The 58320-nt window shown below is 39.9% G+C and overlaps 4 protein-coding genes across 7 annotated transcripts; 3 read left to right on the top strand and 1 right to left on the bottom strand.

The window, feature by feature from the left end:
- Positions 1 to 876: 876 nt before the first annotated feature.
- Positions 877 to 13247, top strand: LOC118798359 (interferon-induced protein 44-like). The gene is made up of 8 exons (XM_036557793.1): positions 877 to 970; positions 4859 to 4938; positions 5176 to 5209; positions 5344 to 5557; positions 6524 to 6670; positions 11023 to 11194; positions 11367 to 11467; positions 12601 to 13247. Exons 2-8 carry the CDS (start codon positions 4884 to 4886, stop codon positions 12778 to 12780), a joined length of 903 nt encoding a protein of 300 aa, XP_036413686.1. The 5' UTR covers positions 877 to 970; positions 4859 to 4883; the 3' UTR covers positions 12781 to 13247.
- Positions 13248 to 15865: 2618 nt separating this feature from the next.
- Positions 15866 to 20984, top strand: LOC118798360 (interferon-induced protein 44-like). The gene is made up of 8 exons (XM_036557794.1): positions 15866 to 15964; positions 16587 to 16662; positions 16856 to 16889; positions 16996 to 17209; positions 17922 to 18068; positions 19135 to 19306; positions 19498 to 19598; positions 20073 to 20984. Exons 2-8 carry the CDS (start codon positions 16608 to 16610, stop codon positions 20244 to 20246), a joined length of 897 nt encoding a protein of 298 aa, XP_036413687.1. The 5' UTR covers positions 15866 to 15964; positions 16587 to 16607; the 3' UTR covers positions 20247 to 20984.
- Positions 20985 to 22017: 1033 nt separating this feature from the next.
- Positions 22018 to 33765, top strand: LOC118798388 (interferon-induced protein 44-like). 2 transcript variants are annotated; one of them, XM_036557821.1, is made up of 9 exons: positions 22018 to 22111; positions 26834 to 26903; positions 27183 to 27264; positions 28046 to 28079; positions 28206 to 28416; positions 28648 to 28800; positions 30223 to 30394; positions 30582 to 30682; positions 32973 to 33765. In XM_036557821.1, exons 3-9 carry the CDS (start codon positions 27204 to 27206, stop codon positions 33144 to 33146), a joined length of 906 nt encoding a protein of 301 aa, XP_036413714.1. In that variant the 5' UTR covers positions 22018 to 22111; positions 26834 to 26903; positions 27183 to 27203; the 3' UTR covers positions 33147 to 33765. The 2 variants fall into 2 exon arrangements, with proteins under 2 accessions (XP_036413714.1, XP_036413715.1); XM_036557822.1 differs by lacking the exon at positions 22018 to 22111 and adding an exon at positions 22210 to 22400.
- A 3434-nt stretch (positions 33766 to 37199) lies between these two features.
- Positions 37200 to 52435, bottom strand: si:dkeyp-75b4.8 (lipopolysaccharide-induced tumor necrosis factor-alpha factor homolog). Of its 3 annotated transcripts, none has more exons than XM_036557442.1 (5): positions 52364 to 52435; positions 50651 to 50796; positions 49561 to 49647; positions 39578 to 39785; positions 37200 to 37305 (listed from the first exon to the last, which is right to left on the bottom strand). In XM_036557442.1, exons 2-5 carry the CDS (start codon positions 50781 to 50783, stop codon positions 37200 to 37202), a joined length of 534 nt encoding a protein of 177 aa, XP_036413335.1. In that variant the 5' UTR covers positions 50784 to 50796; positions 52364 to 52435. The 3 variants fall into 3 exon arrangements, with proteins under 3 accessions (XP_036413335.1, XP_036413337.1, XP_036413336.1); XM_036557444.1 differs by having other exon boundaries at positions 50651 to 50758; positions 52364 to 52424; XM_036557443.1 differs by lacking the exon at positions 52364 to 52435 and adding an exon at positions 52176 to 52331.
- Positions 52436 to 58320: the final 5885 nt, after the last annotated feature.

The following is a 58320-nucleotide window of genomic DNA, read 5'->3' on the forward strand; positions in this document are numbered from 1 at the left end:
GGATGGAAGTGGAGTTTAAATTAGTCCTGGTCCAATGTGATGATCAGTTACTAATCTCAGCATTACTGAGCTCTGCTAAAGCCTGAGTGGACTGATAAATCAATGTGATGATCAGTTATTAATCTCAGCGTTACTGAGCTCTGCTAAAGCCTGAGTGGACTGATAAATCAATGTGATGATCAGTTATTAATCTCAGCGTTACTGAGATCTGCTAAAGCCTGAGTGGACTGATAAATCGATGTGATGATCAGTTATTAATCTCAGCGTTACTGAGCTCTGCTAAAGCCTGAGTGGACTGATAAATCAATGTGATGATCAGTTATTAATCTCAGTGTTACTGAACTCCTGAGGGATGATAGAACTGAACCATCTCCTCAGTAGTGCATCTTCACGAGTGACAAGCTTAGCATCTGTGTTTTTTTGGACTTTGTATTTTGTGTACATACATGCCATTAACTGAAAATCACATAGCTGTCCATATTATTTTCAAGTTTGCAGGATTTTGTCATTGGGGTATGACAAATTGTTTGCTTAGTTCATGAGACAGGGGTTTATGGGAGCAGCAGTGGACTGATTACATCAGGGGTGTCAAACTCAACCAGTAAAAGGGCTATATTAAAAAATCTCACCAAATCTGTGGGCCAGAGAAAAAAAAAGTTTCTATTTCATTTTTAATCAAGACTTGGGCTCAATTCCTGAGCTGCTGAGCTAATGATAGTGTTTATATTGGTTAAACTGCAGCTGAAATTTCGTTGATATGACTGGGGTGGAATTGTGCAGAATTGTACAGAATTGAGGTGTAACCGCTGTCCAGACTGTTGTTGGGGTAGGAGCACATTACATCAGAGCACATTACGTTGCAGTGCATGCTGTGGACTGGACTGTAGTGCAGCACATTGTGAGCAGAGCTGGAGGAACAGAACACAGTGTCAACAGTTCGGAGCAGCTTGATTTCTGATCATTCTAAAAGGTAAGTGAAAGTAAAGTTCTTGTGTAATTAAAAAGCAAATGGTCTTGCTAACGGTCTCACAATTTTTAAAAATATTTTCAACCGTCAGATTCAGAAGGAATCAGAATATAAAGTGTTAGAAAGGTGACCATTCACAAAGAATCAAGTTGTACTGTGGTTCTCTAGGTGAAAATTGAACTGAATGTCCTAAATATAGCCCTGCAAGTACATCATGAGTTTATTTTAAAATACATGCTTAAGGCCCAAACTTTATCTCAAAACTATCATAAACCAATGTTTCAGGCATCAGTATATTCAGAATCGTTTGTGTAATAGCTTTTAGTGTCTTTTAGAGTCAAAAAACACATCCGACATCTAATTCCTCTCACCAACTCTGTGAACAATTGTGACTTCTCTGGAACGACACACTTCACATCAAACCACTGAATGAGTTTGTTTACAACTTAATCATTGAATTATGCAGAGCATTTGAATTCCGCTTTAAATATAAGTAACCAGAGTTACTGTTTTATGTTTTATGTAGTGGAGACTGTTACAATGTCAGCTATTTATATATTATACATTTTACATGAAGAATAGTCAGCCTTACAATATGGTGAACTGCTGCATCCTGTTGCATGTCTTAAACTTAAGAAACTTAAATATGTGTAGCCTCCTTTATCAGTTTCTGAGTGACAGTCTTAATACTCTGTTTAGTTATCAGTCATAAAACACTTCCGCAGACAGTGCCAGACCCGGGCTGTCACAAGAAAGATCATGACAGATCAGTTCTTGACATACTCTTTTGAAAACATGTTCTCTGTGACTTTAAATGACTAGTAACTAGTGTAGCTGGTTCCTTAATAAATAAATAAATAAAAGGGACATTTAATTGCATGGCTTAATTATGTTACTTTTGTTATTGAGGTACACTAACCAGCCTTAGATCACTACTGTGTGTTTTTTAGTGTGTCTGCTTCTGTTGACTTGAAAGACAGAGTAATAAAAATGAAGAAAAAACAGGTATTTATCAAATCAATTGCAGCTGCTTTTAGTAACACTCTAAAGGACCAACCTCCTTTACATATTAACTCAACAGTGCATAATATGGTTAGCAAATCTAACTGGGAGTTAAGATATATTTCAGATGCACCACAAAAAAAAAAAAAACTCCTTGACCACAATAATGCCATGGAAAAATAAACAGAGAAACCAATTGAAAAGGGACTGCTGCATAGCAGAATGGAAGTGGAGGAAAAACTAATTAACTAATAAACTATTCACCATGAAGTTCTGAAAAACAGACACAGAAATACTACTCAAAACGTATTAATGATAAAGTAAACAACTCAAGAATTTTATTTTCTGTTAAATCCTAAATTAACCAATGATTATCTCAATGAAGTTCGACATTAAAATGTAATGATTTTGCGTTATTTTTTCATACAAAAATCACAAATATTCAGCCACATTTTATAACTCCAAAACTACCAATAGTAGACTCTACTTTTATCCAGCAGCAAAACACTATGAATAGTTTTAAAAAGATTAATGAGACAGACTTACATATTTAACTGGAAGACAGTATTTTGTAAGCATAGGTGAACATAGAAGTGCATGATATTCTCTGTGGTGTTCCACAAGGCTCTGTACTTGGTCCACTTCTGTTTTCCTTGTATATGCTGCCACTTGGTCAGTTATACACAACTGTATGTACCTGTAGCTCTGGACGATGTCACTACAGTAGACTTGCTGGTAATATGTCTGTCCAGCATTGTTAGATGGATGAATAGCAATTTTCTAAAACTTAACGAAGACAAAACAGAAATAATTAGAATTGATAGTGAAGCAAAGAGATAAAACGTGTATGAAAGACTTGGAAATCTGACTCTACAGATAAAAACTGACGTTAGGAATCTTGGTGTAACTCTTGATTCTGATTTACCTTTTAAACCACATATTAATTATATACCAAAGCTGCTTTTTATCATTTAAGGAATACAGCATGAGGCGGACCTTATCTTATTATTATTACTTGTCTTACTGAGCCTTTATGTGTTGGTTTTGCCCTGGCCTACCTTCCTTTTTGTGAGCATCTTTCTTATACTTGGTTCACCATCAAGCCTTGTTGTTGTTGGCTGTAAGAGTGAGTTGCCATGTACCCTGCTGTTCAGTGTGTTTCTATATTAGCTGGCTAGAGCAGTAAATTAAAAACTGAATCAAGTGAATCTAACTGAAACCCAAAACTTGCTTCTTAATTCTTCTGTTTTCATTAGCTAAGTACTAGGTTGAATCTAGTGGTAATAGATAAAAATGGTCCAGTTAATTAGGATTTACTCTGATCTTTTCTATGTAATATGCTTGAATTAATTCAGTAAATACTGTTCAATCAAGCTTCAAGCTCCTTAGCACAGTTGGATGAAACCACCTGACACCACTTTTAAATAAACTTAATGCGTTATTGTTATACCCTTATGGGAGGACTGGATAAAGCAGATAACTCAGTGCCTGTTGTGGGTGACTGTTCTAGCCTTGCGCTGTTACCTTGAAAGAACACTTTGGCCTGTGAATTGAAAGCAGACCTGCAGAACATTTTTACGAGCCACTCTGAACTTGATTCCCCACCAAGGCTCTCCTGAATAGGTGGTGTATATGTGGTAAAACCAACTCCATGGTATAAACAAACAAATTTCATGAATTCTGAACACTGTACACAGCGAAACTGCATGAAGCCCACATGAAACTAAATTGCAATTGAGTTGAGCATAATGTAAAGCATTCTGCAACTCATTTGAAACTCAGCTGCAATAGTTGGAAGCGTCTCTCCTTTGTAAAACAAATTTTCATGAAACAGCCAATCAAGACACTGATAGTGTATGATATCACCACCACCATCATCATCATCATCACTTTTGTTCATATGGTGCTTTTCCCATGATCAAGGATGCTTTACAATCAGAAAGTATCAAAATACGTAATCAACAATACATAACACAGAACACATATACCTGCACACACACACACACACACACACTCCACTTTCACTGACCACAGTATAGAATTACTTAGCCTGCAAAGAGTCCTTAGCCACAGGGAAAAAGTCTTACACCGCAGCTAGGGTGCATCACACAGGAGGCTGGCCCGGGAAGCCTAGAAGGCCAAAAATGTCCTTAGCCACGAAGGGGTGGCATTTTCCTGCAGCCGAACATAATTAGTCTAGACAGCCTCACAGCTGCAATGCAGTGCCACCCAAACAGCCGGCCCAGGCAGCCAGGCAGCCGGCCCAAGAGGCCTCGTGGCTGTGGCGCAGAGCTGCTCATTCAGCCAAACACCACCAGTCCAGGCAGCCCCACAGCAGCAGTGCAGCGTCATCCAGGCAGCCAGCCCAGACTGCAATGTCACGTCAATCAGGTCCCCAGTCCAGAGAGCCCCGCAGAGTCTTTATCTTGGTGGGTATGATGGGAAACTCCTTGGCCAACAGGGAAACAAACGGTAGAAAACAAATGAAAAAAAACGATGAAAAGCTGTAGCCATATTGTGCCAGCGTACTTACAGAAGAGCACACATTTGCACATGCGCACCCTTTCCTCATATCACCAGATGAACAAACAAGATCAGTGAACAAGAAAATATAACAGTGAAAATCCAGCAGAAAAATGTATTCAATTTCAGTTTAGAAGGAGGCAAATACACTCTCTTTTTTAAGCTCAACTTAAACTGTTTTCTTGACCTAACTGAGACGAGACTACTTAAAAATGTGAGTTGTTTTTTTTTTTAAAGGGAGATTTTTTTTGTAAAAAGCTATACAGAAGATTGACTTAACATTTCGAAAATGTAACTTAAGTGATAACAATAATGTTAAGTTTGTATAGTCTCACTGTAATACGTAATACTGCATCTTGTTCACAGCAGGGGGGATATCAGCAAATTAGACATGGCTAAATATCTTTCAGTCTTTAAGATTGTCCCTCCTCCCACCCGATCGCCAGGTAAGCTGCATTATAGACTTAATCCATAGAAAAAACTCCCAACGTACCAAACACAAGTATAAAGCTGAACTTAAATTGGACGTCATGAATGTATGTTGGTGTGTTTTTTCAAAGCTCCTTGCTGATAACTCAAAACCTCTATGTGCAAATGAAAAAAAGCACTAGACCTATTAGCAAATAAAGGCATATAAAAATCATATATACACCTACATATTCAAACCATTGTAATTTTTACAGAATTTGATACACCATGGAGGCCAGTGGAATGGAGGTACGACCAGTGACTATAAACATTACATAAACAAACAAACTTTGGGTCCTTGATAGCCCACATGTCCCATAGATCAACTATTTTCCTGATACATCTGTAGATCAACTATTTTCTTTGTTTACCTTCTTAAAAAGTGAAGATAACAAAAATGAGATGTTGAGAAAACTGAAGGAATTCCAGCTCAGCACTCCAGACGTCAGTCAGCTCAGGATTCTGCTTCATGGCCCGATTGGAGCAGGAAAGTCCAGCTTCATCAACTCTGTCAACACCGTCCTCCAAGGCCGCAACACAACAGCTGCACTGGCAGATTCAGCAGCTGGTGGTGAAAGTCACAGCTTCACCGTGAAGGTAATAACAATAATACTGAATACTCAGTTCAACTCTCAGGCCTTATCATTCAAGCACACAAACTGTATGTACATTTTCACTTCTGACTTCACTGAATCCCAGAGATTATTAGCTCTTGTCTTGTCTACGATCCCAGGTAGGTTAGCTGGCCACTGTTGGACTGATGATGGCAAAGCTGGCGGTCTACTGGCTTTTTGCTCAGCGGTTTCCGGGCAGCTAATTGGTGGTTAAGCAGAGTGTTAAGCATCACTCATTTTCCACCCACAGTTCAATTTACTTATTTTTCCATCTTTCCTTTCTTTTGTTATCCTTTCTAAATTAGTTTAGTAAATAACTGTAACAGCAATATGATAAGTAAATTCAGTTATACATATATAACCAATGTGAGTGTGTGTGTGAATGTATATGTCTGTCTGTCTGCCCTGTGATGGACTGGTGACCTGTCCAGGGTGTATCCTGCCTTCCACCCAATGACTGCTGGGATAGGCTCCAGCTCCCGCCGCGACCCAGACGGATAAGCGGCTTAGAAGATGTGTGTGTGTGTGTGTGTGTGTGTGTGTGTGTGGGTGTGTGTATATAACCATCTAACACTGTCAACAACATTTTCAACAAAATCATTTTATATTAGGCCTAGTCATACAGATTTTTTCTCTCAGTTATTTGTAATGTTTGTATTAGTTTATTTTCCCAAATTAAAAGACTACGTTCATTTAAAATCTGTTTGAGCAGATTAAAAACTAGTTGGAAGTTGCAGGACAATAATTTGGGTGGTCTGAGAATGGACTAGCAATGGCAAGCCAGTTGACGATATATGCTTGCTATCTGGGTTAGTTGATCTTTCTTGGCAATGAATTCATTACTCCTCTGATGATCTGAAATAAACTTGTTGCATTGCTGCCACCCCACATTGCACCTTATTCAAAAAAAAATATTTTTATAAAATAATCTTTGGTATTTTGTACCCAGTTCAAATATCATAGGCTGAAGAAAGATGGGCCAGGATCTTTCTATCCGTTTGTCTTCACCGACATCATGGGTCTGGAACAGTCGAGCGGTGTCCACACAGAGGATGTAAAAAACATCTTAGATGGTCACATAAAAAATGGCTACACAGTAAGTTGATCAACATCCTAATTTATGATGCTCTACTTATTCATGATATTTTGAAGAAAGCCACCATGGAAACAGCACATGTATAAGAGATGAAATGCTTAATGTATAATCTAATTTTCCCTACTTACTACTGGATGAAGAAAAACTTTGTGCCGTTATTGGAATTTATAGTCTTTCATGGGTTTTTATAGCCATTGCTTAACTCTTTTAGGACAGCATAAAATCTGCTATGCTCCTTTAAAGTACCCTGTAACATTCTTTGCCAGGACTGAGGACACCAGGAGCAGGTGTGGAGACCGAGAGCTTGATTTATTCACACGTAACACAAAATCAATCAATTTTCAGCCCTCATGTGTTGCCTATGCCATGGCCAATCATTGCTATAAATAATTATGTCACAGTGTAGCCGAAGGATTCTGTTAATTATCCGCTGGAATGTCCCAGGCACTGCCAAACAAACCAAAAGGGGCGGTGACGAATTAGTGTAAGCCAAATGGTGTGGAGTAGGCCATTTTTTCCTGGGGTGCCGATATGTTGTGAAGAGGCACCAATACAAAGCGAGACCCACGTGCACTTCTGTGCAATGGTCCGACAAGGTCCATGCCAATTCTTTAGAAGTGGACCTTAATTAACGGGAGTGGGTGCAATGACGCTTTTGGGATGGCTAATGAGCCATTGGGAGGTTAATGAACTGACATTTGCAACATGACGCACGCCACCTGTGTACATCGCCGCCAATGCCCGGCTAGTAGAAACGGACCATTAGATGATTAAGTGTTTTCTTCTGCCCTAGATGCCCTGCCATGGGATTATTATGAGCTGCATGGAATAACATTTCCCCCGTGGCTCTTTGGAACCAACAATTGGGTTACAACTTTGGACGTTTCAGCATTCCACATCACTCTGTATAATTTATCTTTAATTATAGAAAAATAAGGACAAGAAAGAGGGATTCCTGACTTCACTGACCATCAATAACTTTCACAAGGTCAAAGGCGTGCTTCAGCATTTCGTAATGTGACTGCCCGAGAGGGAAATCTCCGAAGGGGGCCATGAGGGTGGTCCCCCATTTCTCCTTTCGGAGATTTCCCTCTCAGGCAGTCGCATTACGAGACGAAACTTACGTTCACCCCCACTGCTGTAGGAATCACTTTCCTATCCCCCACACACCGGAGCAGCCCTGGATGAATCTGGAAGCCTGTTTATCTCTAAAGTCATACATCTCCCCTCCCTTATAGTATTGCGGGACTCATTCTCTGCCAGAACTTTCACTAGTCCCCCAAACTGAGGCCAATTTGTCCCCAAAATTAGAGGATGTGAAAGGCAAGGACTAACTGCCGCCTTAACCTTGTTCTTTTCACCCCTAAATACAATGGTAATTGGCAAGAGGGGATAATCGCGCACATCCCCGCGGACACACTGCACCTACATCCGACATGCCCTCTCCAATGCCGCATCTTGAATCAAGCATTGGTGAATTGTAGTTTGATTACAGCCAGAATTCACCAAGGCTTGATAGGCCCTTGAATTCTCACTAGTATGCTGTATGTTCCAGCTCAATCAGGGGAAGTGGGTGGCAACGTGTGAATCTGGACCAGTGTCCCGACCTCTGTGTTGTGACACTGGTCCTGGAAATGCCCGGGCTCCCCACAGCACCAACACACTTACCTTGTGGGCTCAGCTGCCCTCACCTGTGCGGAGATAGAAGGGAGACCATGAGTAGCTGGCCACAAGGGTGTTACGGGGAGGGTGAGTGTAGAGAAGGGTTTAGGGGCTAGAGCTCCCTTTTTTCTGGGAGTGGGGGGAGCCATGTGTGCCTCTGCCAGCTTGGTGGCCTTGTCCAGCGATTCCGGTTTGTGGCACTGGACCGAGGCTGCCATCTCATCAGGAAGGCATGTGACGAACTGGTCCAGCACCACTGGATCGAGCCCTTCCTCGGAATTGCATTCTTCAGACAGTAGCCACCTCCTGCAGGAATAATGGAACATGAAGGGCCCTCTGAAGGACGCTTTTTGTCAGCTTGTCGTATTCCAGTCTGAGCAGGGAGCTGTTGGGTGGCCAGGTGGGCTTCCCCCGTAAGCAGGGGAAGCAGGCGGACTGCAAGGTCCTTCTTTAGCCACCCCCAGCCTTCCGCCGCTCTCTCGAAGAGCTCCAGGAATGTCTCACGGTCATCTTGTGGAGTCATCTTGGAGATGGAGATGGTAGCTGTAGCTGGAATACTTGCTTGTGTCAACAAGCTCCGCAGAAGCTTCCTGTCCACCTTCTGGCCTTGGGCCACAGGTCACTACATGAAAGAGAAAACATTGTCAAAAAGGGATCAGGCTAGAATCAAGGAACAAGAAGATGAGCAAGAAAACAAACCGTGAAGTCAAACACAGAAAAAAATGCTCCGTAGACTGACGCAATAATTTGCAAAGAGGCTACAGACACAAACAGGTTATATAGGCACTACAACCGGTGTCAACAATCAATAATCAGGTGAGCAGGAGCGTGGGTAGGTGGATGGTTGAGAGTCTGTGTTCATGTGATCCCCCAGAGGATTCTGGGAGTTGGAGTTCTAAACGAAGTGAAGAGTGTTAGTCTCTGCTTAGCCGGTGGGAGGCGTGACAATATGCATGGCTATGCAGATTGCTTCCTGCTCTCTAAACCTGGTCTCAAACCTCATGCTACCTTTAGAGAATAGGGGCAACATTGGGACTGTGACTCTTTATATATGAATGGATTGAGCAGATGAGATGCTTAAATGCTGTCTTCTGGTGCTAATGAGGACAGTGCAGTGTGTAGTGTTTGGTATATATTACATAGTATAGCTCTACACAGCAGCATAGGTTGTACCTCAGATTACTTTTCATCTTCCAAAATATGAGACAGTGGAGATTTTTACTGGAAACAAACATGTGCTGAAGTGTAAAAGGCTGGGTTATTCTAAGCTACCTAGTGCTTGGTCAGTACATCACTAGCTTAGCCAGTCTAGGATTCTAAAAGTCTCAACCTAAATACCTTTTTTGACTGCTTATTTGATGGACATGGAATATAAATTTGACACCACTGCAATTCTACATGCCACTTTTTTAAAGATCTGTTTAGCTTAAAGTTAACTACACAGTCTTAACATCTCAAATATGAAGCTAGCTATTTTAGCACAGGCATATTCTAGAGCCCTATATTTCCTTGTTGCTTTGTCATAATCCTCTCATTGGCATATGGACTGTGATAGGTTCCAGTTTGTTTGTGACATATTAATGTAAAAAAAAGAGAATGTCTGTTTTTCAATGGAAAAAAATCAACCTTTCTAATTATAATAAGCCATCCAGGAGGGGTGGCTAGCAAATAGTATGTCAAAGTTGGGCTACGGCCAGTAATTTTAAACCTACAAAAAAGCACTGATATGGTTGGTGTACTTGATAAAATGACCAGTGAGTCTGAGCATTTTATGTAGTTTATACCTCCATACTTCACTTCTTAGTTGCCTTTCATCTTGACTTAGACTAAGGCTTGGATACAACGAATGCTAAGGCCTAATCCCATGCCTTATTTTTACCCCTTCCCTTGTTTTTGAATGTTACCTTGCCCCTTGGAACTGAGTTACAAGGGGTGGTGGTTGAAATCACCTACGAAATGGGACCCTCAAGTAAACACAATATTACTTCATTAACAGCTACTAGCGCTGCTCTGTAGGCGACCCTGCCAGTCTGCAGTGATAGCAGAGGAGGGTAAAGTTCAGCTCCTCACTGCTGAGCTTTAGTTAAATTTAGGGAATCATATGCCTTCAAAGAGGGATGGGGGGGGGCAACCCTAATTCTTGATATGAAACTGAAGTCAGCTATTCGCCAGCTTTATGTTGGAAATTTTTTTTAACAATTTTTTTTACAATACAGTCCATGCAGTCTGTATATGGAAATTGTCATGTCACGAAAAAACAGATTAAATTTTTCTTCCTACTCGCCAGCAGTAGTTTACCTATTTCCCAGGAAGTCATGAGGAGTGTTTAAACCTGGACTGTTTTCCGAGTGAGATAAAATACAGGACTGCCAATGGTCAGCCAGTCAGTACACAGCTTGTTTTAAAGTCATCAGTCTTAAAGGCGCAGTAAAAAAAAGGGATAAAAAGAGGTTAGAAAATGGTAATGCAGAAATGATTTATGACTTTTAGTACATAAAACCACACAAACCTCTTAAGTGGCTGCCTCAGTGTAATGCAAATAAAATACAAGAAAAATGTAGGATGTAGGCCCTTTTAAAGGTTTAAAGCCTACTTTAAATTCAGTCTTTGAATTAGTTTCTTCTACCTCACCACTGACCCTGAAGATCATTATATCATATCATGACAATTCATTTCTCTGTTTTTTTCAGTTTAATTCTGCTGGTCCAATTGAGGAAGAAAACTCATACTACAACAGCAGCCCCAGCCTGAAAGACAGAGTTCACTGTCTGGTGAGTGTTCTACCAGCACACAAAATCTCAATCAGCTCCGATGAAGTGATCTACAAGATGAAGGAGGTTCGGCAAAAAGCACGTGACTTGGGTGAGTCTTTGCTCACTGACGCAAAATCATTTCTAATATACTGTCTGTCACGAAAATAATTACAGTGCCACTGTTGTTTTGAATATGTTGAGCAGTATTGCATCTTGTTATATTAGAGATTAACGTTGAACTCTAAATGAGATACAAAACTGTTTTGCATGGTGTTTGACAGGAATTCCCCAGGTCACCATCATGACCATGGTGGATGAAGCATGTCCACTAGTTAAACATGACCTGGAAAAGATTTACACCAGCAAGAAAATCAAAGACAAGGTAAATACATCTTTTTCTCCTGTGTTACCTGCTCCACCTCTATTGGTCTTCCTCCTCTGTCAAGTAGCTACCATTCATTCTTCATGAGCAACTGGATAGGAGTGACTGTAGTAAGAGTGTTGGTATGTGTTAGAGGCTAATGTACAATATTGTACAAAAGTAAGAAACCAGTCTTTTGTTTATTTTTTTGCAGTCAAAATGGTCATTAAGTAAAAATAATACTAATAATAACCCAGTTCCCCTGGGACAGTTTAGGACAGAAAGCAGTGATTAGCAAATTCTGCTTGACCTATATTAAATTGAAAACAGTTGGAAAACACAATATTTTATGTTTCATCTTACAAATGTCATTGTTTTGTGTATCGCCTTTCCTTTCAACAACAAACATAAATGTTTGTGGATTAAAAACACCAAAAGACCCAGTTTTAAAAGCTTTTTGATTTTCTTTCTTTGTTTTGCTTTGAAAATTTTTTGCCATTCTTCTATTATACAAGTCTTCAGCTGTGCAACCGTACAGGGCCTTTAGTGTCGTATTTTGAGCATAATAAGACATTTCTAAGGGAGACAGTTCTGGATTGCAGGCAGGTCAGTCTAGCACCTGCACCACTGATTATGCAGCCATACTGTTGTAACACGTGCAGACTGTTTCTTGCCGCTGTCATGTTGAAATAAGCATCGACATCCCTGAAAAAGATGTCATCTATGCGTCAGTGGTGCTTTCACAGATAAGCAGGCCTTATGATTTCTATGCAGTAAAAATAATTTTTAGTTTTGGTTTGCAAGAGTTGCAGTACTACTGTTTTTTCATTGTTCAGCTTTGGATGGAAACAAAAGGGTTAAATTTAAATGCTGAGCAGAAAAAGGGCCAATCATGTTAGAGTTGCCATTAAGTTAGCACTAACAAACTACTAGAATTCCATAGGGACTAAGGCCTAGCTCTGTTAGTCACAGTGCACCACTGACTGCAAGATTTTCTGATAGAACAGAGTGTTTTTGGTGGATTATCTGCTTTGTGTTTTGTCTCCTTTTTAACTTTGCTTAAATATAGATGCAACAGCAGGAATAAAAATGATCATCTTAACCTCATCATGAAAGAAGCTACAGAACAAAATTCTCTTGCGTTTGTCCTACAGATGCAAGAGTGCAGTGACAGATTGGGGGTCCCAATGAATTATATCTACCCAGTGAAGAACTACTACGAGGAGGTTACCAATGACTTACACCTGGATGTCTTGATTCTGTTGGCTATGAAAGACATCATTATGTTTGCCAATGACTATGTAGAAGAACAGATTTATTTTACATATTTTTAGCCAATGAGGGAGAATCTTATGAAGTGAGTATAGTTTCAGGAATGTGCATATGAGCAGATCAGTCTGACATTTCTGCATTTGCCCACCAAGGATGTAATTATAGTAACATTCAACGAAAAAACCTTTCAATTTGCTTCATAAGTAGCTTTTTCTATTGTTACTGCTACAATACTATGGTATAATAATAAAAATGCTGATTTTCAGTAGCGCTCTCCCCTCCGGGATTTTTGCAATACTATGTTAGCACCAAGTTATTATTAGTATTTATATATATTCACACTTTGAGACAGCTGTAGCTTAAATATTGTATTTGTTTTATTTAATGATTTAAGACATAAATCCATTTTGCTATAAAAATTTGTCTGTAAGGCTATACAGTCATTAATATAATCTCAAGATAAACATGCAAAGACATATATTGAGTTTTCTTATGGAGTGAACAATAGTTTTTTTTTTTTTTTGAAAAGTCATGTATACTTGTATACATGTATACAACCCCAAACCAGAAAAAAGTTGGGACGGTATGTTAAATTTCAATTAAAAGTGAAAAAAGTGATTTGAAAAATATTTTTGACCTCTTTAACATTGAAAACAATACAACAGCACATTATTTGATATTTTACCTGAATGAAATTTACACTTCAATTTCAATTTTCATTCTTGCAACATTTTTCCAAAAAAGTAAAGCATGTACCACTTTGTACTGTTGCCATTCCTATTCACAACAGGACTGAAGATACCAAGTGATGAAGCATTTCAGATATAATTTTGTCCCATTCTTCTTGCAAAGTTTTAACGTGTGCAGTATAGAGTAAGGGGTCTTCATTGTAGCATTTTGTGTTTTAAAATGTGCCACACATTTTTGTTTTGTTTTGTCTTTTTGAAATATGCATGGCTTTCCCTGGAAAAGGCAGCATGTGTTACTCCAAAATGTACTTTTTGGTGCCATCACAGAAGCGTAAGTTACCTTTGGAAAGGGCACTGACACAACCCCACACCATGACAGACCCTGGCTTTTGGTCTTATCACTTTTCATCGCTGATCCAAAACATACGGCATACATTTCTTCCAAAAAAGATGTGAAATAACAATTTCTATGACCACAATACACTTTTCCACTGTGTGATGGTCCATCCAAGCCCAGAGAAGTCGGCGGTGCTTCTGGACATAAGGCTTCCTTTTGGCACAATAAAGTTTTAACTGACATTTGTGGATGTAACTACATACTGTAGTGCTTGACAAAGCCCATGTGGTTATATCACTTATAGATGAATGACAGCTCTTGATGTAATACCGTCTGAAGGATTGGAGAGCAGTTATTCAGCTTAGACTTGTGGCCTTGCCCTTTACGCACTGAAATTCATCCAGATTCCTTTAATGTTTTAATAATGTTATGCGCCATAGAAGGTGAAATTTTCAAATTGCTTCCTATAGGTCTTTGAGGAACATTGTTTTTAAACATTTCAATAATTTTCACGCGCATTTGTTGGCAAACTGGCGGTCCTCGGCCCATCTTTGTTCCTAAAAGACTAGGCCTTTGCCGGATGCAGTTTTAATATCAAATCATGATTACAGTCACCTGCTGACATCACCTGTTTCAAATCACAGCATTATTTAATTATTTTACCTCATTACTAGCCTTAAATTGTCCCAGTCCCAACTTTTTTTGGAATGTGTTGTAGGCCTGAATGGCAGGAATGGATGTATATTTACAAATAAAATGAAGTTGACCAGATAAAACATGAAATGTCTTGTGTTCAAATTGACTGCAATGAAATACAAGTCAAGGCAAATTTTGGAATCACTCTTTCTTTTTTATATTTGCATTTTTATTTCCATATCATCCCAACTTTTTCTGATTTATGGTTGTATATATGCAGGTTTTTGAAAACCATATAATGTTATATTCTCAAATTTTCATACTTTTTCATTACTGTTTTGAATGTAATTACACTGTAAAAAGTGGCTCGTCAGATCAACCTAAAAATTTACTTCATGTGGTAGTAAGCAACTGAACAAGTTTTACTCAACTCAAAAAATCACATTGATTGAAAGAATCTTTCTTCTTATTTAGATTGAATAAAACTAGTCAATTTACTTGCTACCACATGAAATAATTTTAGGTTGATCTAATTAGCCATTTTGTACATGTATATGTCCATTTTAAAGTGGTAATACAATCATTATAAATAGCCTGTGTGTATTATTTTTAGGATTATTAGTATTATACATGTTGTTTTTTATGTTAATAAATACATTACACTGTAAAAATGGCTCATCAGATCAACCTAAAAAATTACTTCATGTGGTAACAAGTAGATCAACTAGTTTTATTCAACCTAAATAAATACTTTGAACGAAAGATTCTTTCAATCAGTGTAATTTTTGAGTTGAATCAAACTAGTTCAATTGCTTATTACAACTTGAAGTAATTTTTTAGATTGATCTGATGAGCCATTTTTTACAGTGTAGTTAATGTTAGTTTGTCACCACTTATTGTAAACTTAACATCTCTGATTTACTGGACTCATGCTTGCAACCAGTAACAGTGAGGAACAGTGTCAATCGAATAAAAATTATAACAGCAGAGTTTTTCCCATGTTCTTTATCAGTAAGTATTCTAAATATATTCTAAACGTATTACGAATATGTTACTGTTTTAATGTATTTGAATGTAATATGTTGCCGAATATATTTAGGACAGTGTACTCAGCCATCACTACTTTTTCAAAGTATTCTGCCCAGCTCTGGCTGTATGACAAATGCCACAATGGTTGATGTGATGACAGCTTATGTTACACACTGATTTTTGCTAATTGTACTCTAGTGACATTTGGTTACATGACACAAATAACAACATCTCTCGTGGCAACTCATGACAGCATATGATCTGAAATCTGCCATGGCATGTTTATGTTAATGTTAAACAAAGTGTTATATAAAGTTTGTTTGGTTGCATAAAGTTCTTGCATTTTTTTATTGAAATCCATGATATGATGTGCCCAGCCCTGGAGTTGGTGTGGAACCTATATTACTGAAAGTGAAAGTAAAGCCCCAGTACATAAGTGAAAGTAAAAGCCCAGTTATAGCTACCATTTTCTCAGTGAAACACATTCGTGCGCAGCTGGAGGAGCAGAACACAGTATCAACAGTTTTGAGCAGCTTGATTTCTGATCATTCTAAGGTAAGTGAATGTAAAGTTCTTGTGTAATTAGAAAGCAAAGGTGGCCATATAATCAGAAATGGTTGGCTGTGGTTCTTTATGTTAAATTACAAGTCAGCAGTGCTTTTACATTATTACTGATTCTGTTATGAATCCTAGGAGGAGCTTTGCATTCATTGTTGAATGTCAAAAATGACCTAATTCGATTGTTGAAATGTAAACAAAGTGGTTCGATGTGAAATGGTGCATTGTAGAAAAAATGACTGACTACCTTACTGTTTTTTTTTGCAGTACGATTATAGGAACCAACGTTCTAAATATAGCGCTGCAAACTCCTCTCCATCATGAGTTTATTTAAAAATGGATGTTTAAACCACTGAATGAGTTTGGTTACATCTTAATCATTGAATTATGCAGGGCTTTTGAATCAGGCTTTGAATTCAAGTAACCAGAGTTACTGTTTTAAGATGAAAAAGAAAACAGAAAGGTGGGGACTGTTACAGTATAAGCTATTTATACATAATACAACCCAAAGATTTTATTTTCATTTGATTGTCATTTGTCATTCACTTATATGATAACAATAAGGTTAAGTTTGCGTAGTCTCACTGTAATAAGTAATATTGCATCTTGTCCTTAACAGGAGGACACCAGCATATTGGACATGGCTGGATGGTTTCGGTCCTCTAAAACTGTCCCTCCTGCTGCCCCATTGCCAGGTAAGCTGCTTTATATACATAATCTATATATACAACTCCCACCACACCAAACACAAGTATTCAGCTGAACTTGAAATTGGGTGTCATGAATGCATGTTGGTGTATTTTTTATACAATCTATAGACCTATAAGTGAACAAAAGGCACAGTTTCATATAAACACATACATCCTGAAACCACTGTGGTTTTTACAGAATTTGATACACCATGGAGGCCAGTGGAATGGAGGTACAACCAGTGACTATAAACATTACATAAACAAACAAACTTTGGGTTCTTGATAGCCCACACATCCCATAGATCACCTATTCCCCTTGTTTATTTTCCTAAATAGTGAAGATAACAAAATTAAGATGTTGAGGAGCCTGAAGGAATTCCAGCTCAGCACTCCAGACATCAGTCAGCTCAGGATTCTGCTTCATGGCCCGATTGGAGCAGGAAAGTCCAGCTTCATCAACTCTGTCAACACCGTCCTCCAAGGCCGCAACACAACAGCTGCACTGGCAGATTCAGCAGCTGGTGGTGACAGTTACAGCTTCACCGTGAAGGTAATAACAATAATACTGAATACTCAGTTCAACTCTCAGGCCTTATCATTCAAGCACACAAACTGTATGTACATTTTCACTTCTGACTTCACTGAATCCCAGAGATTATTAGCTCTTGTCTAAATATGATCCCAGATAGCAAGAGGTTAGTTGGCCACTGTTGGACGGATGATGGCAAAGCTGGCGGTCTACTGGCTTTTTGCTCAGTGCTTTCTCGGCAGCTCATTGGTGGTTAAGCAAAGTGTGAATTTACTTATTTTTCCATCATTCCTTTCTTTTGTTATCCTTTGTAAATCAGTTTAGTAAATAACTTTAACAGCAATATGATAAATAAATTTAGTTATACATCTATAACCAGTCTAGTACTTTCAGTAAAAATAACAAAATGATTTTATGCTAGGCCTAGTCATACATATTTGTCTCTCAGTTGTTTGGAACATTTGTATTAGTTTATTTTCCCAAATTAAAAGACTATGTTCATTTAAAATCTGTTTGAGGAAATTAAAAACTAGTTAGAACTTGCAGGACAGTAATTTGGGTGGTCCGGGGGTGGACTACCAGTGGCATACAGTCAGCAGGGTGCTGACCTTATCAAGCCAGCAGATGGATATATGCTTGCTATCTGGGTTAGTTGATCTCTCTTGGCAATGAATTCATTACTCCTCTGATGAACTGAAATGAACTTGAATAATCTTTAGTATTTTGTACCCAGTTCAAATATCATAGGCTGAAGAAAGATGGGCCAGGATCTTTCTATCCGTTTGTCTTCACTGACATCATGGGTCTGGAACAGTCAAGAGGAGTTCGCATAGATGATATAAAAGACGTCTTAGAAGGTCACATAAAAAATGGCTACACAGTAAGTTGATCAACATCCTAATTTTTGATGCTCTACTTTTTCATGATATTCTGTTTTAGCTAATGTTGAACTACACAGTCTAAACATCTCTAACATGAAGTTAGCTATTTCGGCACAGCCCTACGGTAACATATGTGACACAAACACCAACCTTTATAATTATAATAAGACATCCAGGAGGAGTTAACCATTAAGTGAGTGCAGGAGGTCTTTAAAAACATGATGTCTCAACGCTGCTGCAACAAAGCTTTATCCAAAATGTGTCTGTTCCATTTGTGCTACAAACTACCTTCTTGAGAAATCAGCCACAAAAGTAGTAATATATAAGGGGTATACAAAGTACTAGCAGTGGTCCTGTGGTGGTCCCTTTCCATTCATGGACCAAGGAAGAGGGTGGCTAACAAATAGTACACCAAAGCTGGGCTACAGTCAGTCATTTTAAGCCCTTATATGGTTGGTGCACTTTATAACATGACCAGTGAGTCCAAGCATTTCATGTAGTGTTTCCCCCGTACTTCAACCTTCAGTTGCCGTGCATAATGATACGCAGTGTGGCCAGCATGGACGTGTCTCAACATACCATTCACTCAACAGGCCATGCAGTCTATATATGGAAACTGACATCATGAATAACAAATTATCATTTTGTTTCCTACTCAGCCGACAGCAGTTTAGCTCCGCCTATTCCCCCAAGAAGTCATGAGGAGTGTTTAAACCCGGTCTGGTTTCTGAGTGAGATACAATACAAGACGGCCAGTGATCAGCCAATCAGATCAGAGCACAATTTTTTATTAGTCTTAAAGGCACAGTACCAAAAACATTTAAACATTTAATTGTAAGAGATTAAAAGAGGTTGGCAAATGGTCATGCAGAACTAATCTATGACTGTTTGTAGTCCCACACAAACCTCTTAAGTGGACCTCAGTGTAAAAAAAAGAAAAATGTAGAATATAAGCCCCTTTTAAGGTGTAAAGCTTACTTTAAATTCAGTCGTTGAAGTAGTCCATTCTACCAAACTACTGACTCTGATGTATTATTACAATTCATTGTTCTGTTTTTTTTTCAGTTTAACCCTGCTGGTTCAATTGAGAAAGACAGCCGATACTACAACAGCAGCCCCAGCCTGAAAGACAGAGTTCACTGTCTGGTGAGTGTTCTACCAGCAAACAAAATCTCAATCAGCTCCGATGAAGTGATTAAGAAGATGAAGGAGGTTCGGCAAAAAGCACGTGACTTGGGTGAGTCTTTGTTCACTTACACAAAAGCTATAATAATCCAGCTGATCATTTCTAATATACTGTCTGTGATTAAAATAATTATACTTTCACTGTTGTTTTGAATATGTTGAGCAGTATTGCATCTTGTTATATTAAAGATTATGTTTGAACTCTAAGTATGATACAAAACTGTTTTTGATGGTGTTTGACAGGAATTCCCCAAGTCACCATCATGACCATGGTGGATGAAGCATGTCCACTAGTTAAACATGACCTGGAAAAGATTTACACCAGCAAGAAAATCAAAGAGAAGGTAAGTAGAGCTTTTTCTCCAGTTAAATGATCCACGTCTATTGGTCTTTCTCCTCTGTCAAATAGCTACCATTCAGCTAATATAAGAAATTCACTGCTTCTTCAGTAGCAGCTGGGTAGGAGTGACTGCAGTAACAGTGGTGGTAGGTATCAGTGGCTAATATACATCCATTAAGTAAACAGACAAAAAATAAATAAAAAGCAGGAATAATATACAAACCCACTTCCAAAAAAAATTAGGACAGTATGTGAAATGCTAATAAAAACAGCAGTGATTAGTAAGTCCTGCTTGATCTGTATTAATTGTAAACAGTACAGAAACACAATATTTTATGTTTCATTTTATGTAAATGTCCACCCTTTTTAACACTGACTTATTGCTGAAATATAGATGCAACAGCGGGAATAAAAATGTGGCTCTTAACCTGGTAATGAAACAAGCATACAGCAAAATTCTGTTATGTTTGTCCTGCAGATGCAGGAGTGCAGTCACAAATTGGGGGTCCCAATGAACTGTATCTACCCAGTGAAGAACTACCACGAGGAGGTTACCAATGACTTACATCTGGATGTCTTGATTCTGTTGGCTATGAAAGACATCATTATGTTTGCCAATGACTATGTAGAAGAACAGATTTACCCAGAATAAGGTCCTAAAATGTTTGGCCAATGATGGAGATATTATGCAGTGTGACTAGTTTCAGAAATATGCATATGAACAGAAGAGTCTGTCTAGTTAGACATCCTTCTACAGATTTCAGCTACAGCTTTTTAGGGTCATTTTTTTACAGGTATTCAGATATGAAACACAGCTAAATGCTCTGCAATTTGGCTTTGCTAATGCTAATGCTTGGAGGAGACTCTCTAACAGACACCTGTGGTTGTCATCAACATCAGGTTTTTGCATGTCCAAATGGTAGAATTCCCTGTTATGATAATTGTATTAATTCAATGTATTTGCTTTATTGCTTGCAGAGTGTATGACTATGTACGGGCAAAAGGTCATGGACAAAAAACCTTGTCCTCCCACTGATAGCTGCCTAGATACAAAAACAGGATGTATCCTCATATAGCGATTGACCTCGGTTATCTGTCTTACACCCCCCTAATACTTCTGCTTTAAATAAGACATTCTAATCAGGGCATCTCAGGTCATGCATGTACAGCATGACCAGAAGATGCTGCATGTACTCACAACCCTATATGACTATATTAACAGAAATCTGCCGAAGACTGGTAACAGCAGCTGTCAAACCTCCCCTTATTTGGTACCTAGCCAACACCCAGTTAGGGGTATAAAGCCCCTATGTAAGGGAGACCACTTCAGAGCACGCTCTCATCTCTTCACTCTCTGGTCTGTATCACTTTCATTTCCTAAATAAATAACTCTTGCTTATTCAAAACTTGTGATTCATTCTGTTGTCAGGATTTCCATGACAAAACTTTGGGGACATCCATGACATCCCAAAAGCAAAATTCTTATTCAAAAGTGGCAATAAAATCCTTATAAACAGCTTTTGTGTATAATTTTTAGGAGTATTAGTATTAGTATTATTGTACATTTAGTGTTTTTAATGTTAACAAATACATTAGTTAATGTTAGTCACCGCCTATTGTGAACTGTTACTAATCAATGTGAGGAACAAGTTATTTATCTCAGCATTAATGAGCTCTGATAAGCTTTTAATCTCAGTGTTACTGAGCTCTGCTAAAGCCTGAGTGGACTGATAAATCAATGTGTTTATCAATTCTTAATCTCAGCATTACTGAACTTGGCTAAAGCCTGAGTAGACTAATAAATCAATGTGTTTATCGGTTCTTAATCTCAGTGTTACTGAGCTCTGCTAAAGCCTGAGTAGACTGATAAATCAAGGCGATGATCAGTTCTTAATCTCAGCGTTACTGAACTCGTCTAAAGCCTGAGTAGACTGACAGATCAATATGATGATCAGTTCTTAATCTCAGCGTTACTGAGGGATGATGGAACAGAACAGTCTCCACAGTAGTGGAGAAGTGCATGAGTGATAAGCTTAGCATCTCTGTTTTACTGGACTCATGCATGCAACCAGTAACAGCGAGAAACAGTGTCCATTAAATAAAAATTACAAAAGCAGAGTTTTTGTCATGTGCTTTATTAGTAAGCATTCTAAATGTATTCTGAATATTTTTGATATAATGTTTGATGTGGTGATAGCTAATTTCACAAGCTGATTTTTGCAAAGTGTACTCTAGTTAGCCATTACATGACAGAAATGACAATATCTCTCATGACAACTCATGACAGCATATGACATCTGCCATGACATGGTTATGTCAATGATAAACTGTGCCCAGCCCTGGAGTTGGTGTGGAATCAATATTACTGAAAGTGAAAGTTAAGCCCCAGTACATAAGTGAAAGTAAAAGCCCAGTTATAGCTACCATTTTCTCAGTGAAAAACATTCGTGCGCAGCTGGAGGAGCAGTGCACAGTATCAACAGCCCTGAGCAGCTTGATTTCTGATCATTCTAAAAGGTAAGTGAATGTAAAGTTCTTGTGTAATTAGAAAGCAAAGGTAGCCAAATAATCAGAAATGGTTGGCTGTGGTTCTTTATGTGAAAAATGACCTAATTCTTTATGTGAAAAATGACCTAATTCAATTGTTGAATTCTAAACAAAGTGGTTCGATGTGAAATGGTGCTTCCTTACTGTTTTCTTTATAGTACGATAATAGGAACCCAAGCCCTGTTTTATGGTGGAAAAAAAAAAACCAGAACAGCATCGACTGTTACAATGTGAGCTTTTTACACATAATAAATTTTAGGTAAGGAATCTAATCAGCCTTACAGTATGTTATTAGTGTTTCAGTTATGCTTATTTATGTTGTAGCAAAGGAAAAATAAAAGTAACTGCAGCATCCTGTTGTGTGTCCTAAATTCTCCTATATCAGTTCCTCAGAGTAATTCTGGACATCCTAGACCCGGTCTGTCATAGATAAGGCCATATTAGGTCAGCTCTTGCCATACATGTTTGAAAAAAAGTTCTCGATGACTTCAAATGACTAGTTACTAGTGCAACTGGTTCCCAAATATATAAACACATAAGTAAAAAAAATCAGCTGGACATCACATAAAGGTATTGAGTTATGTTAATAATATTAATAGTGTGGACACCCCTCATGACAATTGAGTTCAGATATTTCAGCCACACCCATTTTTAACAGTGTATAAAATCAAGCTTATAGCTATATAATCACCATATACAAACACTGGCAGTGGAATGAGTTCTAAAGAGGAGCTCAGCAACTTCAAACATGGTACTGTCATGGGATGCCACCTTTGCTATAAGTCAGTTCATGATATTTCTGCCTTGCTAGATCTGCTCCGGTCGACTGTAAGTGTTATCACTGTGAAATGAAAGCGTATAAGAGAAACAGCGACTCAGCCATGAATAGGTAGACCATGCACAGAGCAGAGATGCTCATTTCATTCATTTTGGATTTCTGTTTAGGAATGGGATGTCCAACAAGCTCATACAGGTGTGATGGTCAGTTGTCCACATATTTTTGGTCATATTTCTTGAATTTACTGTATGACGTCTTCCAGATTCTCTCTCTTGACCTGAGCTGAACAGAGCATTTTTGTTCTGAATCAACCCACTACTTCTGGGCGGAGCCAGGTCACGGATACAGAGAGCCCATATATTTGGGCATATATTTGGCCCAAAACAGAATTGCGGTCAGCGAGATTTGACAAGATCCAGAGTTTTGGATTTCAGCCAAGTGGGGGGCACTGTGGGCAAGAGTATTCAAATGAATATGCATGTATGACATATCTAGCATATTACTTTATAGATACATAGTTTTTGGACTGTATAACATCCGTGGGAAGGGATCTGATAGTAAGAGCTGATATTAAAGCTGGGAAACTAGATTTCTGGAGAATCTCGGGGGTCCTCGCTAAGTGAGGGGGTTTCTGGTCAATAGAAAAGGGGGGGTTCCTGTCTGGGTTCCTGGTGTGTGTGAGAGGGACCCTTGAGTGTGGATCAGAAATTTGGATTTTTGTCCTGTCATTAGTTGTCAATATCTATTTTTGGAGCTACAGATAGCCCCTTTTGAACAATGAAGGCAAAGGTGGGTGTTAGTTGTGGGGGCTTGTTGAACAGATCTAAAGTCTTTGGAATTCAGGGTCCTCAAAGAGAGGGAGGATAACTCATCCAGCTAGCTTGAGAGACAAAGAAAAACAGGAAACAAGACACAGATGTTCACTCTGAGGAAGGAAACCAAAGAGAGGAAACCCAGGCAGGGTGGGGAACTAAATGCGGCCAGTTAAGTTATGATCTACTTTATAGGGAGGAGGTTCAGTGTGATTTTCTGTGTGTAAAGAAAAAGCTCAAAGATTAGGAGGAAAGCAAGAAGTTTGTCACTGAACTACCAGAGCTAACCTCATTTTTTCAGTCAGAACAGAGTGCTGCACAGGCCAGACAAAATTCTACCATTAATACTACTATAGATAGATCCAGTGATGAGGTAATTGCTCAAAAAAGTAATCCATCAAGTTACTAATTATTCTTTGTTATTCTGTACCAAATCATATAATATACAATATTTAATATTGCTAATATCAAGCAATATTTTTCTTAAAACAAACAATATATATATATATATATATATATATATATATATATGTATATGTAGAATAAGTTGATCTTATAATATTCTTACAATATTACAACCAGGGTTGGGATAGCTACTGAATAATAGAAAAAGTAGTGGCTACTTTTTAGCAACTTTTTGAAAAGCAGTGCACTACTTTTCAGCTACTTTTTAGCTACTTTTTATTGTCAGAATGTTTGTGAATCTCCACCTGACACACCAAACAAGTCCAACTGATAGTGTGAACAATACACTGCATGTAATCATGTGCCAGAAAGAAAAATATCCCCAAACAATTTAGACTAAGTAAAGCCAAAGTCAATCATTGCAAGTTTTTCCTAACAAAAATCAACAAAAATAACTGAATACAAACCAAATGATTTTGTGCAAAACATTGTCAACTGTTGAAATAAAACTACTCCAATTTAAGCATTTCAGCAAGATGTACAAACATGACATTCATCATTGACCCTGGCCCTGTTTGGGGTGAGAATCAGGCCTGCGCAGCTGAATAATCTCTCCACTGCTGCAGAGCTGCTGCGGCTCCACAGCAGAACTAGATTTTTAGGTAAGATAAGATAACTTAATTTTCTTTTGCTGTAAAATCGTTACACCACACAGTTCTAACACAGTTTTCACAATAAATGGTCTTAAACCATTTTAAGTTAACACATAACTGCTAATTCACCAACCTTTAACGCTGAAGATTGACGCGCATACTGTTGGACACACAGCAATGCAGATAACGAAATGGCAGAGAGAAAGATTTAAGATGAATATCGATAATTTGGAGAAGAACAGACTTATTCGCATTTATAATCACTCAGCTGGTTTCCTGATATGTTTAATCTGCAGCAACTCGTGAAGCCAAAGTCAGCTTCTCATTCTCCAGCTTCTCCTTCGAATTCTCCCGTTCCACCTTAAATGGTGCAGCAGTACAATCTGGCGCCTCAGGCACCATTTAAGGTGGAATGGGAGAATTCGAAAAAGAAGCTGTTGAATGAGAAGTGACTTCAGCCTCGTAAAAAAAACAAACGTTGAGAGGCATTTTACAAGAAACTCACGGAAAGGTTTCCTGACTGAGGTGCGATAAAAGCGGCTATAATTGAGTAAAAGCTTAAAGCAGAGCAAAGTGTGTCTGTGTTTGCGTCTATATTATATTTTTAGCCTGAACTAGTACATTAGCACATACTGAGACATATTTGCAGCCAATATGGTAAAACAGACATAAAATGTTGTGGCTTACAAGGTGGTTTCATTTTTGTTGAAAAGACAAAATGGTTCTTCTTAACATTTCGGTTGCCGACCACTGAGCTAGGCCTACTTGTAAGGGGCGATCAGCTCATTTGCTCAAACTGTCCGCAGCTCAGTCAGGATTGCACGACCGTGTTCTGTGGTTCAGATTTTGTGTGGATTGCCTGAAACCTGTAGCGAAATTGTAGCAAAAATTATCGTTATAGCTACACAAAAAAATTGTAGACGCTACAGCTATTAGCTACAAAAATGTTTATTTAGCTACAAAAAGTAGTGTGCTACTTAGCTACTCCTCCTTCCTTGCTTACGACAGTCTAAAAATGAAAAATATTAGATATTTAAGCTAGAATTAAGATGATTTCATTTTTTTCACTTGGGAGCCTAAAGCCTCAACTAATTTAAAAAATGGGCATCCAGGGGGCCCCCGTTCCTATTTTTTGCCTAGAGCACCAGAATTGCTAAATCTACTCTGACGCCAAAATAGGACAACTGGCAAAAGTCTTGCAAAAGTCTTTATGCAACCAGGGCAGAACAATGCAGATCCTTCTAAATGACAACAAATAAACTATGAATAATTAAACTTTCTAGTTTCTAGCTTTGTATAAAACAAGCCCCAGACTGTGCAGCCTTAATACAATGAGTATTTTTACATGCACATAATAATATATTTTCTATCATCTATTGATTTCTGCAGTTATTTGATTATTTGAGCACTCATGTAAACAGCATACACTGATTTCTTAGATCAGATTAAGGCCTAGAATCAATTAAGAAATCCCATAAAGAGAGTTGGATTTAAGATCAGCAATTGGGTTGTTTCTGTGCGTGTATACCCTTACTCTGATTTCTTTCACTTTTCTCAATCTGTGCATGTGCAAAAACAGACCGCAAATAGCAAGCAGCATTTAAAAAGGCACCTACAAAATAGCAACAAATCACTTTTGGAGAGACATTGAAACCAACTGCATGCTTGATGATGCATATTGATATTTTTTGATGAACTCACTTAAAACTGATGTCTTAAAACATTATGTTTACATTATGTCTTCTTCTGTGAGTTTATTGTTGGTTTGCAAGGGGTGAAATCTGATTATTGCCTGACTCATGTAGACCTGCTGTGATATCACTAAAATATTCCCTGACCACTAAAACTAAGCAGCCACATATAGGCCCTTCAAACATTTGTGCCCGCGGTAGTTACTTTACGGTTCGGGGCCTGATTAGAGCCCCAAAGTCTCATATACTCAGTTATAATGACTGATGCTAACTGGACTAGTGTGTGTGCATATTATTAAAAGTGAAAGTAAAAGTGAAAGTAAGAGTGTTTCTTCAATGACCCCTTCATTCAGGACTGGAGCATCTGCATACAGTAAAAACAGTCCTACAGACTGAGCAGCTTCCTTTCTAACATTCTGAAAGGTAAGTGAAAATAAAGCTTTGTTGTTCTTAGTGAATGTTTCAGATACCTTCACAAAGCCAAGAAAACACCTTACTTTTATAGAAGTCTGCTAAGTCAATTGATAAAAAATGAAAACCAGCTTAGATAGTCAAGAGCACACAGATGCAGCTGTATGGCTTATAATGTTGAATGTAACTGAAAAGATAGTGTTACACAGAAGGCATTCCTGTAAATGAAAGTTTAGTTTGTAGGTTGTAGCATGATCCACTGCAATAAATAATATTTCATCTTGTTCACAGCAAAAGGACAACATAAAAGACATGTATGGTTTTCTTAAATATTGGTTAAATGTCAGCTCCCCCCCCACCCCCCCACGCCCAGGTAAGTCTCTTAATACAGCTCTTAAACATGCATTGTTGTATATAATCTACTGTTGCTCTTTGCTAATAACGTTACATAATCAGACAAAAAGTACAATTTCATTTGAGCAATAGAAAATGAGAAGACGTGTTATTGTGAATAACATCATGAGCAGAGGGTACAGTAGATCACAGTCATGATGTGAAGATTAACGTGACATCAAGTGTTCTATCGCTTTTATGCAACAGTTCATATACAGTAGCAAAGCAAAGAACCCCTGAATATTGCAGCAAATGTGCTCTAATACTATTAATCCCTCCATCAAAAAGTAGTGGCCTTTTGCGTTACTGATAGAGCCATAGAACTGTCACAATATCAGGTTCAGCTCAGCTTTTTCAGTACAGTTGTATGCTAAGTCTGAACACAGTCAAATGACGTTCTGTTGATTTTCTAAGGGAAAACAAGTCCTCCACACATCCTATACAGGGCACATCCTATACAGGGCACACATCCTATACAGGGCACAAACTTAAACATTTTTCTCTCCATGTTAATGCACAGTTACTGCTTCTTTGCAGAATTTAACTTCAGTGTTAAATTAATGTAACATTTGTGTGTGTTCTCTGTAGACGATATGTAGTTATTTTCACTTAGAAATTAACCAAACATGGAATTTGATCAGGGGCGCCTATATTTCCTAGAGTAGAAACGTAGTACTGGTTAGCTGCGGCACAAAGCAATTCATTACCTAACAACCGATACTCATCATAACATAGTTTTGAAAACTTTGTTATCTTCACAGAATTTGACACACCATGGAGGCAAGTGACATGGAGGTATGGCCAGCGACCGTAAACGAACATTAACTTTATGTCCTTTGATAGGCTACACGTCCCATAACTCAACTGCTTTCATGGGGCATTTGCAGACAAACTAATTTCTTGGCTTATTTTCCTGAATAGTGAAGATAAGAAAAATGAGATGCTGAAAAAACTGAAGGAATTCCAGCTCAGCACTCCAGACGTCGATCAGCTCAAGATTCTGCTTCATGGCCCAATTGGAGCAGGAAAGTCCAGCTTCATTAACTCTGTGCACACCGCTCTCCAGGGCCGCAGCACAGCAGTTGCACCGGCCAATTCAGCAGCTGGTGACAGTTACAGCTTCACTACCAAGGTGATAGCAGTTCTACTGAATATTCAGTTCAAACTCTCAGACCTTATCAAATTGCACGCAGTTCACCTGTGATCTCACTGAATCCTATTAGCCACCATCTGAATACAACGAAACTGTTCATTACTGCACTGAAATTAGCTAGTTATATTGCTGGAACCTGCTTTTAATGCTTTGTTTTTGCACTGTATTTTATTTTTTTAATCAAGATGTGTTTCTGTGTTTCGAATCCAGTTCAAATTTTACAGGTTGAAGAAAGATGGGTCGGGATCTTTCTATCCATTTGTCTTCACAGACGTGATGGGCATGGAGCACGGGCGTTCGAAGGGGGTTCATACAGACGATATCATCAGCATATTGCATGGCCATATAAAAAATGGCTACACGGTAAGTTAAACCGGGGCTGGCTCTAGCCTTGCACCCCCTCCACGCCCCCCTCCCCAACCTTGCTAGCTATCTGTCTCATTTAAAAAAAGCAATCCAACCAACAGCAAACTGAACCACAGTTAGTTGAGACCTGCGATTTTTGTGAACCATGGTTCATTTGTTTAGTGCTACCCGAGTGCAGATGGAGTGTTCACACTGGCCAAACTAAAGAAAAAGTTTGATTGGTCCTCACAAAACAAAGCAGGTGTAAAGTCCTGATAAAATGTGGGTGACAGCAAGCCTTATGTGTTAAATACCGAGACTTATTTTCAGATTTATTTTCCTACACTGATTTCAGCATTTATCTAAAGTGGGGACAACTTCAAATTAATTGCCATGGCTTTGTATTGGGACATTCAACAAGCTCATATAGGTGTGATGGTCAGGTGACCACATACATTGGCCATATAGTGTACATTGCATACTGTAAATTGAGGTTCAGCAGAATCTATTCTTCAGCAAATTATTCTTTAAAGATGCATTAAGATTTTGATACAGTTGATAAGCTGTATTTAGCTGCAGGACTAAAGGCCCAGCACAGGATTTTCCCTTCTTACTTAAATTCTTATACAGTAGCAAACTCATGATTATCTGCATACTTTTGTTTCAAGACAACATATATCGTTTACTCAAAAGTGCATATGATGACCTCTGGGGTTTTAAAATGTTTTATACTGCCCCCTAGCCACTTCTTTGGAATTACACTTCATTTGGTGCATCTTGGAGAGTCACCTTATATTGCATATTCCTAAACTGTGAAATCAACTCACTCTCCCACATCACTCTATTGCAGTGGTTCCCAAACGTTTACAGTACTGTACCCCCTCAGACAGCTTCTTGCTGTGTATCCTCTCTTGCTCCTTACAATTATACATATTGCATATTGTTATGATGTTATCGGAAGAAAACCTTGTAACTCCAAAATGGTAGCTTTACAGGAGAAGGAAAAAACCCACCTTACTTTTAATGTAAGTCAATGGAACCAGAATTTTTTCCAAGTCTTTTTGGGCCATTTCTTTAAGTCCATTCATCATGAAATTTACACACAGTGCAAAGGGCAACAAGTATTTTCAAATTATGTAAAAAACTGGAAAACGTCAAAAATGGAGATACAAGGTTTTCTTCTGACAGCAGCGATATGTAAGTTAGACTTATAAAATCAGTTCACCTTATTGCAAATGTTTATAAGGTGATGACACAATGCACAAAATGTACACTCGAAAAAAACTAAACTGTCTCTGTTTGAATTAAATCACTTTAATCAGTAAAGTCTTCAGGTCTATTTTAAATTCTGTCTTTTATTAGTCTCAGTCTTTTAGGAAGTTTATTGTACCTCATTACTGAACCTGACTTTTCTCTACACTTCATTTTTTGCTCTTTCAGTTTAATCCTTGTTGTCCAATTGACAAAGAAAACCCAAACTACATCAGCGACCCCAGCCTGAAAGACAGAGTTCACTGTCTGGTGAGCGTTCTACCAGCAAACAAAATCTCCCTCACCTCTGATGATGTTATCCACAAGATGAAGCAAGTTCGGGAAAAAGCACGTGATTTGGGTAAGCATAATATGCGTCGATCTATTACAGTCTACTGGATGATAATTATTGTTGTTTACCATGTAATCACAGTACCCTGTTTGTAATTTTGGTTGCAGTAAACGTTCCAACATATTATGTTTTAAGGTGATAATAAATAAATCAATACATTTAAGATACTCAAAATGTTTTGCATGCTTTTCCACAGGAATTCCCCAAGTCACCGTCATGACCATGGTGGATGAAGCATGTCCACTAGTCAGAGATGACCTGGAAAAGATTTACACCAGCAAGAAAATAAAGGAGAAGGTAGATACACCTTTTTTCAGGCAATAACTAACGTGAAAACGTGAAAATGTGAGAATGTGTTACCTTATTTTCACATAGAAAAATAACTAAACATACACTGAGATGGGGGTGTTCAAACTTTTGCATGCAAATGTACATTTTATGGCCATAAGTATAAGGACACCTGACCATCACACCTATATGTGCTTGTTGGACATCCCATTCCAAAACCATGGATGTTAATATGAAGTTATCCCACTTTGTAGCTAAATTGGCCTCCACACGTCTGGGAAGAGTTCAGATCCAGCATACCTGTCTCATATGGTCAGATGCCACTGAACTCCTTAATTATCTGCATCAGGCATGTTAGATTATGGGTGGAGTGAAGCTCTTCAGGGTGGTAGATCTCCAGGGCCAGGATTGGGCACCTATGCTGTAAACTGTAGTTCAGAAGAGCTGAAGCAGAATCTATTTTTCAGCAAATTATTCTGTAAAGATGCATTAACAGTTAATGTGCACCCCTATGCTGTATTTAGCTGCAGTACTAAAGGCCCAGAACAATATTTTCCTTTCTTAAAATCCTATTCCAGTGGCAAGCTTATGATTATCTGCATACTTTGTGCAACATATGTTGTTCACTAAGAAGCACATATAATGACCACTGAAAACATCTATACACTCAAATCTATGCAAACATCTTTTTTAATATGGACGTTTTCGGTAAGAGATCTTCTTCAAGGCATGAGTAGGTAAAAATGGACACAACAGTGCTAAAAGTTTAAGAACAGCACTTGATTAGCCTTAATGTAGTGAGAAACTTTAAACACTTACAATATCCAAAATTCACAAAGAGAATGCACAATAGAGATATATGCTATGTGAACATCAGGAATCAGCCATCATCAAACATAAAGCATATAGAATCCATTGTAGTTCATTCATATAAAATATTTATAATTATAAACTGTGAAGTCAGTTTGCTCCATATCACTCTCCTGCAGTGGTTCCCAAACTTTTTACAGTCCCATAACCCCTCAGACAACTATGAGGAAGCCTGACCATCACACCTATATGTGCTTACTAGACGTGCCATTCCAAAATCATAGGCATTAAAATGGAGTTGTCCCCCCTTTGCAGCTATATTGGCCTCCACGCTTTTGGGAAGGTTTTCCCCAAGACCTTACAGTGTATCTGTGGGAATTATGCCCATTCATCCAGAAGAGCATTTGTGAGATCAGGCTCTGATGTTGGACAAGAGGGCCTGGCTTGCAAACGATGTTTCAAATCATCCCAAAGGTGTTCAGTGAGAAAAGGGACTTCTCCAAACTGTTCCCACAAAGTTAGAAGTACATAATTTTGTAAAATTTCCTCATATGCTGTAGGAGTAACCATCACTGGATCTAAGGGGCCCAAACCCTGAAAAACAGCCCCAGACCATTATGCCTCCTCCACCAAACTTTACTGTTGGCTCAGAGCATTCTGGTAGGTGGTGTTCTCCTGGCATCCACGAAACCCAGATTCATCCATCGGAAAGCCAGATAGTTAAGCATGGATCATCACTCCAGAGAACATGTCCCCACTGCTCCAGAGTCCAGTGCCAGCATGATTTCCAGCTGATGCTTGGCATTGTGCATAGTGATCTCAGAAGCTTAGGTGCCTCTGCTCAGCCATGAAAACCCCTTCCATGAAGCTCCTGACGCACAGATCTTGTGCTGATGTTGCTTCCAACAGCAGTTTGAAACTCCCTAGTGAGTGATGTAATGAGGATAGGCACCTGCTTTGTGAGTTGGCGTGGTCTATTGCTTCATGGCTGATCTGTTGTCTGTGCACTTACATTTGACCAATCTAGCAGGGCAAAAAATTCACAAACTGACTTGTAGCAAAGGTGGCATCCTATGACAGTGTCAGATTTAAAGTCACTGATGCTATGAGAGTCTATGAGATTGTATGGCTATGTGCTTGATTTTATACACCTGTTACCAGTGGGTGTGTCTGAAATACCTGAATGTAGTAATTAGGAAAGGTGTCCACATACTTTTGGCCATACAATGTATATGACCCTTTTTGGTACCAGTGTCTGGTACGGCATAGCAAGATCACAAGTGCCTTATTGCAATTATATTGTGTTTCATTACTGATATTTATCATTAGGGTTTATACTTAAAATAGTTCAAATAAAATTACCAACAGGTTTTGTGAGTATTTTAGGTACTCTTCTTAGGTTTGGCTATATGGTTCCCCACGGCACTTAGCCTCTGAGTAGGCCGACAAAATGTCTGGTTAAGGTTGTTCTGTTGTGTTTGTCCTACAGATGCAGGAGTGCAGTAACAAACTGGGGGTCCCAATGAACTGCATCTACCCTGTGAAGAACTACCATGAGAAGATTACCAATGACCTGAATGCAGATATTTTGATTCTGATGTCTGTAACAGATATCATTTCTTTTGCAAATGACTACATAGAAGACCAGATTTACACAGAATAAATACCCATTATGCTAAATATCCATTTCAGCCAGTGATGAGAAAAAGCATCCTATGAAACGATGCTTAATTTAGGTAATGTACATATGCATGAATAAGCAGTAAAGCAATAAGACTTCATTTCACAGATTTGTTACTTTAAGATAAAGTAGACGTGTAAGACAGCAACGTATTCAGTAACTTTGCTTTTGCACTTGTAAATTAGGTAATTGCAATAACAATGCTAGCACACATGCTTGGAAGAGTGTCTAACAGATGACTGCTCATACAGATATCCCTAATAAGCTAGTACTACTCATATACCATACTCATATATGTCATTCCTTTGTTACATGTTTACTAATTAGTGTAATAGTTTATAAATATGTTTAATACGTAAGATAATTATGTACTAAATGATGCTCTAAGTAAGTAAATAAGCTAAATGTTTATTAATAACTAGGTCGGTAAGTAGAATATAAATTTTAGTGAGGTCCATTTTGCATGTACTAAGTTGACATAATGAATAAACCACATTTTAGAATATGTGTACTATGTATGTGTTTTCCCATTTTCCCATTAAACACTGCTCAAAACATTGTCATTTTACATGAGAGCATTAATAAAAGTTCAAAAAATGAATTTGTCATTTCAATTAAAAATACAAATATTTAAATATTTAAGTTCTTTTTATTTAAATTAATGAATATTCAAATGTTTTTTTTAATTGTTGATGGGTGTGAATTAAAATATAGATAAAGTAAAATACCATTTGTTACATTTTCACATTTTCAATCCCTGCTTTTTAAATTCCTTTTTTTTAACTCCTGTTTTAAAGTCCAAATGGTGAAATTCCAAAGTTTAAAATGATCATTGTGGACACCCTGGACAGGCCACCAGTCCATCACAGAGCAAACTCACACTCACACCTAGGTGACCCTTGTCATCTGGCTGGGGAATCCAACCCAAGCTCTTCTTGCGCTACTCACTGCGTCACCATACCGCCCAATAGTTTACTCCTTTAATTTGCAGTTCAGTTATAATAGTCTGATTGACCCTAGTTAGAATCTGGTCTAAAGAGATCCCACCTAGAATGGATGAACCGCAGGGTCCGCTGTTGTGCCGAGTTTTACTCAATCAGATTACATTGAACAAACACTTATGAAGAAAATCTGACCACTCAATTTCATTGAAACAACATAACTGACTCAGTTTCACTGACTTACATGCTTTCGTTAAGTACTATCAACAAGTGCAAACTGATTAAAACTAGTAAGAAAGCAATTTCATTTTTTTGAGTACAGATAGAAGGAATTCGGTAGGTGTCATTCCCAGAATTCTATTCTCTAAATTGTTAAATTTACTGGCATATGCTTTATATGGTATAACCTGCATACCAAGATAAGTCACCAGAATAACTCTGATTTGAATCAGATCTTGCACCCCAGAGATAAGGGAGAGTATAATTTTAGCAGGTTTAAAATACTCCCCTAACTATGTAAAATCTGCTGACATTTCAACCAAAATCAACTCTTAAAAATAACTGTAAATGTATGTATTAATACAATTCATACAATGAGTTTCATTAAAATGTTTCAAAATACGTATCCAAACATGTCATATAATACACTGCAATGTACATACAGACTTATAAAACTATATACAAGATTTCCATATAAATGACCATTGGGTTTTGCTGTGTCAATCATGCATGCATCACTGTAGTGTCACTTATTGATTCATTACTGAACATAGTTGTGAACAATATGTAAACAATTATTCCTCTGTCAAGTGAAGGAAAATCTCCTCACAACAAATCTGCAGTGAGAACAGCGGTGCCAATAAATTCCTTGGAATTATTATGCTAAGAAATGACGGAAAGCTGTACCTGTACCTGACACGTTATCCTGATCCTCTGAAGCATGAAGCTGTTTTAATTTCATTCCGGATGTTTTAGATTAAACTCTGTGGAAGATCACACTCCCAGCCAAACGCCAAAACTATTAACTGGCAGACTTATGCTGGCTGTAAGGTAAGCTAAATTGTATCTTCCCATTACTTTACATCTATGGTTCTAAACTCCAAGGCAAGGCAAGTTTATTTATATAGCACCTTTCATACACTGCTGTCATTCAAAGTGCTTTACAAATGACAAAATACACAGTTGTTTAAAAAAAATTAAAAATAAATGAGAATAGAAATTAAAAACATGATTAAAACAGTAGATTTAAATGAGAAAACCATTAAATTAAAAATCAAATTAGAAATTAAATTAGGATAGTTTTAAAAAATCTAATTAAAAATGTAAAAAGTGCCATTACAGAGGAAAAAGTCTAGAAATGCTAACAGTGTTTAAACTGAGCTGAACGCTGCTCAAATAGGAACGCTTTGAACCTGAGTGTCCAGTGTCTCTTCCAGTGCCTCTTCTAATGCTGCCTGTCAACTGGATCCATTTAAGAGCAGCATAGTATCTAAATGCTGCTTCTCCATGTCTAGTCTTCACCTTCGGCAGGGCTAACTGACCAGTTCCTAATGATCAACTCATAATGCTGCAACATATGAAATAAATACGCTGCTCCTGCACCGCTGAGCGATATTCTGTAACAGACCGGTAGCCAGTGTAAGGGTTTAAGAGTGGGGGGTGATGTGTCCCTTCTTTTACTCCTAGTGAGACTCTGACAGCTGCGTTTTGAATCATGTGAAGCTGTTTGATTGTCTTTTTTGGGAATCCAGTTAGGAGACCATTACAGTAATCAATCCTGCTAGAAATAAAGATGTGGATGAGTTTCTCCAGGTCTGCTTTAGTCACACAATCTCTGATCTTGTTGATGTTCTTAATGTGTTAAAAATTGATTTAGTAACTGCTCTGACATGACCGCTAAAACTAAGATCAGAGTCCATTAGTACACCAAGGTTACATAATAGTCCTTTAGATTTTAGGGCTCTTGAATTCAGATAGGCAGCTAGCCTGTGCCTCTCAGTGCCCAAATGAAATAATCTCTGTTTTATCTTTATTTAACTGCAGAAATTTTTGTCCCATCCAGTTAGTGATGTGCTCAAGGCACATACAAAGTAAGTCAAAAGGAACATAGTTGTTTGGGGAGAGGGCCAAGTACATCTGAGTATCATCTGCATCCCATAGTCTTGCAGTATTTGGCCAAGAGGCAGCATGTATAAATTGAATAAGAGTGGCCCAAGAATTGAACCCTGGGGGACAGCACAGGTCACTGGCACTCTCTCAGAAATATTATTTTCAATTTTGCAGTAAGTGAGTTGCTAAACATTTTCCATTGTTTGATTAATGTCAATGTTTTTCAGAATCCATTTTCTGTATGCTTTAAATTGGCTTTCATGCACATTTTGTCAGGTTTTAAACATGTATCTCTATGCTGAACATCTTATAACACCAGTTTATTTTTAAACTAAAAAATTACAACTATACTCCTCTGTGCTTCTAAATTTTTCTTTGTCCTGCTGAACCTTTTAGTCTGCTAGCACAAGTTTTATGGATGCTATGATGCGGCCTGAGAGGAAAGTTTGATTGATGTAGCAACAATAGCTAAGGGAGGTAGGTCTTTCTCCACATTTTGCAGATGGTCAATTGGGAATACTGCCTAGGTCTCAGTATACTGTACATAATGAAAAAGACCTCCAACATTCAGCTTTTACATCGTCACTGTCAGAACAAAACCTTCTATATCCAAAATGTTAACTTTACAAGAGGAAAAACATTCTTAACTTGTAATGGAAGTTTAACACAATGCAAAGGTAAACCTAAAATAATGTATATCCTTGAATGACTGTGATGATATACAGTATGTCATTAGTAGTATATTTCTGGATAATTATTTTACAAACACGTACCTTGATTTATAGGTCACAAGTTATGTTGGTGCTTCTCACAACATAAATCTCATGTCCACTGCCGACCAAATACTATTTGCATGGTGGAATATTTTCAATACAGCAGTAAGTCTAGTATGATATTCAGGTTTGTTGGTATGAGTTTATCAGGCACAGCAGTGTTGCTGAGGTTTATACAAATGTCAATGTCACAGATGTGTTGCTCATGTTGCTTAGCGAACATATATCCCTATGTGTTTACTGCAGTGTGGACAGCTGTGATGAACATCTTGGAATGCTGTAACACAAAATGGGATAAGACAACATCCACAGATGAACCTGAAACAGAGATAGAAGGAGACAATCAGGATGGTCATCATCATTTATTATCAGACTTAAAATGAAATTTAGAACTTATAAAGTTTGCCTGTTTTATTTGTATTTAGGGCTGGCCTGAACAGCTTTTTACCGGCTTTGGACACTAATTGATATTTCCAAATGAGTACTCGATCACTTGTCCTCAAAACCACCCTTAAAACCATTATATTTGTATCATTTTTTAAGATTTCTAAAATTACTTGTGATGATTTTACTGGTGTGGTTGCAGAGCAGCTCCTGTGCTGTACTAACGGTGTGTGGAGGAGACTCTGATAGCTCGGTATATACTTGTGATTGTGATTTCATCTCAAGGAACAGACCTGCTGTTTGTGAAGCCAGGTCTTAAACCTGCTATAAAAGTGTTCAAAGGGAGAAAAAGAGCTGATATTCCTGCCTGAACTGGTGCTGAGTCAAAGTAAGTCACATTTAACGTCTGATTATTTAAAGTGCTCCCACACATGCAATTTCTTTCTTAGGCATCTCTGCTGTTTTAGCTTCATTGATGAATTTAACATGAATTTATGAGGCATTTAACTGAACCAGCTATAATTTATTTATTTAAAAAAAATCCATACATTAACACTAACTGTCCTATCTAAAGGCCTTTGCTGATGAACTTTATTTTAGGCTACAATTTTTAAAAAAGACAAGATGCTAAACAGAGAAAAGTAATGAACAAATACTGAAGTATTCAAGTTATTAGGGCCAGTCCCAACTATTTTTGAACTTTTAGATATTATACTTGCTTGTAACCTAGAATATGTATAAAATATGGATCAAGTTGCCTAATGCACATAATGGATGGATGCTAGAGGGAGGCAACACTGGAAACTTGCAGGACACTTTCTTGAGTTTCCGGAGGCCTATAAAGCATGACCTGTTAGACTGCAAGATATTTTTTAAATAAAGAGGACTAACCTTAATGACTGACCATGGTCTACACCACAAGTTCCCAATTCTGGTCCTGGAGTACCCCCTGTCCTGCACTAGTGTTTTCCTTTCTGTTTTCAACCCAGTAATTGGTTGTTAATGAGTTAACTAGTTGGATCAGGTGTGTTGGTAGCAAAGACAATACTAATACGTGCAGCGCAATGCTTACTCCAGAAACAGGGCTGGGAACCTCTAATGTTTAGAGTAGGGCTGAGAATGTTAGAGCATCCAGGAATTTAGAACTTAATGCTGGATGCCCATATACTCTTGGCAGGGCCTTCTAGACATTCAGAAAAGCCTAATGATTTCTCTGACATACAAAATACATAAATTAAATTCATTTTTACCATATATAGTCATCATGCTGGTTGTATTTAAAATCTACAAGTTTTGGTTGTATCTGTTTCATTTAAAAAGTTTTCATTGTAAATAAAAGCTTTAAATTCCTGATGCCCAATAGAAGAAAATTGTCAAATCAGATTTTTAAATCTGTTTTACAGAGGCCCTGAAAGAATACATGTACAAAAAAATCATATAGGTTTTCTACAAAGGGTTAAAAACACCCTCCTGCTGGCAAAATGACCTATTTTGATTAATTTCTTGGGATATAAAGATTTAAAGAAAATAATTATCACGAGATATACAGAGAAAACTGAAGCGTATTCCCCACTGCTTCCTGTAGATGGCACCAATACTCCATTCAGGCAGCATTCCATTCACTGTTGTCTGCCTGAGCCTGTTGTTCATTTTTTCAGGGGTGCTGGAATTTGTGTATCTGAGATTGGAACTATTCTAATGGAAATTGACACCATCTACAGGGAGGAATACTCTTACCGAATACGCAATACAAAAATACGTTTTCACTATATATCTCAAGATTATTATCTGAAGACACTTATCTCAGGATAATTGATATTCATATCTGGATAATAAACCGCTCTTAATAATTGATTAATAAGATATAATAGGAATAATTAATAAGATTTTAACTAGATTTTAACTTTAAATAAACTATGATTTAAATAGAGGTGTTTTTTTCCCCTTGTTTTGACTGTGTTTTGGCATTTATGGCCCAAACTGAAGGCCTAGCTCTAAAAGTCATTGTTCACCACTGACTCTCTGAGCTCTCTGGAACTTCTTGGAAGTACACAGTTTTTGAGAAGGTACAGATCTTACGCTCATGCGTCATGCAGTACATGTTACATCTGGTACGGCTCATTTGGCCTCCATGAACCTAAAGATTTGGCTGACTTTTTTATTGCCAGCCATCCTCAGAGGAGCTGATTTTATTCTTGTGCCTTACCCAAGAAGAATGAAGAGGAAGCACATGCCCCATGCTCCAGCCCCAGGTTTGTATTCCACAGTGGTGGTGATATTTTGATGGCAGTATGGGCAGTTAATCACAGTGGGTCTGTCAAGCAGCCGACGCCTGCTGTGACGTCTGTGTGTCTCCTGCTGTGAAACCACGAACACTTGGGGGGGCGAAGAACGTATTGTCTGTTGCACAAACACTGAGAGAGAAACAGAGAGGAAAAGAAAGATAGAAAGAGAGAGAGAATGAATAATAGTACCTATAGTACTGAAGGTGCTTTTCTCGCCATCTTTTATTACATTTTACATGCTCGTTTAGTTCAGATCAACACTGACAACCGGCCCTCGACTGAAATCTCATGGTATCAAAATGCTGCCAAAAATGTTGCAACATCCAGTAGAAGCTCAGTGGCCAGCCTAGGCTAGAAAGGGTTCTTTTAGCCATGATCCTAGTGTAGGAGTCGTGGGTAAATTAGTACTGTTAGTTAAGGTATTATAAACAAATGTAATATTTATAATAATAACCCAGTAAGCAGGGCACCTATCCAATGGGACAAAATAGACTCTGAATGAGGTAAACTAGATAGTTGACCCCATGGAGAAGTGAATAACAACTGGAATAGTAATAATTTTCTCATTATCTGAAGGAAATTACTCAAATTTGATAGAATTCTTTTCTTAGCTATTGGAACTTTGGAAGCAAAGAAAAAAAACCCACTGAAGCAAGATAATATAAAAATGTATATATATATATATATATATATATATATATATATATAGGTGAAATTGAATAAGGAATTACTATTAAACTACCTTAATGAAACCAGGAATAAGAGTAAGAGTATCTTAACCTATCTGAATCTATCTAGAGTTTACACCAAATTAAATTCTAGAGGGTTTTCAGCACCACAGCAGTATTGAAAATCAGAGAAAAACACAGAAAAACTTTACATATTTATGCTTCGATGGTCCTTGAGTTGGGACTGACAGGCTTGGCAACTAGCATCAGTCATTGATCAGTTTTCTCTGGGAACTGCAGACGATTGCAGACCAGTCCAGCATTTGAAGACCTAGAAGTTTGGATGAGTTGACTCATTAGAGGATGAGACAACACATCCGAACTTCTGTTGCAAGCTTCATTCAGTATCAATAATTAGCATTATCATAGAGTGAGATCAATCAGAGGGTTGGAGCCAGAAGCACCACCTCAGAAGTTTGTAACTGGAAGACCCCCACAGCTCAAAGGGAAATTGGAAGTGCTCTGACTTTTATGGAGGCATGGGAAGTCTCCCATTACCTGTTCCTCAATGTTCACTGATCCTCCATCCAGATGGGATGGATCAGTCTCCACCACTTCCACTAGAATTGTCCTATGATACTAGACAGAAAGTTCATGTCATGCCCAAATCATGCAATCATGTTCACAGAACCTTGGAAATCATCCCAATGTTTCCAGTATGATTTTTCATTTAATTTGATACAAAAATGGCTTAAAAAGAATAAAATACATATCTATACAGAATGATCTCTTTACACGAAATATATATATGACATGTGGCATCTTGTCAGGAATATCCTGTGAAATTCCCATTTTGATGTTTTTAATGAAAAAATCTTTTTTTCTAAAACTGGGATGTTCAGCTTTCTTTTATTGAAAGCAATGTGTCTGCATTTGAGTTCCTCCATCGTAAACCTCATCACAGGTCAAGGGGGGGCATTCACTCTGGGAAGGGTCTTCTTTAAGTAGTGCTCTGTGCAGAAACAATGTTCTATGCCTGTTTGCTGGCATTGTTCCTGAAGAAGATGTAAACAGATCACTTTTTGGAATGCTTTTAAGAAGAAGTTGGTCCAGGAATATTAAAGCAGTAAACCTTGTGGTGACACTCTTGGTTTGTGATCCTGGGTAAGTCTGGTCACTGTGGGTACAAGAGCCAGAAAGCTGTGACCAGATGTAACTGTCAAGCCAGGTAGAAACCTACCAATGATGTGGGAGAGGATTTTGAGAAGGTTAATGAGAGGTTCAACAAATTCAAGCAGTCCTTTTAGCCCTTGCACACAACGTTGCAGGTACTTACAGAGAGGACAGGGGCAATGGAGGAACACACACAAGACCACAAGGCCCACATCAGCTCCCTTGTGCGTTCCACAGAAGTGAAAGGATAAAGGGAGACCAATTGAGTTTGTTGATGTCTTGATCCCTAAATCACTGGGTGATATCCACTTTCAGGGACCACTGATCATCTACTGGGCTCACTCCAACTGAAGCCACCAGAGGAATGATCATTGCCTGAGTGCTTTTCCAACGGGAAAAAGAGCTGAGTCTCCAACTCAGGAGAGACCACAAGTTGGACTACACTGGTCACAAAGTGTACATCTTTGCAGATTACACTGTCCAGGTGATGGAACAGTGCAGGAAATTCTGTAATCTGATGAAAGCAATAAAAGAGCTAGGGGTCTTTGATTTTCTGCAAGGGTTTGTGTGCAGCAAGGCCAACTCAGGCTATTTACCTCTCCCATTGAAGCCATGAAGTTTACAGACACTGAGCTGGAACATGCCTCATGAAACATCAGCCATTAATGAAATTGGACAGCAGTGATTTTTACACTATTTTTTCATTTCTATACTTTTAAAAATCTTTGTTAGATCTAGATTCCTAAACTACCCTCGATTCTGCATTCTGTGTATCAGATATACTATTCAGGCTTTACCATCTGCTGCCAGTTGTGATAGATCTGGGTTCGAATTTTACAAAGCCTTTCATGTGAAACTTTCTCTTATTATTGTAAGGGTTCAGCCGGCCCCGCCTGCTGCCGGCAGAGGGCGACGGCGGCGGGGTGTCCAGCCTGCGCCGCCTGCTGCCAGCAGAGGGCGACGGCGGCAGGGTGTCCAGCCTGCGCCGCCTGCTGCCAGCAGAGGGCGACGGCGGCAGGGTGTCCGGCCTGCGCCGCCTGCTGCCAGCAGAGGGCGACCGCGGCACAGGGCCATAACTTCAGGGAACTCCAATTCCCAGAAGTCCGCGGGCTGATTAGGCCCAACGCGACACACCTGCGGACTCCTCTACTTAAGGTCAAGGCAAACAGTGGTGTTTGTCACACCTTTGTAGAGGGGTGACCGGTACGGTATTTAGTGTCAGAAAAGAAAAGCAAAGAAAAGCAAAGAAAAGAAAAGAAAAGAAAAGAAACTGCCCCAAAACTAAAAAAGAAAAAGAAAAGAGGGCTGAGAAGAGAAATTGCCCCAAAACTAAAAAAGAAAAAGAAAAGAGGGCTGAGAAGAGAAATTGCCCCAAAACTAAAAAAGAAAAGAACAGAGGGCTGAGAAAAGAAACTGTCCCAAAGTGGCTTAAAGCCAAAAAAAAAAAATTAAATAAATAATAAATAAATTAAAAAAAAGGAAAAGAAGAGGTCTGCCTTCCCTTCGTTTTTGGAGTGGAAGTGTTTTTTGTTTTTCCTATTATCTGTCCTCTCGCCTCTCTAGTTCAGCCTTTGTTTGAGCACGCTGCTCTCAGCGTCTCTTTTGTTTGCCGTTCGTCATTTTCCCGCCTTTTTTTTTTTCCCCTTCCTTGAGGCGTTATTGCCAGTAGTTACCTCTGCTCCTCAGTGGCGCAGTGGCAACACCACGAAGCGCCGATCAATACATCGCTGGTTCGAACCTGGCTTTGGGTCACCTCGTGTGTATGTTTCGGATTCACAACCCAGTATCATAAACAACTCATTTTTTCCATTTTTTTTTCTGTTTCCATTTCTGCACTTGGGTCCGCCTCCCCGCCGTCCCGTAACAGAAAGGTGTGACCAACATGGACCCAGCAGAATTGGATCCCATAAGATCTGCCCTGCAAACTCAGGGTGCTGTTATTGCCGGCATGAGCAGCTGTTGCAAGACAGGATGCAGCAGCTGACCCTTCTGGTCAGGGCACAGACTGAGGGGGTTCAGCCTGCCAGTGCTGATGCCCCTGCTCCTGCCTTAGCTCCCACTCCACCCCCCCCTGCTGACCTGAACCCCACTCGGGGTGATGCTCTGGTGGCCAATCCAGAGAGGTATGCAGGGGACCCAGAGACCTGTAGAGGGTTTCTCTTGCAGTGTTCTCTGGTGTTTGAGCAGCAACCCTCCCGGTTCCCCACAGAGAGGTCCAAAGTGGCTTACATAATCTCTCTATTGACCGGTAGGGCTTTGGCTTGGGCCACCTCGCTGTGGGAGCAGGACTCTCCTGACACAGCATCGGGAGAGCGTTTTGTCAAGGCCATGAGGGCGACCTTTCATAACCCCATCGGGGGTAGGGAGGCGGCACCCCGCCTCCTGGCCCTCTCCCAAGGAGCCCGTTCGGTGGCGGATTATGCCATCGAGTTTCGTACCCTGGCCGCTGAAAGTGGCTGGAATGAGGAGGCGCTAACTGCCGTATTCCATCAGGGACTTAACGGGAAGCTCAAGGATGAACTAGCCACCCGGGAGCTGCCCTCCACGTTAGAGGGCCTCTATGATGTATGCATCCATCTGGATACCCGCATGCATCAAAGAGACTTGGACCGGAGAGGTGGTTCCCACGCTCCTGTCTCCCGTTCCCCCTGGCGCCCCTCTCCAGCCAGGTCACCACCTAGCAGGGACCTGCCTGAGCCCATGCAACTCGGTAGTGCGGGGCTGCCTGATCGCGGTTCTGGGCCTCAATCATTTGAGACCAGACGCCCTGGAAATACTAGCAAGCCATGGGGAAACGCACGGGCCCGCTCCGGTCAGGGGGACCGGTGAGGGGCCAGTCATCCTTTTTCCCCACTTCGGGGCTCTTCTTGGAAGTAAAACTTTCATGGGGGCCCAGTCAACACACGACCTTGCAGGCCTTCATTGACTCAGGAGCAGCAGAAAGCATTCTTGATGTCACGTTGGCTGCTGAGCTGGGCCTACCCATTGAGCCCCTGGAACGTCCTCTACCGGTTATGGCCATTGACGGCCAGTCTCTGGGGTCTGGGCCTGTCACTCATCACCACTTGCAACTTGTGTTGGGGTTCCCTTGGTTGAGGCAGCACAACCCTCGCATTGACTGGTCGACACAGTCCATATATGCATGGGACCCCCGGTGTAACGGTCATTGCCTGGTCGACCCTGGCCCCCTCCGAGGGACGCCCTCCCTCAAGGGTCCCGCTATGCCAGACCTGTCAGGGGTCCCCAGAGACTACTGGGACCTCAAGGAGGTCTTCAGTAAAGAGAAGGCCCAGGTTCTGCCGCCCCACAGGGAGTTCGACTGTGCCATCAACCTGCTCCCAGGTGCTACACCACCCCGCGGCCGGTTGTTTGCACTCTCGCCCCCTGAACGTGCTGCCATGGATGAATACATCCGTGAAGCATTAGAGCTGGGGTTCATACGCCCATCCTCCTCTCCTGCAGGGGCAGGCTTCTTCTTTGTTGGAAAGAAGGACGGAGGTCTCCGCCCCTGCGTGGACTACCGTGGGCTCAACGCCATCACCGTAAAAGACCGCCACCCCCTGCCCCTCATGTCAACAGCGTTTGAGGCACTGCAGCAAGCCGCAGTATTCACTAAGCTGGACTTGCGCAGTGCTTACAACCTCATCCGCATTTGGCAGGGGGATGAATGGAAGACGGCGTTCATCACCCCCACTGGGCATTATGAGTACCGGGTAATGCCCTTCGAGCTAATGAACGCCCCAGCGGTCTTCCAGCGCTTCATAAATGAAGTTCTCAGAGAAGCCCTGGGTCTTTATGTGTATGTCTACCTCGACGACATACTCATTTACAGCCGGTCCCTCGAGGAACATGTCGGGCATGTCAGGCGGATCCTGCAACTATTGCTGGAGAACCGCCTGTATGTTAAGCTGGAGAAGTCGGTGTTCCATGTCTCTACGGTGTCCTTTTTGGGCTTTGTGGTGTCCAAGGGCACCCTCCACATGGACCCGGCCAAGATCAGAGCCGTGGTGGACTGGCCCCGTCCTACCTCCCTCCGGTTGGTCCAACGTTTCCTGGGGTTTGCCAACTTCTTCCGACGCTTTGTGAGGAACTTCAGTTCCGTGGCGGCACCCCTCACCGCCCTTACCCGGAAGACCCTAGGGCCCTTTCGTTGGACCATCGAGGCCCAAAAGGCTTTTGAGGAGATCAAGGCACGGTTGACATCTCCCCCGGTCCTCCAGCTGCCCGATCCGGAGAAACCGTTTGTCGTCGAGGTAGACGCTTCGGAAGTGGGTGTTGGGGCCGTACTCTCCCAACGCCTAGGTCTGGCCAAGAAGCTCCACCCATGTGCGTTCTTCTCCCATCGTCTTACCCCAGCTGAACGCAACTACGATGTCGGAGACAGGGAGCTTCTGGCCGTGAAGCTCGCCCTGGAGGAATGGAGGCACTGGCTTGAGGGGTCTAAACATCCCTTTGTGGTCTGGACCGACCACAAGAACCTGGCCTATATCCAACAGGCAAAGCTTTCCTGCTGTCTTATAGGCCAGGCTCTAAGAACACCAAGCCTGATGCTCTGTCCAGACAGTGGGCACCTCCGGGGCCTGACCCCTCCCCGGAACCCATTATTCCCGCTCCTCAGATCTTGGCCCCACTCCGTTGGGAGCTGGAGACTGCCATCAGGGAGGCCCTACGGCAGGAGCCTGATCCTGGAGGCGGCCCCCCCGGTAAGCTGTACGTGCCTGCTGCCGTGCGGAAACGGGTGCTGCTATGGGGGCACGCCTCCCCATTTTCAGGTCACCCAGGGGTGGCTAGGACCCTGGACCTTTTGCGCAGGCGATTTTGGTGGCCTGGCATGGAGAGGGACATCCGTGCCTTCATTGCATCTGTGCGGAAGGCCCATGCTTCCCTCTTGGTCACTGCCGAGGCCAGAAAGCAGGTGGCAGACCGCAAGAGGCGCCCAGCCCCCACCTTCCGGCCAGGCCAGCGGGTCTGGCTCTCGGCCAAGGACCTTCCACTCCGTGTGGAGTCCAAAAAGCTGGCGCCTAGATATGTGGGGCCCTTCAAGATCGACCGCCGGATCAACCCAGTCACCTACCGGCTACGCCTTCCGCCCTCCATGCGGATCCACCCCGCATTTCACGTGTCGCGCCTTAGGCCGTTCCTTTGTGGGACTCGGCCCCCAGCACCGCAGCTTGTTGCTGGCTCCCCAGCTTACACGGTCCGCCGCCTCCTGGACTCCCGCCGTGTGCGGGGTGGCATCCAGTACTTGGTTGACTGGGAGGGCTACGGGCCTGAGGAGCGGTCTTGGGTTCCGGCACGCCATATCCTGGACCCGGAGCTCGTTAGGGAGTTCCGACGGACACGCGCTGCTGGCCTTGGGACTTCTGGGGCCGTCCCTAGGAGGGGGGGTCCTGTAAGGGTTCAGCCGGCCCCGCCTGCTGCCGGCAGAGGGCGACGGCGGCGGGGTGTCCAGCCTGCGCCGCCTGCTGCCAGCAGAGGGCGACGGCGGCAGGGTGTCCAGCCTGCGCCGCCTGCTGCCAGCAGAGGGCGACGGCGGCAGGGTGTCCGGCCTGCGCCGCCTGCTGCCAGCAGAGGGCGACCGCGGCACAGGGCCATAACTTCAGGGAACTCCAATTCCCAGAAGTCCGCGGGCTGATTAGGCCCAACGCGACACACCTGCAGACTCCTCTACTTAAGGTCAAGGCAAACAGTGGTGTTTGTCACACCTTTGTAGAGGGGTGACCGGTACGGTATTTAGTGTCAGAAAAGAAAAGCAAAGAAAAGAAAAGAAAAGAAACTGCCCCAAAACTAAAAAAGAAAAGAACAGAGGGCTGAGAAAAGAAACTGTCCCAAAGCGGCTTAAAGCCAAAAAAAAAAATAAAATAAATAATAAATAAATAAAAAAAAAAGGAAAAGAAGAGGTCTGCCTTCCCTTCGTTTTTGGAGTGGAAGTGTTTTTTGTTTTTCCTATTATCTGTCCTCTCGCCTCTCTAGTTCAGCCTTTGTTTGAGCACGCTGCTCTCAGCGTCTCTTTTGTTTGCCGTTCGTCATTTTCCCGCCTTTTCTTTTCCCCCTTCCTTGAGGCGTTATTGCCAGTAGTTACCTGTGCTCCTCAGTGGCGCAGTGGCAACGCCACGAAGCGCCGATCAATACATCGCTGGTTCGAACCTGGCTTTGGGTCACCTCGTGTGTATGTTTCGGATTCACAACCCAGTATCATAAACAACTCATTTTTTCCATTTTTTTTCTGTTTCCATTTCTGCACTTGGGTCCGCCTCCCCGCCGTCCCGTAACAATTATATTTTGTATGATAAATGATTCTATTAAAAATAAGAGGCATTTAACTTCCTTAGAATAAGCAACCTTCTCCATACTGTTGGAAACAAAGAGACGGCACAGACTCTGTTTCCTATAGGCCCACAGCTGTTTTAAAAAGTTTACTCTGCTGAGAAAACCCAGGGTATTCAAAAAGTACTGTCAGAAGTGTTATGCACAAGACTGAGAAAGAATATAGGATAAATTATACACTCATGACTGGGTTTATAACTGGCAGGTTCTCATTCGGTAATGTGCATCTTCTTTTAAATACTCTATATGCTGATCATAAAACACTATGGTGCACTACAGCTTCCATCATGTCTGTAGCTGCCCAAAAGACTGTGTAAACTTATATCGCTGCTATCGGAACAAAACCTCATTTCTCCAAAATGAAAACTTCACAGGAGAAGGAAAAAACATATTTTACTTTTAATGTAAGTCAATGGAACCAGACTTTTTACCAAGTAATTTTGGGTCATTTCTTTTGGTCCATTCATATTGAAATTTACACACAACGTAAAGGACTACTGGGACCCTCAAATTATGCCGAAAAGTGAAAAACAACAAAAATGGTCATGCAAGGTTTTGTTCCGACAGCAGCGATATGCTGATGACCTATTATTATGCCTCTCTGACCCTGTCTGTTTCAGCACCCAATTAATTGAACTACGTATACTTAATAAACTTTTCACGATACAATTCACAACTAATAGGAGTAAAAGTGAATACACATCAATTGTGAGGAATCTTAGCCCCAGTGTCCTAAATCCCTTGCCATTTAAACTGGTTAATGTCAAGAAACTAAACTCCCTAAACATTTCTTTAAATTAAACTTGATCAACAAACTCAAGCAAACATTGGGCCTCATTCACCAACTGTTCTTAAGAAAAAAATTCTTCTTAAAACCCTCTTACGAGTTTTCACGAAGATTCTGACATTCAGTAATGTTTTCTTATGTGGGATTTGTTCTTAGGTAAGAACAGAATCTACACAGTCAATTCTGTGGTTTAATAAAGTAGTAAGGCCGTGGATTACTGGGATTTTATGACAGGAAAGATGTTCTTAGGCACAACACTAAAACTCCCTTCCCCTGATAAAATCGCAGTAACACACAGCCTCACAAAAGTCTTATTTAGCAGCAATCCGGCGGCGCCCCTCTTCTGGTGCTGGGGCTGAATCTCAAACAGCTCCCTGCTCCCTACATAGTGCACTATGTAGGAATTTAAATACTGGATCCTGCAGCCCAACAATGCAAAATACAGCTAAGAAATAGTCATTTGGCACTCAGACACATCCATACTCATCCATAATGCACTATTTGGCTGTTGAGGCTAGAATTTCTAAACTTTCATAGCTAACACACTATTTAGTGAGTACAGAGCTGTTTGGAATTCAGCCTGGGTTTGCAACTGACTGAAACACAAGCGTGTAATCCATTCGTGACATTTTTAAGACTTTTATACTGCCGTTTAACAGTTACTCATACCATAAGTACTTTAATTCAAGCCTGTGATATTAATGATGGCATTGTTTAGCCTGTCAGCTAGCTGACTAGCCTGGTTCTAGTTAAGAATAGAAGGCGCCAGCCCCTCAGTTTGAACAAAAAACAGGTACTTACTTCATTAATATACTTGGTGGTCCATGCGAGCAGCATGAAAGTCAAAGATTATTTCATTAACAACACAAGGTTTCTTTTCATGCCGTGGTGCAGTAATTCAGAATTAAAAAAAATAAAATATATATTAAAAAAAAAGACCACCACTAACCTTGCTGTGTTTGGTGGACTGTTGTAATTTCGGTGGGAATGGTGAGAACAGGAAAGGGAGACGGAACTGCTTCATTTGATGCACTCACTGCACAGAAGAATTAACAGACTGGCATTAATGTCAACAAGCAGCCTCTTGAGACCAGTTTCATTTTGCAGCATACACTAAAAAATAGGGTCAAGTTTAAATTCTATGCATATAAAAAAATAAATGCGTGTTAGATATTGTAAATTCATAGTTGTCGTTTTCAATTCTTGGCAGTTTTCAGTATATACACTATATGGCCAGAAGTATGTGGGCAATTATTAATCTCCTAAATATTAATCTCTGTAGATAAACACTGCAGTATAATGGGTTGTACTGAAGAGCTCAGTGATTGGCACTGTCATAGGATGCTACCTTTGCCACAAGTCAGTTCATTAAATTTTTCTATGGTGGTGGTGAATCACACCTAACTATCTAGCAGTCGAACGGACAAATCTGAGTTTGGCAGATGCCACAAAAATGGTCGCTACTGAAAAGCATAATGCTAACAGTGAAGTTTGGTGGAGGAGGGATAATTGTCTGGGGCTGTTCCAGTGAAGGACAATGTTAATGCTACAGCATACAAAGACATTTTAGACATTTATACTTTCAACTTTGTGACAAAAGTTTGGGAAAGACCCTTTCCTGTTTCAGCATGACTGTGCCCCTGTGCCCAAAGCAAGCCTTATGAAGACATGGTTTGATGTGTTGTGTGGAGGAACTCCAGTGGCCTGCACAGAGCCCTGACCTCAACCCCACTGAACACCTTTGGTATAAAATAGAACATCAATTGTGAGCCAGGCTTTCTCTTCCAACATCAGTGCCTGACTTCACAAATCCTCTTTTGACTAAATAGGCACAAATTCCCACAGACAGACTCCAAAAGTGGAGAAAAGTGGAGGCTGTTATAGCTCTAAAGGGGGGTCAACTCCATATAAATTCCCATGGTTTTGGAATGGAATATCCTACAAACAAGTATTGATGCATTGCTTAGGTGTCCACATACTTTTGACCATATAATATTGTACTCATCAAAGCAATATAACGTAGTAGGTCTCCAACCTACCTGCTTCCCCATAACTGGGAGGTGGTGTTGAAGGAGTCGCCGGACCTGTCATATAAGCTGGACACTGACTGGCTTCAGCGTAGGAGGGGGGTGGAGGCATGGAACGGGCTGAGGAACATTGAGGAACATCCATTTACTTTTTGAAACTAGGTAAGAGAGAAAAAGAAATGAATTGATCGCAAAAGAGCTAACTGACTGTTTGATGCACCAAGCACAACATTGCTATAACACTGCAACAGTACTTTGGAATTGCCAGCAGTGACTCAACGTATCTCAATGTATCTGAGGCTCAACACTTGGGGCACATTTAGCCACCACATTATAGTAGTCAAGAAGGAATTCTGCCAAACACACACACACACACACACACACACACACACACACACACACACACTTTCTAAACCACTTATCCTTCTGGGTCACGGGGGTGCTGGAGCCTAACCCAGCAGTCATTGGGCGAAAGGCAGGATACACCCTGGACAAGTCACCAGTCCATTACAGGGCAATTTTTCAGTATTTCTGGATAACTAAATCATTAAGATTAAGTCACTGAGAGTTGTTTTATGTGTAATTCATTGGTCTAGACAAACTCAATCAATGTATATCTGAGGTGATAGAAACCACATGTCTGAAGAATTTAATACCTCTTAAAGCTACCTTGCAGAAAGCCATTATGTGTAATGGTTATGAATGCACTGCCTGATACCTGATACATTGTTTTATGATAGTTTTGAGATAAGGTTTTGGGCCTAAAGGCAAGATTTAAAGATCCATTCATGGCAGAGAAGTGCATACAGATCAAAATAATACCCAAACAAATTGTCCTTTTTTCACATTTCCCCCTAGTTTATCATTGACAGCATTAAATAGTAAATAAAAACTTGACCTCTAAAAAAGACACATCGGTTAACTTTCAGTGTTTGTTTTGAATATGAAATAAAATGGTTATATGTGCGTTATATATTGCGATCCCTGCCTCCTAACACCACCACTGTGAAGAAATGTGAATTTGTAAGTTCATCTATCATAGTCTATAAAGTTTTACTTCAAACTACACTGAATGACTTTGTTTACACCTCAGTGATAAAATTATGCAATGTCTTTTTTTTTTTAATTGCGACATTTTCCTTTAATTTCATGTTATTTTGTTATTTTGCCAGATGTTGATTTTGATGTACCTTTTTATTTCTCTGGAAACAGAGGAAGCACAGAGATGTTTTAAAGACCACTGCGATCCAAAGCAGTGGTCACCAAACTCCTGGAGAATTTCAGCCCAATGTAAATCCTCCAGGCTAGTGTTACATTTGGAAGTAAACTTTAAATCAGAACAAGTAACCTCTGATGTCATGTGTATCAGTCCACATTATATATATATATATATATATATGTGTGTATATAAAATTAAAATCGCACTCTTTTTTCATTATTGCTGTTATACTGACAATAGTTCTATTGCTTTTGTTGCTCAATTTAATGTACATACAATTCCTTCTCAGTAATACATCTCTATTACTGTACACCTTACCACTCTTGCCTCTCTCTGTACTCCATACTCCTCTCACTCCTCTGCTGTCATTTCCTCTTAATGTCTCTCCTGCTCTGTTTAACTGCCACTCATAATTTCCCCCTTGCCACTTTGATATCTTTGATATTCTATAGTACTCTTAATTAAGCAGGTGTATCCTAAATGATTCACAAAGAAAGTCTGTTTACCTGCGAGTTGTCAGCCTGTGTGGGAAAACTTCTTCCTTCTTTATGACATCACTACTTTCATACTAACCCTACCAGTTTACTTTTTCTGTCTGTGCATTCCATAGCAACGAATGGGTGTGTACGTGTGAGCTCAGGATGTTTGTGTTTGTGCGCGTGTGTGTTTGAGGAGAATTCCAACTGTGTAACACAATGTGACCTATCAGATTGGCTGGTATAGCTGTGGTGGAGGGGAGGAGACTATTCAGGAGCTATAACACGTAGGAATCCTGAGAGCCTGCTGAAGAAAGCTAAAGTCACTCTGACATGGCATAAATAATAACTAAACCACAAGCATACATACTGGTCCTTTGTAGTGCATGAAGCAAGATCATTGAGTCAACAATGAACTAATAAGAGTCCATATAAAGACTAGTTTAAAAACCTAACTAGTTATGAAATTATGAAAACTGTTAAACTAACTAACTAAACCAGTGGTGCCCAATTCTGGTCCTGAAGATCCACTACCAACCCAAATGTATCACACCTGATCCAGGTAATGAAGGCCTTCTGGAGCAAATATTACAACCAGGTGTGTTGGATCTCCAGGACCAGGACTGGGCACTCCTGAAATAAACTAATGCTCATTCTCATAGTCAGATTCTGAGTCTCATAATGACAATGCAGTACTTAGTCTTGGTCAGGCAAACATCAGTAGAGAGCAAAGTGGAAGTCTTGACCGTCCTGAGGGCAACGACTTTCATGAAGACCCAGGGCCAACAAAACACACCAGCCAATCAAAACTATTGAAAGCTATCAAATGTTGAAGCATGCACCACCTTGTGTTATTTGTAAATTATTTGTAAATGAAGGGCAGCACGGTGGCACAGTGGGCAGCGCTGTCGCTGCACAGCAAGAAGGGCCTGGGTTCGATTCCCAACCAGGCAACCAGGGTCCTTTCTGTGTGGAGTTTGCATGTTCTCCCTGTGTCTGCGTGGGTTTCGTCTGGGTACTCCAGTTTCCTCCCACAGTCCAAAATCATGCAGTCAGACCAATTGGACATGCTAAAATTGCCCCTAGGTGTGTGAATGTGTATGTCAGTCTGTCTGCCCTGCGATGGACTGGCGACCTGTCCAGGGTGTATCCTGCCTTCCGCCCAATGACAGCTGGGATAGGCTCCAGCGACCCAGAAGGATAAGCGGTTTAGATGATGTATGTATGTATGTATTTGTAAATGAAGGTATTTATCTATCTTAGGTAGCTAGTCAATGAAATGTGTTTGCTTCTGCGAGTTTAGCTTGAAAAGTTTAGTTCTTTTTAAGTTGTCCATCATGATGTGTGTTATCCTGAGTCTGTCATTTTCATGTTATCCTGCATTCTTCATCATCATCATCATCATATGTTGTATTGAGCCAATCATCTACATCATGTGTGTTTTCCTGAGTCCGCCATCATTATGTGTGTTGCCTTGAGATCTTTCCCTCCTGTTCGGACTGTCATCCTAGACTTGACTCTTTCGTTTGATGCCCATCTGTTATAGATCTGTTGTATAAACCTCTTTTTTCCACCTGAGCAATATCACCAAATTCAGACCACATCTTTGTTAATCTGCTGCTGAAGCTCTTATTAATGTTCAGTAACACTTTACTTGAAGGGTGTCTACATAACACATTCATAACATCTTACATAAACACTTCATTACATTTTAATAAATGTTTAAATCAACATTCATAAAGCATAGATGTTTTACATGATATTAATATGGACTACTATGTCATTTTACTGAGAGACATTTTTCGAAATAAAAGTCCTCATTTTTTATTTTGAAAATCTATATTATTTTCAGTAAAATGCCTCATTTCTGGACGGCCAAAATAAAAATTACCTCACTTTCTTCCTTTGGTCATTACGTGCTTTGACACATTCAAGATTCAGTTGAATGACTTTTCCTAAACATAATTTACTGCCCATGTAGTAAAGTGACATGCAAAGCAACAAATGCTTAAAAAAAAAAAGGTGAAAATGTTCCTGAGTGTCAAAGCACTTAATGACCAAACAGGCAAAGAGAGGTCGTTTTTATATTCGCTTTCCAGAATGAGGTATTTTACTGAAAAAGCATAATATTTCAAAATAAAAAATTGAGGATGTTTATTTTGAAACCTGTATCTCAGTAAAAAGCAGTCCATATTAATATCATGTAAAATGTATCTTTTTTACAAATGTTGATTTACACATTCATTAAAATTGATGTACTGTAAACATCTTTGGGTTCTGGAAAAAAGCTTTATGAGTATCGTATTATAACTAATATTATTATCATGTGTTCTGTCCTCAGTCCATCATTATAGATCATGTGATTTCCTTAGTCTATCATCATGATCCTGATCATCATCATTTATGTTGTCCTTTTTTTTTTAATCTTCTGATGTTTGTAAGTGTATAACAAAAAAACCCCTCAATAAATATCAAAATATAGGGCAGATTTTGGCCGTTGTGCTAACCATGATGACTCTGATACCAACAGTTTTATAGAACAGTAACTTCTTACTTATCTTATGAAACATTGGTTTATTTATGATGAATAAAATACATACTATATGTCATTCTTATTGCTAATCCATTTGTAGTTATATTTAGCGGCTATGTGTGCTCATGTCAATTGTTAATTCTTAATTTAATAATGTAAAATATTCTGTAGGTTGTGTAACTTGACATGCATTTTGGTTCTAAATTAAATTTTTAATATTAGTCATAACGCTTTTTTACCACCTCAACACCCTTATATATCATTTTTCATTTTTTTGACTTAATTTGAAAAGGTCAGTTGACCTTTATGTTGTGTCAATTTTTCATGATGAGTGCAGAAATGGGACGAAATTACTTGGAAAACATTTTTTATCCATTTACATCCATTAAAAGTTGTTTAAGAATGTTTTTCCTTGTCTGGTGAAGTTACATTTTTGGAGATATGAAATCTTGTTCTGAGAGCAGCAATTTCTTATTCATAATTACTCTCAAATTCAGACAACTGACAAAAAGTACCCCCCAAAAAAAAACGTATTTACTTTAGTTTAACATGATTGGCTGTTCACCATAAACATCATGCTTTCATTCCTGCTGCAGTTACAGAGTACTTGGAATGATCAGCTTTGCATCTTTGCTAAACATCGCTTCCCTTTTGACTGCTTGGATAACTTAGGCTGGCTTATTTGATTTTGCCATTTAGGTGGCCGCACTACTGTGTTTTGATATGTATATATAAGTTTACTTCCTTTATTATTTAGTGTACAGTTGAAATTGGTAATTGTAGGATATTTTTATTTTTTGTCTTTGTGCACTTCACAGGTATTTGTAGGCCAGGCTCCAAGGTGCTGCTGTTTTGTCTCTACATTGGTTTTGTTCATTGGTTTTGTTTGTATTTTCTGCTGATTGTTATTATTATTATTATTATTATTATTGTTTTGTTTTGTTTTGTTTTGTTTGTATGTGGGGGAGCTATTGTTTTATTCATTTGTTCAGTTTTGTTTGCAGGATTGGGTTTATTTGGTTGGCCCAATTGTGTATTAGCATGGTGGAGTTGTTCCCACCTTTTTCTTTTTTTCCATGTGTTGGACAGGAGCTGTGGGCTTATGTGGGTGGCAGATATACCTTCCGGGTGGTGGAGTCCTTTCACTGGTCCTGTATTGTAGTTCATGTGTGGTGTGTAGTATTAGGATGCTTCCTCTTTTTGTAGTCCTTTCTGCCGTGGTAGACCCCAGCTCTGTTCCTTGTGTTTTTGGGGGTTTTATTTATAAGCTGATGAATCTATGAGGTATTGCGCAATACTTATTATGTGGCTAATTTCGGGGGGAGTGGGGTGTTTTTGTTGTAAGTTCTTTGTGTCTGTATTCATTGAGATTGGTGTCAGTATCTTGCCTTATTGACTGTGGGAAAATAAAGTTGTAATATTTATTTATTTGTGGACTCTGGTTTCTGGTCTTTTAAGTGTTTTAAACCTGTTTGAAATTCCCCCAGGTGACGTAGTTGATCTTTTAAATGTTCTGCTTATGCCACAATACCGTGCCATTCTGTTTAGTCAAACAGATTAAAATGGGCATATACAAACCTCTGGTTCTGCAAATGTTGACTCTTTTTCCCTCTGTTTTTCATCTCCACCCATATTGGATTGTGGTTGTGATTGTGTTTGTGTGCACTTAAAAACTTGCACAGTGTCGCACAGTGTGTGTCTGGTGGGACTATGAAAAGAAGGAACGTTTATAGTGATCAATGCTATCTAGCTTGGCTAGTGGGCTACAGATCCAAACAGTAGCACACACTACAGTACAGGTTTGGGCCTGACTAATCTGCCCTCTGTTGTTACAAATGTAGACAAAAAACTCATGTCTGAGAGAGCAAAAAAACTCATGTCTAGTGACTGGTGTTGGAGCCGGTATCAAACATGTTCTGTGGAGTGTGACAGCTGTTAGCAGTCGCTGAGCCACTCTTGTATTTTTTTTTTTTCTGGTTGTGATTTAACAGCATAGCAGATGGGGGAAAAAAAACATAACCTTTCTTTGCAAGTCTGCACCAGCATGGAGTGGCACAGTATAGCCCTGGAAACCATTTAGCTCTACAGTGGGAAAAAAGGCCTAAGCAACTACCCAAACACATTAGCTGCCTTGCAATTTTTTTCTCATTTGCATCTAAAATGGCTATATGTGTTATTTCTATAGAGATTAGATGTAAGATAGTTCTATTTCATGAGGAAGGGAAAGGTCAAAGGAAAATAAGTGAAAAAAGGAGTCTTCAAAGAATTATTAAAGGAAAATTTAAAAATATTTAAAGGAAAATGATACTCCCAACAACTGTACAGCACCTGGTAGACCACCAAACCTGTCACCATCAGATAAACAGAGGACAAAATCAAGCTCAGATCAGAAAAAATCCACAGGAGATTCTGTCCATGCTTCCACTGTTAAGAAGACAGTTGAGCGCTATGGGTCTGAAAGGATGTGTAGCTGTCAAGAGGTCATTACTGAAAAAGGGAAATAGACAAAAAGAAGGAACATTTGCACTAGAACACCGAAACAGGACACCTGAGATGCGAAGTAAGCTTTTATAGACTGGTGAGTCTACATTTGTAATTGGGATTACTTGGACTGTGAGTAGAAGAAAATGCAACCACCTTCTAAGACTGAACTTTGGAAGTATGAAGAACATCCTTGCAGATTTCTTTGCAGGGCTATCACTGAGTTTCGAACTGGTAAAAACAACTCTGTATAACTTTCCCAGGGCTGAACCTGTTGGGGCAGGAGGGGATATAAATTCAGTTCATTTCTGCTAATGAGATGCGTGGTGGTGTTAACTAAGCACCTGCTGCCGGCAGATGTTCTAAACGGCTGGTGGCGCCTCGCGTTTAACTGATGGCGAAAAAAAAACATAGCAAGTGCTTTATACGCTGTCAAAACCCTGACCAATTCTGATCCTCTTGGCTTGCTATATATTTTTGCTGCATGCTGTGCGCGGCATGCTAGTAGTTTCTATGCAGAAACAGTAGAGAAACGCAGTGTCTATGCTATAATATACAATGTAGGCTAATAAACAAATCAACAAATCTAGTTTTAACTCTTTGACAGGTTGACTGAAATCCCTTGAGTAGGTTAATGTTGTGAACACACAGGTATCCCCTCCTCGTCTAGAGCTACATCACCTGGGGAGAAAGGCAGCAACAGTCACTGCAGCTAGTCAAGATTTTATTGTTTATCTCTTTTATGTCATCTACATAAAGTTTGTATGATTAATAAACGGCCAATACAGACATTTATATTACGTGAAAACGCAACACAAACAGCAACCGCTTTTGCTTCGAGACGCGTGTGTCGTGTCTGGTGTGAAATACCAAGCGTCGCGCAGTGGTTCTGGATTAACACGCGCGTCGCATTTGGTGTGAAGTGGGCTTGAAATGGGCTTCAGTCATACCGTCACACTGCCTGCAACCGTAC

Source organism: Colossoma macropomum, unplaced genomic scaffold (genome assembly GCF_904425465.1).
Source record: "Colossoma macropomum unplaced genomic scaffold, Colossoma_macropomum, whole genome shotgun sequence".
In the NCBI taxonomy this organism is placed as follows: domain Eukaryota; kingdom Metazoa; phylum Chordata; class Actinopteri; order Characiformes; family Serrasalmidae; genus Colossoma; species Colossoma macropomum.

Bases quoted from the DNA above. Each gene is read 5' to 3' on its own strand.
- LOC118798360 (XM_036557794.1), top strand. From the start codon at position 16,608: ATGGCTGGATGGTTTCGGTCCTCTAAAACTGTCCCTCCTGCTGCCCCA. The intron at 16,890-16,995 runs GTACAACCAGTG...TTTCCTAAATAG, and splicing joins TGGAGGCCAGTGGAATGGAG to TGAAGATAACAAAATTAAGA. The intron at 19,307-19,497 runs GTGAGTCTTTGT...GGTGTTTGACAG, and splicing joins GCAAAAAGCACGTGACTTGG to GAATTCCCCAAGTCACCATC.
- LOC118798359 (XM_036557793.1), top strand. From the start codon at position 4,884: ATGGCTAAATATCTTTCAGTCTTTAAGATTGTCCCTCCTCCCACCCGA. The intron at 5,210-5,343 runs GTACGACCAGTG...CTTCTTAAAAAG, and splicing joins TGGAGGCCAGTGGAATGGAG to TGAAGATAACAAAAATGAGA. The intron at 11,468-12,600 runs GTAAATACATCT...TTTGTCCTACAG, and splicing joins GCAAGAAAATCAAAGACAAG to ATGCAAGAGTGCAGTGACAG.
- si:dkeyp-75b4.8 (XM_036557442.1), bottom strand. From the start codon at position 50,783: ATGGATGTTCCTCAATGTTCCTCAGCCCGTTCCATGCCTCCACCCCCC. The intron at 39,786-49,560 runs GTTAGTGGTGGT...TTTCTCTCTCAG, and splicing joins AGTCCACCAAACACAGCAAG to TGTTTGTGCAACAGACAATA. The intron at 37,306-39,577 runs GTAAGGCACAAG...TCTCTGTTTCAG, and splicing joins TTCCTCTTCATTCTTCTTGG to GTTCATCTGTGGATGTTGTC.
- LOC118798388 (XM_036557821.1), top strand. From the start codon at position 27,204: ATGTATGGTTTTCTTAAATATTGGTTAAATGTCAGCTCCCCCCCCACC. The intron at 28,080-28,205 runs GTATGGCCAGCG...TTTCCTGAATAG, and splicing joins TGGAGGCAAGTGACATGGAG to TGAAGATAAGAAAAATGAGA. The intron at 28,801-30,222 runs GTAAGTTAAACC...TTGCTCTTTCAG, and splicing joins ATATAAAAAATGGCTACACG to TTTAATCCTTGTTGTCCAAT.